This window comes from Pituophis catenifer, unplaced genomic scaffold (assembly GCF_029215685.1).
Source record: "Pituophis catenifer annectens isolate HBS135680 unplaced genomic scaffold, rPitCat1.0.hap2 SCAF_2, whole genome shotgun sequence".
In the NCBI taxonomy this organism is placed as follows: domain Eukaryota; kingdom Metazoa; phylum Chordata; class Lepidosauria; order Squamata; family Colubridae; genus Pituophis; species Pituophis catenifer.
This window is the reverse complement of record NW_027256882.1, coordinates 17,707,039-17,778,207: the sequence shown is the minus strand read 5'-3', so window position 1 is coordinate 17,778,207 and position 71,169 is coordinate 17,707,039. Positions and strand designations below refer to the sequence as shown.

General features: G+C 40.0%; 5 protein-coding genes across 5 annotated transcripts in view; all 5 read left to right on the top strand.

Moving 5' to 3' along the window:
- LOC139309934 (vomeronasal type-2 receptor 26-like) overlaps positions 1-2,190 on the top strand; it is an 11,162-nt gene extending 8,972 nt beyond the window's left edge. Inside the window, exon 6 of the mRNA XM_070934115.1 lies at positions 1,280-2,190. Coding sequence (XP_070790216.1) covers positions 1,280-2,190 — 911 coding nt within the window. The remainder of the gene's footprint in view (positions 1-1,279) is intronic.
- A 3,121-nt stretch (positions 2,191-5,311) lies between these two features.
- LOC139309292 (vomeronasal type-2 receptor 26-like) lies at positions 5,312-15,175 on the top strand. The gene is made up of 6 exons (XM_070933348.1): positions 5,312-5,520; positions 6,226-6,493; positions 6,915-7,709; positions 10,560-10,772; positions 13,983-14,109; positions 14,265-15,175. Exons 1-6 carry the CDS (start codon positions 5,312-5,314, stop codon positions 15,173-15,175), a joined length of 2,523 nt encoding a protein of 840 aa, XP_070789449.1.
- Positions 15,176-24,254: 9,079 nt separating this feature from the next.
- On the top strand, positions 24,255-36,602 carry LOC139309291 (vomeronasal type-2 receptor 26-like). The gene is made up of 5 exons (XM_070933347.1): positions 24,255-24,506; positions 30,010-30,804; positions 32,913-33,125; positions 35,410-35,536; positions 35,692-36,602. Exons 1-5 carry the CDS (start codon positions 24,471-24,473, stop codon positions 36,600-36,602), a joined length of 2,082 nt encoding a protein of 693 aa, XP_070789448.1. The 5' UTR covers positions 24,255-24,470.
- Positions 36,603-39,909: 3,307 nt separating this feature from the next.
- LOC139309932 (vomeronasal type-2 receptor 26-like) lies at positions 39,910-52,323 on the top strand. The gene is made up of 7 exons (XM_070934114.1): positions 39,910-40,073; positions 42,534-42,698; positions 43,199-43,487; positions 44,346-45,140; positions 48,336-48,548; positions 51,131-51,257; positions 51,413-52,323. The coding sequence occupies exons 1-7, from the start codon at positions 39,910-39,912 to the stop codon at positions 52,321-52,323; spliced, it is 2,664 nt and encodes an 887-aa protein (XP_070790215.1).
- Positions 52,324-60,528: 8,205 nt separating this feature from the next.
- On the top strand, positions 60,529-67,639 carry LOC139309290 (vomeronasal type-2 receptor 26-like). Its single transcript, XM_070933346.1, has 5 exons — positions 60,529-60,696; positions 61,556-62,350; positions 64,837-65,049; positions 66,447-66,573; positions 66,729-67,639. Exons 1-5 carry the CDS (start codon positions 60,661-60,663, stop codon positions 67,637-67,639), a joined length of 2,082 nt encoding a protein of 693 aa, XP_070789447.1. The 5' UTR covers positions 60,529-60,660.
- The last annotated feature ends 3,530 nt before the right edge of the window (positions 67,640-71,169 follow it).

Below are 71,169 nucleotides of genomic sequence, written 5' to 3'. Positions count from 1 at the left end.
AATATCTTGAATGATGAGATAGGAAGTAGTACAGGGGTGGTATTCACTTTTCGTTCACTACCGGTTCGCAAATGTGAGCGTGTGTGCGCAGGGCATCAAAAACATGGATAAATGGGATGTGATTACATCCGGGTGGGTGGGCGGAGCCACCCGCAGCCACCACTACCGGTTCACTCAAGCCAGATAGAACCGGTTGAATACAACCACTGAAGTGGTAGAAAGGCATGGTGTTCTGCCCCAGCTATGGACCCCAAAGAACGCAGCACACACAAGTCTGTATAAACCTTAGTTTACTAAATTAAATCAATTTTTATTTCAAACAAAGGCTGTTAATTAACTTTCTTAACGGCCTACAAGAATCCAAAGAATAAATAATCGTAATCTTACTATGGTTGGCAGAAAGCCCAGAAGCAATTTGCAGAGAACTAAGATCAAGACGTGAAGGAGAGTGAACAAAGTTGTTCCCTGCAAATTGCCTCAGTTGTCGTCCTTCCTTAAATAGGCTAAGGGAGTGGCCAATTAGTCCCAAGCCTTACTCTCGAGGAGACCTCCTCCTGAGGAGCCACTCCTGCCTTTTGGCAGCTCTGCGCGCCTGTGCATCGAGAAGAGGCTCCTCCTCTTATTCCTCTTCACTTATGGGAGCTTCTGGAGGTTCTGAAGGCCCTGGCTGAATCCCCGCTGCTGGCACCACATCTTCTCAAACCTCCTCATTGTCCGACTCGAGTGCCAGCTGCACAGGCTGCTGGCAGAGCACCACACCATCCTCCTCATTGTCGGAATCAGCTACTAGTTGCACAGGCGCTGACGGGCCACAACACATGGTGACTTGGACAAGATTACTCTTGCCAGAAGAAATCTCTCTTTTCTTTGTCAGTTTGGAAGTGTCCCTCATATTTGCTTTCTGAGAAACATCTGAATTTTGCTTATTTGTATCCTATGAGTATCATTAAGTGTTGTACCTTATGATTCTTGATGAATGTATCTTGTCTTTTTATGCACACTGAGAGCATATCCACCAAAGATAAATTCCTTGTATGTCCAATCACACTTGGCCAATAAAAAATTCTATTCTATTCTATATATCGAGGGCTTTTCCTGGGACAAAAGATACCCAAAGATTGCTTTAAGTTGCTCAGCCAGATAAATGTTTTACATATGTATGCAGGCTGCTATTTACCATTTACTATGGCTTACCTATCTCTCCTTATAAGCTGCCATCCAAAGGTATTTCATGAAATGTGAGAGACTATAAAATAAATATTATTTTCTGTTTTTTCAGATACTGAAAAATGCACTAGGTGCCCAGATGATCAATATCCAAGCGAGAGCAGAGTCCAATGTATCCCCAAAAGAATAACATTCCTGTCCTATGAAGAACATCTGGGCATCATCCTGGTCTCCTTTGCCCTACTCCTGTTCTTAATCACAGGATTCATTTTAATCATATTCATTAAATACCTAGAAACTCCCATTGTCAAAGCCAACAACCGGGACCTCTCCTACATCCTCCTGGTCTCCCTCATGCTCTGCTTTTTGTCCTCCTTTTTTTTCATTGGCCGACCAAGGAAAGCTACCTGCCTTCTCCGACAAACAGTGTTTAGCATTGTGTTCTCAATAGCCGTGTCTTCTGTGTTGGCCAAAACAATCACAGTGGTGCTGGCATTTCTGGCATTAAAACCAGGGAATAAAGTCAGAAAATGGTTGGGGAAGAGCTTGGCCAACTCCATCATCCTTTGTGGTTGTTCTGGTCAAATTTTCATCTCTGCCATGTGGTTAATAATTTCTCCTCCATTCCCTGACTCTGACCTGCACGCCCAGCCTGGAGAGATCACCCTTCAATGCAATGAAGGCTCTGTCACCATGTTTTATGTTGTTTTTGGCTACATGGGCTTTCTGGCTGCCATTTGCTTCACAGTGGCTTTCCTGGCCAGGAACCTTCCTGGGGCCTTCAATGAAGCCAAGCTAATCACCTTCAGCATGCTGGTCTTCTGCAGTGTCTGGATCTCCTTCCTGCCCACCTACCTGAGCACCAAAGGAAAGTCCATGGTGGTTGTACAGATTTTCTCCATCTTGACCTCCAGTACCGGTTTGCTGGGCTGCATCTTCTTCCCCAAGTGCTACATTATTATCCTAAGACCAGACCTAAACAGAAAAGAACATCTCAAGGTTAAAGTAGGGAAGTTAAAGTGAACTTGTTTCTTAAGTTGATAACAATTAATTTTTTATTGCAGTTATTATTGCGCTTCTATGTTTCCTTTGCATCTGCTTGACAATTAACAGGGAATAATAAATACTGAAAGGAAGGTTGGAAGTTATTTATTTCTTGACCTGTGTTTTTCTTTCTATCTTTCCCACTTTTGTTTCTTGCACTTTTTTTCTTTCTTTTAATCTGAAAAACATTCTTAATAAAATGTGTAAATAAGCATCAGAGTGTAAGAATTGGACGAATCAGCTTAATTGCAAGAAAGTGGATTCTGGCTAAATAATAGGAAAGACAGATCAAAAGGAAGAGCAGCTTCATAGTAAACATCTTTTCAGGGAAAACAAAACTCTAACTGGTGGTTATAGGTAAATTAGGGAACTCCCACCTTACCAATTGCATTGTCCTAAGGAGACATATCCAAAATCATGGAGAAGAACGTTACCATATTCGTGAAATACTGAATACACACACACACACACACACACACACACATCTCTCTCTCTCTCCCCACTCTCTCCATCCCTCCTTCCCTCTCATCTCTCTTATATCACTCCCAGGAAAAGACCCCCCCTGCCCATGAATTGGCACAGTAAGATTTGGGGGGATCATTACTGCATTAATGAACTAATTGCCTCACAGACTTCACTAGATCTTGATGTCCTTTACCCAATCACACACTTCTTGTTGCCCAGACTGAATCATTTAACTTGCTTTGGTTCCCAATCCCTTGTATCACTGGTGGGCTGCTACTGGTTCATCCCGGATCGGGCGAACTGGTAGCGGCAGCAGCAGGAGGCTCCAGCAGCAGCAAGAGACCCACCCTGGACATTTCTGCACATGCACAGAAGTGTCGCACACATGCGAGCGCAGGCGTGTCCACAAGTGAAACAGGAGTGACGGGATTTGAAACCCACTGCTGCCTTGTATGCATCCATTTACATAAAATCAAAAGGAGGGAATCCTCTTTTCTTTAGGCCAATCCTTTCTCCCTGTTCTGTCAATAAGAAAAAAAAGAAGAAGAAGAAGAAGCTGCAACAGAAAGATGTCTGGTCTTTGATTCAAATATATCTTTAAGAATTCCTCCCACACTCAGCCACAACTTCTATACACACTAACCCACTTCCCCTTATACGCAACATCAAAGAGAAAAGTCAAGAACACATTTATTATAAACTGGGAGTCCATTTCGACCACTTAAAGAAATGACTGGGTTTTTTAAATTTAATTTAAAGAAATTAAAGTGTCAAACACCATTTATTATCATTTTATTAACTGACATTTCTGGGAATCACAAACACAAAACTCTATTATTTTATTTTAATATCAAATGGTCTTTGAATTCAAATCTGGTCTTAGCAGAATAACATAACATTTGGGGACAAAAATTAATAGCAACAGGCTGGCAATGGAAGCCAACATGGAGAAGACCTAAACAGCAACCATATACTTCCCCTTTGGTGTTCAGGTAGGTGGGTAGGAAAGATACCCAGACACTACAGAAGACCATCATGCTGAAGGTGATCAACTTAGCTTTGTTGAACTCCTAGGTAGGTTTGTGGCTAGGAAAGCAGATGACCGCCAGGAAGTCCAGGTAGCCAAGAGCAAGGTAGTATCAGGAGCCTGGATAGCTCAACAGACTAAAAGCCTGTTATTAACATTCAGCTGTCTGCAATTATTGCAAGTTCAAATCTCCCCAGGCTCAAGGTTGACTCAGCCTTCCATCCTTTCTAAGGTAGGTAAATTGAGGACCCAGTTTGTGGGGGCAATAAGCTGACTTTGTATAAAATATACAAAAGTATGAAGGCTATTGCTTAATGCATTGTAAGCTGCCCTGAGTCTCTGGAGAAGGGCGGCATATAAATCTAATTTAAAAAAAAACATGACAAAAGGGCCTTTAATACATTGCATTATGAACTCAATAGAGCCTGAGTACATCCAGCAGGTTCTGACAGGTTCTGGAGAACCAGTAGCAGAAATTTTGAGTAGTTCAGAGAACCGGCAAATACCACCTCTGGCTGGCCCCAGAGTGGAGTGGGAATGGAGATTTTACAATATCCTTCCCTCCCACGCCCACCAAGCCATGCCCACCAAGCCACGCCCACAGAACTGGTAGTAAAAGAAATTGAATTTCACCACTGGAACCTTTACCTTTAGTATTTATTTATTCAGAGTAGAGTCAGGGTGACTGGATGGAGCTGAGCATTTGCTGGTCAGATGCCCTTCCTGATACTTATATGGAGTTCACAGCAGATATATTTTCTTTTTGCTCTGGGAGAGAACCATCTGCTGCAATTGAACTCTCAAATTTCTGAGTGAGAGGCGAGCATCTTCATCACTAGTCCATCACACAACTCAGATTGAAATTTCACTTTAGGCACAAGGAATCCTAAAAATCAGTCCAATTTAGAATTTCTTACAGAAAATCACAAAGGACTCTACTCTTAACTTTAGACACATTTCAAGGGTACTGATTGCTTTCTTGGTATTACAAGACAGGCAAGATTAGAGTTAACCACAATTAACCAATTCTGACATCAAACTCCATAACTCTGAGTTACCTTCCCCAGCAATCTTTGGAGACAAGAGGCCACGCTGAAAGACAAAGATATTGAATTATCTACTTCAGCTTCACTTTCTGAACATGTTCTGACAAGAAGGACCACAATCACTACAGAACAGTGTCCCCAAGGGGTATAGCTGTGATTTCTCTATAGCATGTTTTTCTCCTGTTACTCCTCTGCAAATGGAGCTCTTGAAGAGTTCAGGATTCCCAGAAGGGAAGTTGTGTCTTGCTGTAATTTTCACCAACTTGGTCTTTGATATCTCTTCTGCTACTATTCCAGTGGTTGCTTTGATGCAAACATCTGACTGAAGCAATAAGGAAGGGATCTTGTGTCAGAAAAGCATAAATGCCTCAGGTAATGCTCTCTTTGGAACATGTTTTGGGGCAGGTAGGAGCTGTGCTCTTGAATGTTCTTTCTCTCCTTTCCAGATGAAGTTTGGTTTGTTTCTGTCTGATTCAGGAAAGCCACCGGCAGTTTCATCTTGTGAGAGTCCTTTGAATTCTTATTTAGAAATAGCAAAGGGATTGAGTCATCTCTATGTATAATGGACCTCCTCCTTCTGGTTCTGATGCTGCTTGTATCCATGCCAGTCTCTGGGAACCTTGGAATCAAGTGCCCACTGAGTTTGGAACATCAGGATGGAAAAAAACCATGGAGCTATTACAGACCAGGAGACCATCTCATTAGTATAGTCATCACTGCAACGGAAATATCACATACAATATTGCTTTTCAACAAGGCTCCTTATAATCAGTCTGACCCGTAAGTCATACAGTGTGATGATTGTGTGAATTCTCTCCATTTGGAGCTCTAACACTCTTTGTCATTTCTTCTTATTTCATTTGCTCCTATATTGCAAGACTTGTTCATTTTCGTGAAACATTTTGGTTTCCATGACTTCTTTCCTTTGTCTTATTTTGTGGAAATACTCAAATCCAAAAATGGGGCAGAAAGAAAACATGAAAGAAATCCACATTATTTTCCTCTCCCTTCCAATCCTGAATTGTTTCCTTTTGTTTCCATAGTTTTCTAATCCACTCTTTAATATTCATTTCCTGATCCTTATAGGAATAGATGATTTATTTTTCGAATGGCTTTTCTGGGTCACGTATCAAAAATCCTCTTCCATTTATGATGGTTTTGTTTGAATGATTGAATTATTTTGCAATGGTTCCTGGGTTGAGGAAAATTGATACTGCTACATATTATGGTGGATTTGTGAATTTAACCCTTGTGGGGAACAATCTTCATCTTCTCTTACCAACAGTCATTAAAATTAAATTTTGATGGGTGACAATAGTTTGCTGCTGGTTTTGGATCAATACTGGCTTAAGATTCAATACATTCGTGGAAAAAGATAATGTATTAAATAGAAAGCAAGATTTTGTTATTGCTGTTGAAGATGCTGATATTAATATTAACTTTTTTTAAAACCAGTTTACCTTCTGATAAGTCAAGAATAGTATACTTTATTTTCAATATTCAAGTTGTCAACAAAACTCCCCAGCTCTTGCACAATTTGACGCTTGGCTACAACATCCATGACAACTATTTGAACACACTTGGCACTTCAGATGCCTTGCTGGACATTCTCTCTGCTGGAGAAGCCAATGTTCCCAACTACAGCTGTGGAAGGAAGGACAACCTGTTGACTCTGGTTGATGGAGCCGAAAGGGACATCTCTATCCAGATGTCAACATTAGTCGGCCTCTACAAAGTCTCACAGGTTTGTGTGTTTATTTCTCTATCTGTTAAATTGTGTAGAGTGGTAGTGGATGAGTGATAGATCCAACTATATCTTGTCTATGGAATTGTAGGTATCATAGCCAAAGATTAGGATCCACAGTGGGGAGGGAGCAAGGATCAAAGCAGACAAATCCTCTCATAACACCATCCGCATTGCTTTGGGGGCTTCTACTACAGACATGTGAATTGAGCAGAAACTTTGTGTTCAATTAAAAGGAACTTCTGGGCAACTGGAAGTTAAGAAGTGATGGAAAGCTCATTTTTTCTGTATGATTTTAGACAAAGTAATGAAAATGTCAATTTTTCAGATTCATGAAACGAATCCAAATGGATTCTCTTATCTACTGTTGATAAAACATATACCGTATTTCTTTTACTGTATTGCCTTATCACTTTTTCAGATTAGTCTTCAAACTGCTGCAGAGGCTCTGAGTGAAAAAAGTCAGTTTCCTTTTTTCCACCGGATGTTGCCCAAAGAAGGTTTTCAGTACCCAGGAATTGTCCAACTTCTCCTCCATTTCAGATGGACCCTGATTGGTCTCTTTGCTTCAGACACAGAGAAAGGAGAGAATTTCATGAGAACTTTTACTCCTTTGCTTGTCAGGAATGAAATTTGTGTTGTTATATCACAACAATTCTCAACAACTATACCCACAAAATCCTTCAGGGAAGCCATGTCCAAGTGGAGACAGGTCAACGTCTTTGTTCATTTTGCAGAATATGATCCCATTTGGGACAGAATCCTTCCTTTCCATTTAACCCTTGAAGGTTTTTCAGGATCCATTGAAGAGAAAGTCTGGCTCATGACAGGTTTGGGAACATATGAAATGAAAAAGCACAGACTTCTCAAATACATCCATAGTATTTGGAACTTTTCCTTTTTATCAAAGGAAAGGCCAAAATATGATGCTTTTGAACCCTATTGTATTCTAAATCCCCAGTTTGAAGATGAGTCTTTTGAATGTTCTCTTTCAAAGCATGTTTTTTCTGTCAAAGGCCGGAGACGATGCACTCAGAAATCGCCTCTGGGAACCCAAAAGAAAGAGAGCAATATCCAGATCCCAAATGATGGACATTATTACAGTTTTGTTAAGACTCTGGTCCATGCCTTGAATGCTGCATATTCCTCCAATTCCAGGAGGAAAAGGAAAGAAGGGGAAGAGAGCTTGGGCACTCCAAGGCTACAGCCATGGCAGGTACAGGGTCCTGAGAAGGCTCCATAAAACTTAGTTACTTTTGAAAATTCAAAGGAGAAGCAGGAGAATCTTCTCAACCTATTTGTGCTACAAAAGGCCAACAGATTTGGCCAATCTCATCACTTGGGAGGATGATTTTCCAAACAGCCTATACTAAAAGAGAAAAATTTTGATATTAAACCATGGCTAATTTTAAAAATGATGTATGCATTTTAAAATAAATGTCGGTATGTATAGATATGGATGGAGGTGATTAGCATCATAGAATTTTACATTTAGCAATCTGAAGGAGACCCTGAGACCACCTAGCCCAACCCCTCCTATCTGCAGGAAACCCAGTTAAAGCTTTTCTGATTGATGGATCCTCTATCTTTGCATAAAGGCAAATCAGTGAAAGGGAGACTGAACTTCTCTGTTTTATTGGTTCAGTTCTAAAATGGTTCCACCTTCTAGAATGTTTTCCTCTCATTCAGCCAGAATCTTCTTTTTTGTGACTGAATTCATGTTATCATATCTGACACCCTGGAATAACAGTGAGAAAATATTAAGCTTCTGTTTAACATCTTTCATTTATTGGACATTTAACAACTTCCAACTATTGGAAAAATGTTGTATCCTCCCTCTTCCAACTGAATATTTTAGTTGGAAAACTGCTCCCAGACTTTGCTGCCATATTTGCTGCCATAAAGCAATATAGCTCCTCTCCTTGTAGTCTTTCCTGAAGGCTAAGAACAGGCCTTTTGATCTCTTTCTTTGACATCTTCACTTTTCCCTAAACTTGATTCAGGGTTTGTGCAATGCTTCTTCTCCAAGCATGGTGCCACCAGAGGAACTGTATGTGAGTTGGTATCTCCCAAAACCAGAATATTCATGTCCTGATATTTTTATGGATGCATTTATCTTCTTTGCACGAGCATCTTACTGTGGACTCACACTTGATTTGCCAACAACTACTATTTCAAGATTATTTTCACAAATATACTTACCAAATTTGGTATCCCTTGTCCCATTTCCAGTGTATTATTAAAGTGCTATATTTTATCAATTCCATGTTGCTAAAGCTCAGATGTTTTTCTACTGCATTTTCCTGATGCACCTCTCCCTATGAGGAAATCATTAATATTTTTCTGTAATCTTGGCATTGTTTGAATGAGATGAAATTAGCTTTTCTAAGAGTTTATATAAATCTTCCATCAAACAGATTTATCAACTCTACTGTACTACCCTGTTTTCCCCAAAATAAGACATCCCCTGATAATAAGGCCAATCTGGCTTTTGAGCGCATGGCAATAAGACCAAGTGCTTATTTCAGGGTTCAAAAAAATATAAGACAGGGTCTTATTTTCAGGGAAACACAGTAATGGCAATATAGAAAAATTGATGACCAAGAACTAAGGAGTTATTATTAATCCTAATACCCCATTTTTATGAGAAAAGTTTAAAATATTAAACATTATTTCAGTACAATTTTAACAAAGCTTTTATCCACTTAATTGTCATACCATCCAGCCCTCACATAAATAGGTTCCTAATCATCAAATCGTGAAATAGTTTTTTTAAATAATTTTCTGAAATCAAGTTATATCACCAGCATTCGTACAATCAATTAAGAAATATAATGATACGTGGGAAAAAGAGATGGTGCATAGAGAATGATTAGATAGGAGGGCCTAACCTGCAGTTGCATAATGGGCAGAGAAAGAAAATCAGAAAGATTTATTTATTTATTTATTTATTTATTTATTTATTTATTTATTTATTTATTAAACTTCTATACCGCCCTATACTTACAGACTTGCATGATTCTCTCAGTGAGGCCTTCGAAAAAGTAGAATTAGCTCATTTGCGTTTTGTTTCCCATCTGGTCTAATAGGGAGAAGTTTAGACTGGCAATTTCATCTTGAAAATCCATGCTTTTTGGTAATCCCCCTTTTGTTTTCAAAGAATTTATGAATACTCTCTTTTTTCTATTGTTCAATTCATTTGACATCTGCTCTACAATGTTCCCTATAAATTTATTTTTATTTTTTATTTTATTTTGAATTTGTATACCGCCCTTCTCCCTGAGGACTCAGGGCGGTGAACAGCCAAGTAAAAACATCAAGTACAAATATTAAAATACAGTTAAAATATATATATATAAATTTGGCCCCATTAATTAAAAACAATAAACAAAACACTTAAAAACACTTAAAAAATTAGGCCAGCCCGGCTTGCTGGAAAAGGAAGGTTTTAAGGGCACGGCGGAAGGCACTGAGGTCTTGGATTCTCCTTATCTCTGGAGGCAATTGATTCCAGAGGGTAGGTGCCCCCACAGAGAAGGCCCTCCCCCTGGGGGTCACCAGCCTGCACTGTTTGGCTGATGGCACCCCGAGGAGGCCCTCTCTGTGGGAGCGCACGGGTCAATGGGAGGTCGTCGGTGGCAGCAGGCGGTCTCGAAGATAGCTAGGCCCTATGCCATGGAGCGCTTTAAAGGTGATAACCAACACCTTGAAGCGCACCCAGAAGACCACTGGGAGCCAGTGCAGCTCGCGCAGGAGCGGTGTTACATGGGAGCGCCATGCTGCTCCCGTCACTACCCGCGCTGCTGCGTTCTGGACCAATTGTACCAAATACATTTTGTTAATATCAATTCTGTCAATATATATAATTGAGAAATTTTGCTGAACCTTTTTCCTTCACTTATGAAGATAGTGGTGACACTTTTCTCCTTATTAAGCATACTTTGAAGTTAGAGAACAATAGTTACAAGTTGTACAACTGTAGAAGAAAGAATCAAATGTGAAAAGATCACGTGGGATAAGAAACAGAGGTTTCTGCTTTTAAAATTTTTGGATGTTTCCATTCTAGTTTCATCCCTTTCTGGAGAAGAATGAGTTTTGCAATCTTTCCGAATTTATACTCTACATGGACCAAAATGGAGAGATAGCAGCAGATCTGGGCATCTCAAGCTTGTTGGTTCTCCCCAAAGAGGATCCCACCGAAAGGCTACTAGGGGCATTTAAAAGGCAGAGACTTATTTTCTTCAAAAATGCTATTTCAAAGCTAAAGGTGTTAAACAAAGTGGGTGAAATTTTGCCATCTTATCTCTGTTTTTCAAAGCCTTAGAACCCAATTCAAGTGGGCTAAGTCCACAATTATCATGATGAATGACTTCACTGAGAATTGAATATGGGGAATAGATGCTTTTATTTACTGCTCAGGAGGATTCAGTTCTATTCACAAAATTGTTCTTCAGATGCTATAATATGGAACACAGTTTTAAGCTGATTCAGACACATTCAATAATGTATTCTTCTTTAGGATGCAGACCATGGTCCTCTTGTGTCCCCTCTATAATTTAGTATCTCCATCAAACTAGTCAGACACTAACAAGGGCTGGGAAATGTGTTGCTCATAGCCTCAGATTCGTTTATTCCTTATCCTCAAATAGCGATTCTGTTGACCGGTGCCTGAATTTAGTTTTGGACTGAATTAGATGAAACTGATTCATGACTGGATGATTTTTTTTGTACCACTAGGAAATAAATTTAATCTTGATGATGATGATTTATTTTGTCAAGCATGTATTTTATGACAGTTAAAAGTGTAAACATAATTATAAATACATGAAAAGGATATGAATAAAAGAAAATTAAGTTGTCTAAACCCAAAATTTTGAGTCTGGTGGCATAAGGTATTTTCTTGTGAGCAGAAGAGTGGAGGACACTTCTCATGAAATATCTCTGGACTCATTTGATTGTATTAATGTCCCATATGCAGTGCAGGTTCCAGATAGATGAGCTGTATTCAAGAATTGGTCTGGCAATAGTTTTGTATGCCCTAGTTTGCAGTTCAATATTACCGGAGAAGAAGCTATGCAAGATTAGGTTAACAACTCTTAATGCTTTTTTAGCAATGCTGTTACAGTGAGCTCTGGCACTTAGATCAATTGAGATGAGTACTCCAAGGTCTTTGACAGAGTGTGGGTCATCTGTTAAGTCGTATCCATCCAGCTTGTATTTTGTGTTCTGATTTTTTTTTTTTTGCCAATGTGTAAAACAGAGCATTTGTTGGTTGAGATTTGGAGTTGCCAATTGTTTGACCATTCTGAAACATAGTCAAGGTCTTTTTGTAGAGTAGCAGAATTGTCAGTGGTGTTGAATAGTTTTACATCATCCTCAAAGAGAATGCAGTTGCTTATAATATGATCACAAAGGTCATTTATATAAAGTATAAAGAGTGTGAGTCCTAAAACGCTGCCTTGGGGAACACCGCTATTAACAGGTGCAGGGTTAGATAAGGTGTTCCCTATTTTGACTACTTGCTGCCTGTTTGATAGGAATGCAGCTATCCACTTATGCAGGAATCTGGAAATGCCATAAGATTTAAGTTTTAGAAGTACAGTAGTTTGTTGTGTACCACTGAATTGAAGGTTTTACAGAAGTCTATCTAAATTGCATCTATTGATTTACCCTGCTTGAGTTTTGAAGTCCATATGTTTTTGCAGTGCAATAGTTGCAGTGCAATAGATTGCAGGACATTTTTTTTTTCTAAAGCCACATTGCTTGTTAGAGAGTAGGTTGTTTGTCTCTAAGTAGAGGGTTATGGATTGGGTTATGATTGATTCCATGACTTTGTAGGTGACACAATATAATGAGATTGGTCTGTAATTATCAACTAGGCTGAGGTCACCCTTTTTGAAGATAGGGATGATCATAGCTAGTGACCATAAGTTAGGTAAGCAGCTGCTTATGAAAGATATTTTGTAGATTATGCTAAGTGGTTCTGCTATGGTGGTTGAGCGCTTCTTTAGGAAGTAGGCACATAATCCATCAGGGCCAATCGATAGAGATGGTATTAGGTTGTGTAGTGCCTTTTCAATGGCATCTTCTGTGAAATCGACATGTAGTAGATCGTTGTGAGTAGTTGTGGTACAATTGGGAATTGAGGGGCATGAACCATTGCTGTTTACAAAGACTGAACTGAAGAATGTGCTGAAGAGGTTGGCCTTAACAATTTCATTATTACAGTCTTTCCCATTTGGCCCTTTTAATGGTGGGATTGGTCTTGTGTCTCTAAGTTTGTTGTTTACAAAATTGTAGAAGACCTGGGTGGATTTAGTTCGTATTAGGTTTTCCTCTTGTTTGCTGTGATAACTGATGCATTCTGCCTTTATCTGTTGGCATACAGTTTTGTAGCAACTTTTGAAGTTAGCTACGTAGCCAGTTTTGTTTTTGCACCAAAGAGGGTTTTTTTTTATCTGAAGCTTCCTTATTGTTTCCTGGTTTTGGGGGCTATTAGTGGTATATATATATTGATGATTCTTTTGACTTCTTGCAAAAAAATGTTATAAGGGTCTTCAGCAGTGATGCAGTCAGTGAATAGAGTTTGCCAATCAAGAGATGAAAGGTCATCAGTTATGAGATCATAATTGGCTTTTCTAAAGTTATACTTTGGGATTCTGTCATTATGATTGTCTATGTGAGGACGTAAGCTGAGATAAAAGTCTATCATGCTATGGTCACTGTTGGAAAAGGGTTCTTATATTTGTAGTGCATAAATTGAACTTAAACTGTTGCAGAAGATGAGATCAAGGCAGTTGTTGAGTCTAATGTTATTAGTTACTAGTTGATCTAGTCCCAGATTAGTTACAGCGTTGTACAGGGTTGCCTGTATGGGTTCAGATGTACATTTGTTTAGGGTCCAATTAATAAGAAGTAGATTTAGGTGACCAAGAAAGATAAGAGGGTGTGGGCAGGAGGCTGCCCATGTTAGTAGTGATGTTAGTTTGTTTGTATGTACAAGGTTGTAATCAGAAGCTCTGTAACAAAGTATGAAGCGAATTGTGGTGTTTAGGGAAAGGTCGCATTTGATGGTCTCAGGAAGAGCTAACTCCTGTGTAACTTGAACATTTTTTAGATTTAGGGATTTTTTATAGAAGATAGCAACATCACCCCCTCTACGGGTTTCACAGTCAGACCTGTACATGTGATAGTCGCTTAATGTGGTAATAGAGCCTGATAGTGATGAATTCAGCCATGTCTCACATACAAATATAATGTTGAATATAGTGGTTTTCATTTAATCCTTAATTTTTTTTTTCAATTCCATCCTTCCAGATTTCATTAAATAGAAAAATACTCTCTGGCAATGTGATTTAGTTAGAGATTTCATACTTACCTAAGTAAATCCTAGAGACTTCTTGGTCAATTGTCAATACATGTCCATTTTGAATGAATAGGAGTCCTAACACATTTTCCTTGTCATTCCTTGTTTTATTTTTCTTCTTAGTCTCTTCCTCAATCAATTTGTGTGGAAAGTTGTCATCCAGGATTTGTCAAACGGGCTCAAGAAGGAGAGCCGGTTTGCTGCTACAACTGCATTCCTTGTCCGGAGGGGACCATCTCCACTCAAGAAGGTGGGTAACAGCAGAGGAATTGATTTTGGATTTACCCAAAGCATTTTGATCAATATGCTTTTAAAAGCATGCTATCAATTATTGTCCTAAGAAAGTATTGCTTGAAAGGTAAAAGGGTATTATATGAGAGAAATATTCCTTTTTGTTTTTCTCAGATATGGAAAAATGCACCCAGTGTCCAGATGATAAATATGCAAATGAAGACCGAATCCAATGTATCCCCAAAGTTCTAACCTTTCTTTCTTATCAAGAATATCTGGGCATAATCTTGGTCTCTTTTGCTCTATTTTTGTTCCTAACCACAGACCTTGTTTTATTCATATTCATTAAATACCGAGAAACTCCCATTGTCAAAGCCAATAACCAGGATCTTTCCTACATTCTCCTGGTTTCCCTCCTGCTTTGCTTCTTGTCCTCTTTTCTCTTCATTGGACAACCAAGGAAAGCCACCTGTCTTCTCCGACAAACAGTGTTCAGCATCATCTTCTCAGTTGCTGTTTCTTCTCTCTTGGCCAAAACCATCATGGTGGTATTGGCTTTCCTGGCCACAAAACCAGGCAACCGAGTGAAGAAATGGTTGGGAAAGGGCTTGGCCAACTCCATCATCCTTTCTTGTTCTGTTGTCCAAATTATCATCTCCTCCACCTGGCTAGGAGTTTCTCCCTCCTTCCCTTACTCTGACTTCCACTCTCAGCCTGGAGAGATCATCCTGCAATGCAACGAAGGGGCCGTTGTCATGTTCTACATCACTCTTGGCTACATGGGCTTCCTGGCTGCCACCTGCTTCACGGTGGCTTTTCTAGCCAGGAATCTCCCTGGGGCTTTCAACGAAGCCAAGCTGATCACCTTCAGCATGCTGGTCTTCTGCAGTGTCTGGTTGACTTTTGTACCCACCTATCTGAGCACCAAAGGGAAATACATGGTGGCTGTTCAGGTCTTCTCCATCTTGGCTTCCAGTGCTGGTCTCCTGGGCTGCATCTTCATCCCCAAGTGCTACATCATCATTCTGAGGCCAAACTTGAATACAAGGGAGCAGCTTACAACTAAACAAAATGTTGAAATGTAAAACAGAGGAATTTTGACTGTCAATACTTTCCAACAGGCCAAGCCTAGAAAATGTCCCAAGCTGTTTTGCATACATGAGTTGGCCAATGATTTTGCTTGAAAAAAAAAATTAAAGGGTGGTCAGACAATGTATTCTCCACACTTGCCCAGTTGAATTGCAGGACAGCCCCCATTCTCTTTTGAACAGTTGAGGTATCCTATCTGTCCTCCTCCCTTGGATTACATGAGCCCTGAAATGTCCCATCAAAACATTTTAAAAATGGCATTGGTGCAATGGGATTGTTGTCAATATGCCAGGAAAAATAGCACAGGAATGTCCTTTTAAATGTCATTATTTTAGTTGTATTTAGTTATTTACAATTTTATCTAGCTGAGCGATATAATTTTATTGATTGATTGATTGATTGATTGATTGATTGATTGATTGATTGATTTAGCCACCCATCTTACCATAGGGTAACTCTGGATGGCTTACAGTTACACACACATTTAAAAGATAAAAGTTTAAATTAGACATTAAAACCAACATGGGGAGGGCAGGGGCAGAGTGGGAGGGAGATGGGATCTGTTATTACTCAATCAAGCCCCATTAATTAAAGTATACAAAGTTAAGGTTTCCCCTAGGTTCCTGTATGGAGCAGAGGTTTGGGACCTATATTCAACCACAGCCCCAGAACAAACACAGTCCCAGCATTTGAGATGTATTTTTGGTGTAGATCCAAGAACATCTGCTGCAGCAGTTAGAACTGAAATGGGAATTCATACAATTCATGCATTATCCAAAATTAGAGCAAATAACTACTGGTGCAAAGTCAATGAAATGGAGACTGATAGACTCCCCAAGATATGTCTCCTAGAGCAAATAAAATTACAATCACAAATCTCCTGGATCACCAAACCAGCAAATTTTGTAAGAAGCTGTGGCCTTCCTGTCTTCAGGAGACCAATTTAAAAAAAGATCTGCCCAAAGAATTAAGGATATAGAAGCACAAAATGATATAGCTATCCTTAGTAAGGTGGGTAACTTGAAATGGCTGAACAAATACAAAGGTACTTTTCAAGTAGGCAGCTATTTGAAGTTACAACTGCCAAAACATCTTAGGAAGATATTTACGCGAGCGAGATTCAAACAACTTGACACAATGGTCAGATATGAGAGATTCCATTCTATACCCTAAAATGAGCATCTCTGCATCTGCGGAGCGGCACAGGTAGAAGATCTGGCTCACATCCTATTTGACTGTTGCTTGTATAAGGGGGTGAGAGACAGGAACCTTGGTCCATATAGCAAACAAATGACCCATTGGGATCCCCATATCAAAACAAGTTACTTTATGTGCAGCCAGAACCTGAAAATAACATTTAACACAGCAGAATACTTAAACAAAACGGTTCAGTTGAGATCAGCATATGTGGGACTGATTGGGGTAGATTGCAAGGGTGACACCGAAATATAATTTTATGTCATTTTATTCTATTTCATATATCTTTGTGTCAAATTATATTGTATCTAATCCTATAACTATTGTATTTTACCCTTTTATTTTAAACTGTTTGTATAAGATTTTAATGGTGATATATGTTTGCACCTGGTGCTTTGATATGGCCTATAGGCTAATCAATAAAGCTAACTAACTAACTCAATCAACCACCTCCATTGTTCTGTTCCCACACTAGGGCTCCAAGCCAACTGGTAGAGCCATGTCTTTAGGCCCTTACAAAAAGGTAGGAAGGTTCGGGCCAACCTCACATCAAAGGTGGGTTTCAGCCAGTTTTGTCCGGTTCAGGTGAACCGGTAGCAGCAACTGCTGGAGGCTCCGCCCACCCACCCGGACATAACTTCAGCACATGTGCAGAGGAGCGCTCAACATTTGCAAACCGGTAGGGAAGGTAAGTGAATTCCACCTCTGCCAAATTCCTAAGTAAAGCTGTGGAAGGGAGAAGGACCTTTTCATTATCCTCGAAGGGACTGAGACTGACATTTTCTCTTAGATTACAACCACATTGGCTACCTACAAGATCAAAATCAACAAATACGTGCATATTGTTCTGCAACCTCTTTCTTGTGGTGTAGCGGTAAATAAAAAGAGGTGCAATGACTGGGCAGAAGGAGCAGATATGCACTCCCAGTGGCCAAGTTTCTGTCAGCAAGAGGCAAAATCACCTGCTTCTTCATAACAACTGCCATCTTTATCATGATTTTACTTTACTTTTGTTCTGAATAAAAGTAATCACAGAAATACACATTGTTTGTGCCATTTCTTCATTCTTTTTCACATCAACTCTACCTTGAACGAACAAAATCTGGTGTCATTCAAGCCCTTTACACTCCTATTCTAAAAATTTTAGATAAAGCACTTTTTTTTCTTATTGTAAACATCAAATTTTGGTGGATCAAATAGCTAAATTTGAAAATAAATCTTATGAGTTCAGGATGACATATCTTAGCAAACTGCCATTTTAAGAAGATAAAAGTAAGTCTCCTGGATAAGGAGAGAGTCCACCTTCATCTCCCAGTGACCACCCAGAAACTTTTGAAGTGTCCATGAGAAGAATTTGTAGATAAATGAATTATCCCAACCTCTGACTGGGAGTTTATGCCAAATCCATCCCTCACATCACATCTGTGTGATCCTAAATCATCTAATTTTGTAAGAATTATTTTATAGAAAACTTATGAGGTTGTATTTTAGTTCCTGTCTCCTTTATCTATAATATTTTAGTTGAACAGTTGGATTATCCTCCTTCTTGAGTCCAATATTGCAAAGAACCCCAACTGCAGATAAACTATAACACAACTACAACAATGGGATGTTTAGAGAGCCTCCCCCAAATATGTTTCTCTTTTTTTTACATTTTTTACTTTATTCAAATGATTAAAATACAAAATCCAAAAGAAAAAGAACTGACTCCAAAATAAAACACAACATTCTTCCTTTCTTTTACACTTTTAAAAGTGTTTCTGAATGAAAGCAGTCAATTCCCCTTTTTCCACCACATGGTCCCCAAAGAAGGGATCCAGTACCAAGCGATTTTATTCATTTTATTTTATATTATTAAATTTCTATACTGCCCTTCTCCCGAAGGACTCAGGGCGGTGTACAGCCAGAAATAAAACCATGACAATAGAAAAATTAAAAACAAGTTAAAACAATTAAATCAATTGGCCGAAAATTCTAATAAAACAACCCATTAAAATAGTAAAAATATTATTATTATTTAGGCCAACCCTGCTTGTTGGAATAGTAATGTTTTTAGGCCACGGCGAAAGGTACGCAGGTCGGTAATCCTACGAATCTCCGGGGGCAACTCATTCCAGAGGGTAGGGGTCCCCACAGAGAATGCTCTCACCCTGGGAGTCATCAGCACTGTTTAACTGACGGCACCCGGAGGAGCCCCTCTCTGTGGGAGTGTACCAGTCGATGGGAGGCTATCGGTGGCAGAAGGCAGTCTCGTAGATACCCAGGGCCCATGCCATGGAGCGCTTTAAAGGTGGCAACCAACACCTTGAATTGCACCTGGAAGACCACCAGGAGCCAGTGCAGCTCGCGCAGGAGCGGTATTACATGGAAGCGCTGAGTTGCTCCCATAATTACCCGTGCGGCCGCATTCTGGACCAGTTGGAGCCTCCGGGTGCTCTTCAAGGGGAGCCCCATGTAGAGAGCATTACAATAGTCCAGACGGGAAGTGATGAGGGCATGAGTGACTGTGCGTAATGAATCCCAATCCAGAAAGGGACACAACTGGTAAATCAGGCGAACCTGATAAAAAGCCTCCCTGGCCACAGCTGTCAGATGGTCTTCCAGGGACAGCTGCGAGTCCAGGAGGACACCCAAGTTGCGACCCCTCTCTGAGGGGGTCAAGATCTCACCCCCAATAGTCAGTGATGGAGTCAACTGACTATGACGGGACACCGGAAACCACAGCCACTCGGTCTTGGAAGGGTTAAGTCTGAGCTTGTTCCTCCCCATCCAGATCCGTACAGCTTCCAGGCACCAGGACATCACTTCAAGGGCATCATTGGGGTGGCCCGGGGTGGAAATGTACAGCTGAGTGTCATCAGCGTACTGATGGAAATCCACCCCGAAGCCAAGGATGATCTCGCCCAGTGGCTTCACATAAATGTTGAACAGGAGGGGCAAGAGGACTGACCCCTGTGGCACCCCACAGACTAGGTGCCTTGGGGTCGACCTCTGCCCCCCTGCCAACACAGACTGTGTACGGCCAGAGAGGAAGGAGGCAAACCACCGCATAACAGTGCCTCCCACTCCTAACCCCTCCAGCCGGCGCAGCATGATACCATGGTCAATGGTATCAAAAGCCCCTGAGAGATCTAACAGGACCAGGACAGAGGAACAGCCCCTGTCCCGAGCCCTCCAGAGATCATCGACCAATGCGACCAATGCTGTTTCCGTGCTATACCCAGGCCTGAAACCCGACTGGAATGGATCCAGATAATCCGCTTCATCCAGATGCTGAGGAAGCTGTCATGCCACCACACTCTCAACAACCTTCGCCACAAAATGATTGTCCAACTGCTCCTCCAACAGGCTGGCAATGGAAGCCAACATGGAGAAGACCTAAACAGCAACCATATACTTCCCCTTGGTGTTCACGTAGGTGGGTAGGAAGGATATCCAGACACTACAGAAGAACATCATGCTGAAGATGATAACTTAGCTTTTTTGAACTCCCAGGTAGATTTGTGGCTAGGAAAGCAGATGACCGCCAGGAAGACCAGGCAGCCAAGAGCAAGGTAGAACATGGCAAAAGAGCCTTTATTACATTGCATTATGAACTCAATAGAGCCTGAGTACATGTCCGACTCAAAGAACAAGGGAGAGGTGCCCAAGCAGATGCCATTGCATTCTGGACCATATTCAGGAGCAACCTCATGTAGAAGACCCTGAATTGTGCACCACCTGCATCCAGAGGAGGGCCTCCTCATCAATTTATAATTCTAGAACAGATGGGAAATGAAATTTCATTTTTTAAAAAACCTTCTTTTTATGAACCTGTAGTATTTATTTAGTATATATGAGATATATATACATACATACATACATACATACATACATACATACATACATACATACATATATAAATTTGGTATAAAAATGGTTTGTCGTGAATGCGACTGCTTGAGGCCTCCTAGATTGGAGCTGAAAGGCAAAAGGGATGCAGTATCCTCCCTCCCACATGCTGGGGTAGATGAAGTGTCTCGATAGGAAAACACTACACACACACACACACACACACACACACACACACACACACACACACACACACACATATATATATATATATATATATATATATATATATATATATATATATATATATATATTTGAACTGAACACCTCAACAAGAGAATAATTATGGAAGCCATTGAAATAGAAAAACACCCCCATAACATGAATAAACGTGACGATACCTCCCGCCTACCAGACATCTGGAAACTAGCCCTTGTCAACAAATGAGTCCCAGCACCCACAGCCAGAAAAATCTACCTCACACACACCGAGACCTCCAACCAAATCACATTCCAGCCAGCCACAAAGATGAAGCTCTGCCACCTGGTGGAGAAAACCGACCATACACCCAAAGCCAAGCCAATAGACACAGACCGGGACTCCCAACCAATGAGAACGAAGAGGTGGGGCCATCCCAGCAAAGCAGATTACCAGCACCAGATTTGAAATAGTAACGGCAGTTGCTGCAGAAGACCCCTTGCATAAGCCTGATGATGGCAGATGAGATTCTGTCGAAACATTGCCAAAGTGCTCTCAATCTTATACGGGAGAAGACCCGAATACACCAAGGCTTGTATGTATGTATGTATGTATGTATGTATGTATGTATGTATGTATGTATGTATTTTTCTCTCAGCCAGGTTTTTCCTACATAAATCAAGATCTTTATACAGCCATAGTTCAATGAAATCTCATTCACCAGTTTCTAGGCTTTATCAGACATCAAACTAGCATTTTGCAGTCTGTTGTGAGACTTAAAGGAGACTAAGATAGATCTATTTCTGACTAGTTTGTCTTCTTCAGTTAGCCACACCTTCATCTCATGTCTCCTCCCTGTAAAGGTCAAATATTTATTTTATTCTCTTTTCGTAGGTCTTTATGTGTATTTTTCTCTCAACCAGGTTTTTCCTACGTAAATCAAGATCTTTTACAGCCATAGTTCAGTGAAATCTCGTTCACTAGTTTCTAGGCTTTATCAGACATCAAACCAGCATTTTGCTGTCTGTTGTGAGACTTAAGACGAAAAGAGAATAAAATAAATATTTGACCTTTACAGGGAGGAGACATGAGATGAGGGTGTGGCTAACTGAAGAAGACAAACTAGTCAGAAATAGATCTATCTTAGTCTCTCTTAAGTCTACCCAAGTCTCCCTTAAGTCTACCCAAGTCTCCCTTGGCCAAGACACCTCCAATTTTACGTGGGAGAAAACCCGAATAACCAAAGACCTACATAGATATAGATATATAGATATAGATAGATAGATATAGATATAGATATAGATATAGATATAGATATAGATATAGATACACACACACACACACACACACACACACACACACACACATACATACACATATATAGTATATATGGGAGACACGGTGGCTCAGTGGCTAAGATGCTGAGCTTGTCGATAGAAAAGTCAGTAATTCAGCGGTTTGAATCCCTAGTGCCGCCTAACAGAGTGAACTCTAGTTACTTGTCCCAACTTCTGCCAACCTAGCAGTTTGAAAGCACATAAAAAATGCAAGTAGAAAAATAGGGACCACCTTTGGTGGAAGGTAACTGCATTCCCTGTGCCTTTTTGTGTTTAGTCATGCTGGCCACATGACCACGGAGGCATCTTCGGACAGACTCTTTGGCTTTGAAACAGAAATTAGCACCACCCTCTAGAATCAGGAACCACTCTCACATATATGCGAGGGGCACATTTCAGGGGTGAAATCCAGCAGGTTCTGACAGGTTCTGGAGAACCAGTAGCAGAAATTTTGAGTAATTCAGAGAACCGGCAAATACCACCTCTGGCTGGGCCCAGAGTGGGGTGGGAATGGAGATTTTACAATATCCTTCCATGCCACACCCACCAAGCCATGCCAACCAAGCCACACCCCAAAACTGGTAGTAAAAAAAAATTAAATTTCACCACTGGAACCTTTACCTTTAGTATTTATTTATTCAGAGTAGAGTCAGGGTGACTGGATGGAGCTGAGCATTTACTGGTAAGATGCCCTTCCTTCCTGATGCTTACATAGAGTTCACAGCAGATATATTTTCTTGGTGCTCTAGGAGAGAACCATCTGCTGCTACCTAATATTGAACTCTCAACTTTCCAAGAGGCGAGTGTCTTCACCACTAGGCCACCACACAACTCAGATTGAAATTTCACTTTAGGCACAAGGAATCCTAAAAATCAGTCCAATTTAGAATTTCTTACAGAAAATTACAAAGGACTCTACTCTTAATTTTAGACACATTTCAAGGCGACTGATTGCTTCCTTGGTATTAAAAAACAGGCAAGATTAGAGTTAAGTGTCATCAACCAAGTGTGGCATCAAACTCCATAACTCTGAGTTACCTCCCCAGCAGTCTTTGGAGACAAGAGGCCATGTTGAAAGACAAAGATATTGAATTATTTACTTCAGCTTCACTTTCTGAACATGTTCTGACATGAAGGACAACAATCACTACAGAATAGTGCCCCCAAGGGGTATAGCTGTGATTTCTCTATAGCATGTTTTTTTCCAGTTACTCCTCTGCAAATGGAGCCCTTGAAGAGTTCAGGATTCCCAGAAGGGAAGTTGTGTCTTGCTGTAATTTTCACCAACTTGGTCTTTGATATCTCTTCTGCTACTATTCCAGTGGTTGCTTTGATGCAAACATCTGACTGAAGCAATAAGGAAGGGATCTTGTATCAGAAAAGCATAAATGCCTCAGGTAGTGTTCTCTTTGGAACACGTTTTGGGACAGGTAGGAGCTGTGCTCTTCAATGTTCTTTTTCTCCTTTCCAGATGAAGCTTGGTTTGTCTCTGCCTGATTCAGGAAAGCCACCGGCAATTTCATCTTGTGAGAGTCCTTTGGATTCTTGTAATTCTTCCTGTTCTCATTTAGAAACAGGAAAAGGATTGATTTATCTCTATATATTATGGACCTCCTCCTTCTGCTTTTGATGATACTTGAATCCATGCCAATCTCTGGGAACCTTAGAATCAAGTGCCCGCTGAGTTTGGAACATCAGGATGGAAAAAAACCATGGAGCTATTACAGATCAGGAGACCATCTCATTAGTATAGTCATCACTGCAACGGAAATATCACATACAATATTGCTTTTCAACAAGGCTCCTTATAATCAGTCTGACTCGTAAGTCATACAGTGTGATGAATGTGTCAATTCTCTCCATTTGGAGCTCTAACACTCTTTGTCATTTCTTCTTATTTCATTTGCTCCTATATTGCAAGACCTGTTCATTTTTGTGAAACATTTTGGTTTCCATGACTTCTTTCCTTTGTCTTATTTTGTGGAAATACTCAAATCCAAAAATGGGGCAGAAAGAAAACATGAAAGAAATCCACATTATTTTCCTCTCCCTTCCAATCCTGAATTGTTTCCTTTTGTTTCCATAGTTTTCTAATCCACTCTTTAATATTCATTTCCTGATCCTTATAGGAATAGATGATTTATTTTTCGAATGGCTTTTCTGGGTCACGTATCAAAAATCCTCTTCCATTTATGATGGTTTTGTTTGAATGATTGAATTATTTTGCAATGGTTCCTGGGCTGAGGAAAATTGATACTGCTACACATTATGGTAGATTTGTGAAACTTAACCCTGGTGGGGAACAATCTCTATCTTCTCTTACCAACAGTCATTAAAATTAAATGTTGGTTTTAGATCAATATTGGCTTAAGATTCAATACATTCGTGGAAAAAGATAATGTATTAAATAGAAAGCAAGATTTTGTTATTGCTGTTGAAGATGCTGATATTAATATTAACTTTTTTTAAAACCAGTTTACCTTCTGATAAGTCAAGAATAGTATACTTTATTTTCAATATTCAAGTTGTCAACAAAACTCCCCAGCTCTTGCACAATTTGACGCTTGGCTACAACATCCATGACAACTATTTGAACACACTTGGCACTTCAGATGCCTTGCTGGACATTCTCTCTGCTGGAGAAGCCAATGTTCCCAACTACAGCTGTGGAAGGAAGGACAACCTGTTGACTCTGGTTGATGGAGCTGAAAGGGACATCTCTATCCAGATGTCAACATTAGTCGGCCTCTACAAAGTCTCACAGGTTTGTGTGTTTATTTCTCTATCTGATAAATTGAGTAGAGTGGTAGTGGATGAGTGATAGATCCAACTATATCTTGTCTATAGAATTGTAGGTATCATAGCCAAGGATCCACAGTGGGGAGGGAGCAAGGATCAAAGCAGACAAATCCTCTCATAACACCATCCTCATTGCTTAGGGGGCTTCTACTACAGATTTGTGAATTGAGCAGAAACTTTGTGTTCAATTAAAAGGAACTTCTGGGCAACTGGAAGTTAAGCAGTAATAATAATAACTTTTTTGTCATTGTACGTGTATACACAGTATACCCATACAATGAAATTCTCTTAACACCCGAAGACCAGGTCCAACACACATAACTATCCCCAAACACACTCCCACCCACCACAATTCCCCACCCCTAAACTACCCAAACATCCATACAAAAGACCAAGTAATATTGTCCAACAGCTCACTGATGGTGGCCCTTTAGTTCATTGTTGAGTGCAATTATATATCTGGGATAAAAATTATTCAGAAAATGTGTGGTCCAAGTTTTAATTGTTTTGTATCTTCTGCCAGAAGGCAACAGTCCCAAAAGATTGTAAGCAGGATGGGAAGAGTCCCTGAGAAAGTTATGCAACTTTCTCAAACAGTGAGATTTGAAGATGTCGTCCAGGGCTGGTAGCTGGAGTTCAATGATATTCTGGGCAGTTTTAATGATTCTCTGTAGAGCTTTTTTGTCCACTGCAGAGCTGCTTCCATACCATGCAAGAATGCTGTATGTCAGGACACTCTCAATGGTGCTGCGATAGTAGGACAGAAATAGATGCTGAGATAGATTTATCTTCTGGAGCATTCTCAGGAAGTACAGCCTCTTCTGTGCCTTCTTCACAAGCATGTTAGCATTCATAATCCATGAGAGGTCCTTTGAGATATAAATGTCCAGAAATTTAAAACTACCAACCTTCTACACCTCTTCACCATTTATGTACAATGGTAAATGTACATCTCTCTTCCTCCTGAAGTCAATTATAAGTTATTTATATTTCTTTACACCACAATGTCAGGCCTTGTACTTCCTTCCTGTAGGCAGACTCATTGTTCTTATTAATGAGCCCCACCACTGTTGTGTCATCTGCAAATTTAATAATTGTGTTGGTGTTATACAATGGGGTGCAGTCATGTGTGTACAAGGAATAAGGGAAAGGGCTTAGCACACAACCCTGGGGGGCTCCTGTGCTTAGTATCAGAGTAGAGGAATGGTGAGATCCCATCCTTACTGACTGTGGCCTATCTGTCAGAAAATCCTTTATCCACAAACAAATCCTCTGATTTATACCCAAATTGGACATTTTAAGAAACAATCTGGGAAGGCACCAGGCCTGGACAGATTACCAGCAGAATATTACAAGACATTTCAGGAATCGCTGAATCTCCCATTGTTAGAAGTCATGAATGAAGTCATGTTAAAGATGAAATTACCCAAGTCATGATCAGAAGCATTTATTACACTTGTTCCAAAGGAGGATACCGACCCACAACAAATTAAGAATTATAGGCCTATTTCCCTGCTAAATTCAGACTATAAAATCTTTGCTTCAATATTGGCAGAAAGACTTAAAAGATATTTAAATAATTCCATACACTCCGATCAAAATGGGTTTCAGCCAAAAAGACAGATTAAAGACAATATGAGAATAATCTTGGATACATTGGAATATTATGAGGCACATCCTGAAAAGCAAATGGCTTTAATATTTTTAGATGCTCAGAAAGACTTTGATAATGTGAACTGGCGATTTATGTTATTACAGCTGGAGCAGATGGGCTTTGGTAGAAAATTTATTCAAGCCATAGAAGCCATATACTACAAACAAACAGCAAAAGTAATGATAAATGGAGAATTGACAGAATCTATTGAAATAAAAAAAGGTACGAGACAAGGATGTCCACTGTCACCTTTATTATTTGCATTAACATTAGAAGTGCTAAACAGAAATATTAGAGAAGATAAAAAGGGAATGAAGATTCAAAAGGAAGAATACAAATTGCAAGCATTTGCTGATGACCTGGTTTTTATTCTTGAAGATCCATTAGAATCAACAACTAAATTGATAGACAAAATAGGAGAATATGGAAAAGTAGCTGGTTTGAAAATAAATAAAGACAAAACGAAGGTCTTGACAAAAAATATGTTAATAAAACAAAAAGAAGAATTGGCGGAAATATCAAAGATGCAGGTCACAAATAAGGTTAAATACTTGGGGATATATCTGACAGCAAGATGCAGTGCACTTAAAGAGAATAACTATAATAAACTTAAGCAACAGATAGTGACAGATTTGGCAAAGTGGGAAAATTTACAAGTGTCATTGATAGGGAGAATATCAACTATTAAGATGAATATATTGCCTAGAATCCTATACCTGTTTCAGACAATTCCAATCAGACTGGGGAAAGATTATTTTGAAGATTTGAATAAAATAGTGCTGAAATATATTTGGCAGGGTAAAAAAGCGAGGATAAAACTAAAGTTGTTGCAAGATGCCAGAATACGAGGAGGTTTTGGCTTGCCTAATTGGGAACTATACTATCAAGCGACAAGTTTGATGTGGATTAAGGAATGGATAACGCTAAGAAATGCCAGATTATTGACTTTAGAAGGGCATGATTTGTTACTGAGTTGGCATGCCTTTTTATGGTACAAGGAAACAAAAACACAGGGGTATTTTAGAAGACATTTCATACAAGAGGCTTTGCTATTAAACTGGGAGAAGGTAAAAAAACAACATTTAAAAATTCTGGTCTGGTTATCATCTATTGAAGCATTCTCACATTCAATAACATTTAGAAAGGAACAAATTGTTAGATATAGTGAATTATTGAATGAAAAGGGTGAACTTAAATCTTTGCAAGAAATAGAAGTACAAGGTATAAAAATGAATTGGTTTTCTTATTTGCAAATACAATCTAGACATGATAAAGATTATAAGACAGAAGGTTTTTTATAACAATTTGACTAGTTTAGATAAAATCTTAACAGGTACTGACGAAAATATAATTAAAAAGTTGTATGGATATTTATTAGAGGTTAAATTGGAGGATGAACAAGTTAAAGAAACAATGATTGCTTGGGGGAAAAATTTTGGACATGGAATCGATTTAGAGAAATGGCAAAAATTGTGGTTGCAAAATTATAAAATGACAATGTCAACTGCATATAAAGAAAATTTGTATAAGATGTTTTACAGGTGGCACTTACCCTCGACGAGAATTGTTAGAATGTTCAAGAATAAATCGGGAAAATTTATTTTATTTTTATTTATTTTATTTTATTTTATTAAATTTCTATACCGCCCTACTCCCGAAGGACTCAGGGCGGTGAACAGCCACAGGATAAAACACATAAATACAAAAATTTAAAATAGAATAAAAACGAATTAAATAATTTGGCTGAACAAATTTAAAATACCCCATAATTTAAAAACAAATTAAAATTTACATTTAAAAAGGGGAGAAGGGGAGAATGTTGGAAATGTCATCAGATACTGGGTTCATACTACCATATGTGGTGGACGTGTGCAGAAACTAAAAGATACTGAACTAAAATCCACACATGGGTGGAAAAAATGACACAAAAACACATAGACTTTAAACCAGAGATTTTTTATTGGGGATTGTACCTGAAATATACAATAGAGAATTGAGATATTTGATTGTGAATGTATTAACAGCGGCTAAAATTGTGTTTGCTAAAAATTGGAAAAATGAGAAAATGCCAACGCAAGACAAAATTATTAAGAAAATAATGGAATGTGCAGAAATGAGTAAATTGACATTTGAAATTAGAGAACAAGAAGATAAACAATATTATAAGATACGTGACCTATTTTACCAATGGTTAGATAAAAAGACGGAAATGAAATATGGTAGAGATTTTTCTAATGCAAGAAATGTAGAATTATATAAAATACAATATAAAGATGTTTTGTTATTGGAATGATTTAGGAGAATGAATGGCATAATACTAATTAACTCAAATCTTAGATCATTTTGTATGAAATGAGGGAAGAAACAGCCATAGTTAAACATATGATTAATGAGGATAATAATACATGGATATATATGAATAGAGTGAAAATGCACAAAAGACTTGTAACCAACCGACACACTGTTTGTGTTTGTATTTGTATTTGTATTTGTATTGAAGATGATTTTTTATTTGTTGTTTTATATATTTGTTTAAAAATATTTTTTTTTTTGTCAAAAAAGAAAAAAGAAGCAACCTGTTGGGTAAAATGGTGTTAAAGGCAGAGCTATAATCCACAAATAACAGCCTCGCATATGTCCCCTGTTGTTCCAAATTATTCAATACAGTAGGGACAACAAGAGGCATAGCATCGTCAGTTGTTCTATATGCAAATTGCTATGGGTCCAAAGTAGATGGAAGACTAGCCTTAATACAGTTCAACACCAGCCTCTCAAAACATTTCATGACAACAGATGTTAAAGCTACTGGTCTATAATCATTAACGGATACCACTACTGTCTGCTTAGGGACTGGCACCATAATGGATGTCTTCAGGCAGATAGGGATAGAGCACTGCAACAGGCATAGATTGAAAATATCAGTGAACACTCCAGCTAGCTCTGCAGTGCAGTCCCTGACAACTCATCCCATGATTCCATCAGGCCCAGCTGCCTTCCGGTTATTAACATTCTGGAAAGCACATCTCACATCAGAGATCTGAAGCAGAAGTGGTTGATAACGATGGTAGGTGTTAATGGTGTACTATCAGTGGTAAATGCTGGAATGATGGTCGTTCCTGTTTCCACCTCAAAACTGTTGAAGAATTGATTTAGCTGCTCAGCCAAAGAGTCACTACTGCTAGACATACTATTTTTATTGCTTTGTCCCGTGAATTGTTGCAAGCCTTGCAGTGATGGAAAGCTCATGTTTTCCATATGATCTTAGACAAAGTAATGAGAATTTCAATTATTCAGATTCATGAAAAGAATCCAAATGGATTATCTTATCTACTGTTGATAAAACATGCACTGCATGTCTTTTACTGTATTGTACGCTCTCATAGAGAGGGGCTCCTCCAGGTGCCATTAGCCAAACAATGTCGACTGGCGGCACCCAGGGGGAGGGCCTTCTCTGTGGGGGCACCTACTATCTGGAACGAGCTCCCCCCGGAGATACGGAGGATCCTGGATCTGCGCACTTTCCACCGTGCTCTTAAGACCCTCCTATTCCAGCAGGCCGGCCTGGCCTAATTTTCTCCCCTTTCTTTTAAATTTTTTAAACTGAAATTTTAATTTGTTTTTAAATTATTGGGAATTTTAATTGTCTCGGGTAAAATTATTTAATTTGGTTTTAATTATGTTTTTTAACTTTTGTATTTATGTGTTTTATTCTGTGCCTGTTCACCGCCCTGAATCCTTCGGGAGTAGGGCGGTATACAAATCTAATAAATGAATGAAATGAATGAATGAATGAATTGTCTTATCACTTTTTCAGATTAGTCTTGAAATTTCTTCAGAGGCTCTGAGTGAAAAAAGTCAGTTTCCTTTTTTCCACCGGACGTTCCCCAAACAAGGTTTTCAGTATCCAGGAATTGTCCAACTTCTCCTCTATTTCAGATGGACCCTGATTGGTCTCTTTGCTTCAGACACAGAGAAAGGAGACAATTTCATGAGAATTTTTACTCCTTTGCCTGTCAGGAATGAAATTTGTGTTGTTATATCACAACAATTCTCAACAACTACACCCACAAAATCCTTCAGGGAAGCCATGTCTAAGTGGAGACAGGTCAACGTCTTTGTTCATTTTGCAGAATATGATCCCATTTGGGACAGAATCCTTCCTTTCCATTTAACCCTTGAAGGTTTTCCAGGATCCATTGAAGAGAAAGTCTGGCTCATGACAGGTTTGGGAACATATGAAATGAAAAAGCACAGACTTCTCAAATATATCCATAGTATTTGGAACTTTTCCTTTTTGTCAAAGGAAAGGCCAAAAGATGATGCTTTTGAACCCTATTTCTTTCTAAACCCCAGTTTTGAAGATGAGTCTTTTGAATGTTCTCTTTCAAAGCATGACTTTTCTGTCAAAGGTCGGAGACGATGCACTGAGAAATTGCCACTGGGGGCCCAAAAGAATGAGAGCAATTTCCATATCACAAATGATGAACATTATTACAGTTTTGTTAAGACTCTGGTCCATGCCTTGAATGCTGCATATTCCTCCAATTCAAGGAGGAAAAGGAAAGAAGGGGAAGAGAGCTTGGGCACTCCAAGGCTACAGCCATGGCAGGTACAGAGTCCTGAGAAGGCTCCTTAAAACCTAGTTACTTTTGAGAATTCAAAGGAGAAGCAGGAGAACTGTCTCAATCTACTTGTGCTACGAAAGGCCAACACTAATCACTTGGGAGGATAATTTATCAAATAGCCTATACTAAAAAAGATAAATTTTGATGTTAACCACTACTAATTTTAAAAAGGATGTATGCATTTTAAAATAAATGCCAGCATGTATAGATATCAATGAAAGTGGTTAGCATCTTTCAGTTATTGGAAGAGTCTTGTATCCTCCCTTTTCCAACTGAATATTTTATAAATTGGAAAAGCTGCTCCCAGTCTTGTTATTATCTGCTGCCATTGAACAACATAGCTCCTCTACTTGTAGACTTTCTGTCCAAAGACATCTCCGTCAGTGGTGGGTTCCTCCTGGTTCCGCCCGGTTCCGCCGAGCCGGTAGCAGTGAAGATATGACGTCACTGAACTGGTTCTGCCGCCCGTCCCCTGCCACCCCACCCCACCCCTGAGTTATTCTTACCTTTTATTTGGCCCCAGCCCCAATTTATTTCTGCCTCCTGAGTTCCAGCTGATGGGCTATAAGAAAAAACTGTTTAAACTCTTGCCACGGGGCTTCAAAGGGCCGTCCTACAGCTTGATCAGTGGTAAAAGGCAGTTTGGTGGTAGGTCGGTGCCTCCAAAAACAAATGAGTAGACCGGTGCCTGCAAAAATACACGAGTAGACCAGTGCCTGCAAAAATAAATGGGTAGACCACTGCCTGAAAAAACAAATGGGTAGACCAGTACAGCTCTGCAAGCAGTTAAAAGCCTGGTAGACCAGTACCTCTGCTAAATCCTAAAGAATTGTCACATGACCATCAAGCCAAGTCCACAAAATAAGCCACACCCACAGAACTGGTAGTAAAAAATTTAGAACCCACCCCTGCTCCCCACATTTAAAGAGCCTCTCTCCTGTGTGCCAAAACACCTCCTACATTATGGGCACTTTTCATTTTTCTGCACATGCAGAAAAGGCTTCTCTTCTTTGTGAAGCATCTCATGTTTTCTAAGATAATACTTGCAATGAAAAAAATTCTCACTCTCCGGACATTTATTTATTTATGTTTAAAGTTTTTTTTTAATTTTTGAGACAAACATTTAACACATCATTCATTTCTTCCATGTGACATTTCGGTGTTATCTCCAAAAAACTGCTTCTCTTCTCTTATCTCCTCTATCTTCATACTCATCAAGTCCATTACAAAAATTTTCACTAATATAGTATTCTAGTTACAACATTTTTTTCAAACTCTTTTAAAACTTATTTATATCTCTTTTCTAACCAATAGTAAAATTGAATCCATATCTTAAAATATTCTGAGTCTTCTCTTTCTTTTATCATCATAGATAATCTATTCATTTCTGCACAATCTAACCATTTTTTTATTACTTCTCTCTCCCTTCCTCTCTCTGGAATATACCAGAGATGGTATATTCTCTGCTTTCCAATTTTGTGCATAAACAATCCTTGCCACTGTTATTACATGTACAATCAAGTATATATTATCTTTACTAATTTTCTCTGTTAAGATACCCAATAGGAATAGCTCTAGTTTTAAATCCATACGTTGTTGTATCATTTCCTCCAACCATAACTTAATTTTATTCCAATAGTTCTTTGCTTCAGGGCATGTCCACCACATATGGTAATATGAGCCTGGTAACTGGTGGCATTTCCAACATTTAGCTGATTTATCTTTAAACATTTTTGCCAGTTTCTCAGGGGGCATATGCCATCTGTAAAACATTTTATATTGGTTTTCCTTGTATGCCGTGGACATTGTTATTTTGTAATTTCTTTCCCATAATTGTTGCCATTTATGTAAGCCAATTACATATTGTTAATATAAATACTGTCAATATATGATGGAGAAATTTTGCTGAACCCTTTTCCTTCACTTATGAAGATAGTGGTGACACTTTTCTCCTTATTAAGCATGAGTTGAAGTTAGAGAACAATAGTTGCAAGTTGTACAACTGTAGAAGAAAGAATCACATGTGAAAAAATCACGTGGGATAAGAAACAGAGGTTTCTGCTTTTAAAATTCTTGGGTGTTTCCATTTTAGTTTCATCCCTTTTTGGAGAAGAATGAGTTTTGCAATCTTTCTCAATTTATACTCTACATGGACCAAAATGGAGAGATAGCAGCAGATCTGCGCATCGTGAGCTTGTTGGTTCTCCCCAAAGAGGATCCCACCGAAAGGGTTATGGCGGTATTTAAAAGGCAGAGACTTATTTTCTTCAAAGATGCTATGTCAAAGCTAAAGGTGTTAAATAAAGTGGGTGAAATTTTGCCATCTTATCTCTGTTTTTCAAAACCTTAGAACCCAATTCAAGTGGGCTAAGCCCACAATTACCATGATGAATAACTTCACTGAAAATTGAATGTGAGGAATAGAAACCTTATAGTTACTGCTTGGGAGGGTTCAGTACTATTCACAAAATTATTCTTCAGATGCTATATTATGGAACACAATTTTAAGCTGATTCAGACACATTCAATATTGGATTCTTCTTTAGGATGCGGACCAAGGTCCTCTTGTGTCCCCTCTATATTTAGTATCTCCATCAAACCAGTGAGACACCCACAAGGGCTGGGAAATGTGTTGCTCATAGCCTCAGATTTGCTTATTCCTTACCTTCAAATAGCAATTCTGTTGACCGGTGCCTGAATTCAGTTTTGGACTGAATCAGATGAAACAGAATCATGACTGCATGATTCTCTGGTCCCATTAGGAAATAAGTGTAATATTGTCCTGGTTGGAAAAGTGTGCTCTTAAAGGGCAGACTCATAATCTACAATGTTTTTAAGCATCCCAGACTTTGCCAGAGTTATCCACGCCTCTCTTTCACCCCACTGGGATGAAGTAACAGACCTTTAATTCTTTTTCCATGGCAGTTGGTGTCTCCTAACTGCAGTTCTTCAGCAGAAAAGACCTTTTCTTAGATATCTAGCTGGGTTTTATAACTATTTGTTTCTGACACAGGGTTCATACCTATGTCCCATGTGCTGCAGAAAAAGATCGTTGACTTATCTTTCTAGGGGGACATGTTCTCACGATCTCACCTCCCTCTCCCCTCAATACAGATATAGAAACTAGACAGTCAATGTAGAAGAGAATATTTGTAGCTCAGGGTTGAACTGTGCTGTCCTTGTTGTTTTGTGGTTTTCTTACAAATATTTCATTACCAAACAAGGCAACTGTCAGGGTTCTGATCTATTTCATGAGCCTCAAGCCAAGCTTCAAAAGAAATCCAGATATTTATTAGGAGCTTCGTGTTGGCACAAACCAAGTGAAGCCAACTCTGACCTCACTTAATTCGTGCCTTGGCTCTGACCCTGTTTCCCCCTCCCCCCAAGGTGTGTCATCAGTCACATTCCCCAATGAAGCAATTTCACGGATTGTAGAAGTCACTCTCTCCAGACACTATGGGTCCCCCTGGAGATGACCTTGACATTGCCAGCTGGAAGGTGCTTTGTTTTGACTGAAATGCTAGTTCTTTGATGCAGCTGCCAGGCTCGGTTCCCCATCCCCCTGCCTAGGGCAACTCAAGAGCAGGTCAGGAATGCTTTGTGAGTTGACATTTGGCCTCCCTCACTTCTTGAAGGCAAGCTGTGCAAAGCAAAAACAGTTTGAGTACAGGTATAGATTTTACGGGTGTGACCCCTCGGCTTGGCTTACTCAATGAACCCCCTTGCTAGGTTTTTGTCTATGTATTTGCACATTTTTTGCATTTCCCGGCATGTCATGGCATAAAATTTGGGTTTAGGTAGTTTTGCCCCAGGAATGATTTTGATGGCACACTCCATCTCACGGTGGGGAGGGAGTAGGACATCACACTCAGCCTCGCTGAACACTTCCGCAAGGTCCTGATATTCTTTGGGGATCTGTTTGACCTCTGGGGTTTTGTCGAAGGTGGCTGCCAATTGTTCTGATGCAGTAAGTTCCCCAGTAAGTCCTAAGTGCAATAAGTTCTTTAGCCTAGCAGCCACAAGATTTTATGAAATAAATAAATAAATAAAATTAAAAAAGAATGTTCCCTTCTAAGTTGACAACACTAATTTGTAAGCAGTTTTTTTTCTCCTTGAAAATTCATTTTTGACTATGTTCAAAGGAGAACACTTTTGCAATGTTACATGCATTCCAGAACAAAACTTTTCCAAAACTACTGGTCAGCGGTTTCTTTCTTCCTCAAAGTGAAACATATTTTAATAAATCAAATAGAATAAAATTTTAATGTATATTATTTAGAATAAATTTTATTCCAAAATTTATTAGGAATATAACACCAAAATTTAAAATCATGGATATATGAAGAATGAGGCCATGAGCAGGAACCCACTGGTTTTAATTTAATGCTTAAATTTTTTTTCAATTCCATCCTTCCAGATTTCATTAAATAGAAAAATACTCTCTGGCAATGTGATATAGTTAGAGATTTCATACTTACCTAAGTAAATCCTAGAGACTACTTGGTGAATTGTCAGTACATGTCCATTTTGAATGAATAGGAGTCCTAACACATTTTCCTTGTCATTCCTTGTTTTATTTTTCTTCTTAGTCTCTTCCTCAATCAATTTGTGTGGAAAGTTGTCATCCTGGATTTGTCAAGCGGGCTCGAGAAGGAGAGCCAGTTTGCTGCTACGACTGCATTCCTTGTCCGGAGGGGACCATCTCCACTCAAGAAGGTGGGTAACAACAGAGGAAATGATTCTGGATTTATCCAAAGCATTTTGATCAATATACTTTTAAAAGCATGCTATCAATTATTGTCCTAAGAAAGTATTGCTTGAAAGGTAAAAGGGTATTATATGAAAGAAATATTCCTTTTTGTTTTTCTCAGATATGGAAAAATGCACCCAGTGTCCAGATGATAAATATCCAAATGAAGACCGAATCCAATGTATCCCCAAAGTTCTAACCTTTCTTTCTTATCAAGAATATCTGGGCATAATCTTGGTCTCTTTTGCTCTACTTTTGTTCCTAACCACAGACCTTGTCTTATTCATATTCATTAAATACCGAGAAACTCCCATTGTCAAAGCCAACAACCGGGATCTTTCCTACATTCTCCTGGTTTCCCTCCTGCTTTGCTTTTTGTCCTCTTTTCTCTTCATTGGACAACCAAGAAAAGCCACCTGTCTTCTCCGACAAACAGTGTCCAGCATCATCTTCTCAGTTGCTGTTTCTTCTCTCTTGGCCAAAACCATCATGGTGGTATTGGCTTTCCTGGCCACAAAACCAGGCAACCAAGTGAAGAGATGGTTGGGAAAGGGCTTGGCCAACTCCATCATCCTTTCTTGTTCTGTTGTCCAAATGATCATCTGCTCCACCTGGCTAGGAGTTTCTCCCCCCTTCCCTGACTCTGACTTCCACTCTCAGCCTGGAGAGATCATTCTGCAATGCAACGAAGGGGCCGTTGTCATGTTCTACATCACTCTCGGCTACATGGGCTTCCTGGCTGCCATCTGCTTCACGGTGGCTTTTCTAGCCAGGAATCTCCCTGGGGCTTTCAATGAAGCCAAGCTGATCACCTTCAGCATGCTAGTCTTCTGCAGTGTCTGGTTGACTTTTGTACCAACCTACCTAAGCACCAAAGGAAAATATATGGTGGCTGTTCAGATCTTTTCCATCTTGGCCTCCAGTGCTGGTCTCCTGGGCTGCATCTTCATCCCCAAGTGCTACATCATCATTCTGAGGCCAGACTTGAATACAAGGGAGCAGCTTACAACTAAAAGAAATGTTGAAATGTGAAACAGAGGAATTTTGACTCTCAATACTTTCCAACAGGCCAAGCCTAGAAAAGTCCCAAGTTGTTTTGCATACATGAGTTGGCCAATGATTTTGCTTGAAAAAAATTAAAGGGTGTTTAGACAATGTATCCTTCATGCTTACCCAGTTGAATTGCAAAACAGCCCCCATTCTCTTTTGAACAGTTGAGGTATCCTATCTGTCCTCTGCCCTTAGATTACATGAGCCCTGAAATGCCCCATCAAAACATTTCAAAAATAGCATTGGTGCAATGGGATTGTTGTCGATATGCCAGGAAAAAATAGCACAGGAATATCCTTTCAAAATGTCATTATTTCACTTATACCATGGCTTATTTACAATTTTATCTAGCTGAGCGATATAATTTTATTGATTGATTGATTGATTGATTGAGCCACCCATCTTACCACCCATCTTAATATTGTTTGATACAAGTATTTACTAACAGACAAGGGGGAATTGAGAGGGGAACAGGAACTAGAAAAACAGGGGATTGAGACAGACTGGTATATGCAGATACAAACAAGATATGAGAAAGATGCTAAATTATATGGTTTTTATATGGAAAAGACTGAGTTGGATAGGATACTCATGGGAACAGATGATAATTTAATAAAAAAAATTATAATTTTTTTGCTTAGTATTGAATTAGAGGAGGAACAAGTAAAAGAAACAATGATAGCTTGGGGAAGAAACTTTGGATATTCAATTGATTTGGGAAAATGGCAACAACTATGGGAAAGGAATTATAAATTAATGATATCCACTGCATATAAGGAAAATCAATATAAAATGTTTTATAGATGGCATATGCCACCTGAGAAATTAGCAAAAATGTTTAAAGAAAAATCAGCTAAATGTTGGAAGTGTCATCAATTACCAGGATCATATTATCATATGTGGTGGACATGTCCAGAAGCTAAAAACTATTGGATTAAATTTAAGCCTTGGTTGGAGGAAATGATACATCAATGTATCAAATTTAAACCAGAGCTGTTCCTATTGGGTATCCTACCTGAAAAAATTAGCAAGGAAAATGTTTATTTGATAATACATGTAATAACAGCTGCAAGGATTGTCTATGCACAAAATTGGAAAGCAGAGAATATACCACCGGAGGGAGAAGTAATAAAATTTTTTTAGATTGTGCAGAAATGAATAGATTATCTATGATGATAAAAGAAAGAGAAGACTCAGAATATTTTAAGATATGGAATCAATTTTACTATTGATTAGAAAAGAGATATAAATAAGTGTTAAAAGAGTTTGAAAAAAATGTTGTAACTAGAATACTATATTAGTGAAAATTTTTGTAATGGACTTGGTGAGTATGAAGATAGAGGAGATAAGAGAAGAGAAGCAGTTTTTTGGAGATAACACCGAAATGTCACATGGAATTAATGAATGATGTGTTAAATGTTTGTTTGTCTCAAAAATTAAAAAAAAAAACTTTAAAAATCAATAAATAAATGTCCGGAGAGTGAGAAATTTTTTCATTGCAAGTATTATCTTAGAAAACATGAGATGCTTCACAAAGAAGAGAAGCCTTTTCTGCATCTGCAGAAAAATGAAAAGTGCCCATAATGTAGGAGGAGAAAATACCTTTGGAAGAAGAAGTAATAAAAAAAGATTGTGCAGAAATGAGTAGATTAACTTTGATGATTAAGGATAGAAAAGACTCAGAATATTTTAAAATACGGAATGATTTTTATTATTGGTTGGAAAAGAGATATAAATGATTACTTATATAAGTATGTATAAATATGTGAGGAATAGAATATTATGTTAGTGATGAATTGATATTAAGGACTGGATAAGGATCAAGATAGAAGAAATGACAACTATACAGAAAGAACTTCAGAAGATAACACCAAGATGTCACAGGGAAGAGAAAACTGATATATTAAATGTTTGTTTACATATATCAATTTGGTGTAAAATGATTTGTTGTGAATGTGACTTCTTGAGGGCTCCTGGATTGGAGCTGAAAGGCAAAAAGGAAGCAGAATTTATATTTCACTGGTAAAGAAATAAAGGGAGGCTAGTATAGATCTATTTCAATCTATTTAGCTCTCATCAGCTAGCCATACCCTTACTTGGATTTGAACTTGGCTGCCTGCATGTAGTAGTATATATGTAATATATACCATATTTTTTGGAGTATAAGACGCACCAGAGTATAAGATGCACCTTAATTTTGGGGGAGGTAAACAAGAAAAGAAAAAAAGAATTCTGCCTCTGCCTACCAGCATCAGGCTCAGCGACGTCCTCACTTCCATTTGGATTTTGATAACATGTAGCACAGATCTTTTTATCAGTTTAAAACAAATCCTATCTATTTAACTGGACTGGGTAGGGTGGGAGATGATTTTCATGGGGGCAGTTATTTATTTATTTATTAGTCCAATTTATATGCCGCCCTTCTCCGTAGACTCAGGGTGGTTTACAATGCATTATAGCAAGAGCCTACATACTTTTTTTTGTATATACCTGTTTATTAGGGCTTTCACCCCCACCCCAGCGGTGTTGTTCTATACAAAGTTGGCTTATTGCTCCCACAATCTGGGTCCTCAATTTATCTACCTCGAAAGGATGGAAGGCTGAGTCAACCTTGAGCCTGGTGAGATTCAGACTTACACTAATTGCAGGCAGCTGGCAGCTAAGTGCTAGCACTTAACAGCACTTTAGTCCGCTGCACCACCGAGGCTCTTTTCTCAGGAGTTAGAAGTCTGCTGCTATAGGGGGTGGGGATCTCCAGTCCTCGCACATTATGAAGGCAGCCATCAGAACTGCTGGAGCTGCTTCCAGGCAGATCCTGGGAGAACTCGGACTCTCGGTGGCTAAAGGGGAGGAAGAAAACTCTGGGCACGCTGAGAACACACAAACTCTTGTTGCTGGAAAAAGGGGAGAAGGGCTGCTTCTCCTGCAGCCTCCCCCATCCCCTGTCCTTGCACCTTGTTCCTGCACTCCTCTCTCCTCAACCACCTTTTCCTCCCAAATGGTCTTCATGCCTAGAGGGACTCCAGTCGCAATCGAGGTTGATTTTCCCCCCTTTGCTCTCTTAAACTGAACTGCACTGAGCAGCTGGGGGGTTGGGGGGGGCGGTGTGAAGGAGAAATGTCTCAGCTCCCACAGCCACTTGGCATTTTGACCACCCAAAATGGATCAGCAGTGGCTGCTGCTTTCTCCCAGGATCATTTATCAATGAGTCAGAAAAGCAGTGCAGTTCATTTTAAGAAAGAAAGGGGAGGGGGAAAACCAACTTCGACCTTCTTCCAGCAACAGGAGAATGTGCTTTCTCAACGTGCCCAGAGTTTTCTTCTTCCCCTTTAGTCACCAAGAAGGAGGAAGCGCAGCTCTGCAAATTGCATTGGAGAATCGGGGAGGAAAACGCCGGAAAATGCGATGCATGGAGGCAATGGTTTTGCAAAGTGGGTGCTTCTGCGTGGAAAGGTGTGAGGCAAGGTGCTCGCCACCCAGGCTGACCCTTCTCCAGCCTACCCAGGCTGAGGGCGGTCAGCTTCTGCTCCTGGCCCAGGAGATGGATCTGGCCAGGAGGGAAGAGAAAGTGAGACTGCAGAAAAGGAAAAGGAGGGTGGGCGGCTTTGCGAATCGCTTTGGGGAATTGGGGAGGAAAAACATCATTGCCTCCATGCATCGCATTTTCCGGCGTTCTTTTTCCCCAATTTCCCGAAGCAATTCACAAAGCTGCCCACCCGGACATAATGCAGAAGAGCCTTGATAGTACAGTGGTCTAAGCACCCTGTTATTAACACAGCTGCCTGCAATTACTGCTGGTTCGAATCTCTCCAAGGTTCAAGGTTGACTCAGCCTTCCATCCTTTCTAAGGTAGGTGAAATGAGGACCCAGTTTGTGGGGGCAATAAGCTGACTTTGTATAAATATACAAAAGTATGAAGGCTATTGCTTAACGCATTGTAAGCCTCCCTGAGTCTCTGGAGAATGGCGGCATATAAATCAAATTAAAAAAATAAATTAAAAAATTTAAAAAAATGTGCGACTTCTGTGCATGTGCAGTGGAGTGCTCGCATTCGCGAACTGATACAGAAGGTAAGTGAATCCCACCTCTGCCAAGTTCTTAAGTAAAGCTGTGGAAGGGAGAAGGACCTTTTCATTATCCTCAAAGGGACTGTGACTGAAATCCTCTCTCAGATTGCAACCACATTGGCTACCTATAATGTTCTGCAACCTCTTTCTCACAGTGTAGTGGTAAATAAGAAGAGGTGCAATGACTGGGCATAATGAGCAGATACACACTCCCTGTGGCCAAGTTTCTGTCAGCAAGAAGCAAAACCACCTGGATATGGGAGGATATGGGAGACACGGTGGCTCAATGGCTAAGATGCTGAGCTTGTTGATAGAAAAGTCAGTAGTTCAGCGGTTTGAATCCCTAGTGCCGCCTAACAGAGTGAACTCTAGTTACTTGTCCCAGCTTCTGCCAACCTAGCAGTTTGAAAGCACATAAAAAATGCAAGTAGACAAATAGGGACCACCTTTGATGGGAAGGTAACTGCATTCCCTGTGCCTTTTTGTGTTTAGTCATGCTGGCCACATGACCACGGAGGCATCTTCAGACAGGCTCTTTGGCTTTGAAACAGAGATTAGCACCATCCTCTAACATATGTGCGAGGGGCACATTTCAGGGGTGAAATCCAGCAGGTTCTGACAGGTTTCGGAGAACCAGTAGCAGAAATTTTGAGTAATTCAGAGAACTGGCAAATACCACCTCTGGCTGGCCCCAGAGTGGGGTGGGAATGGAGATTTTACAATATCCTTCCCTTCCACGCCCACCAAGCCATGTTCACCAAGCCACACCCAAAACCCTAGTAGTAAAAAAAATCTGAATTTCACCACTGGAACCTTTACCTTTAGTATTTATTTATTCAGAGTAGAGTCAGGGTGACTGGATGGAGCTGAGCATTTACTGGTCAGATGCCCTTCCTTCCTGATGCTTACATAGAGTTCACAGCAGATATATTTTCTTTGTGCTCTAGGAGAGAACCATCTGCTGCTACCTAATATTGAATTCTCAACTATCCAACTCGCCAAGAGGCGAGTGTCTTCACCACTAGGCCACCACACAACTCAGATTGAAATTTCACTTTAGGCACAAGGAATCCTAAAAATCAGTCCAATTTAGAATTTCTTACAGAAAATTACAAAGGACTCTACTCTTAATTTTAGACACATTTCAAGGCGACTGATTGCTTTCTTGGTATTACAAGACAGGCAAGATTAGAGTTAAGTGTCATCAACCAAGTGTGGCGTCAAACTCCATAACTCTGAGTTACCTCCCCAGCAGTCTTTGGAGACAAGAGGCCATGTTGAAAGACAAAGATATTGAATTATCTACTTCAGCTTCACTTTCTGGACATGTCCTGACAAGAAGGACCACAACCACTACAGAACAATGCTCCCAAGGGGTATAGCTGTGATTTTTCTATAGCATGTTTTTTTCCAATTACTCCTCTGCAAATGGAGCCTTTGAAGAAGTTCAGGATTCCCAGAAGGGAAGTTGTGTCTTACTGTAATTTTCACCAATTGGTCTTTGAGATCTCTTCTGCTACTATTCCAGTGATTGCTTTGATGTAAAAATGTGACTGAAGGAATAAGGGAGGGATCTTGTGTCAGAGAAGGATAAATGCTTCAGGTAATGCTCTCTTTGGAACACGTTTTGGAACAAGAAGGAGATGTACTCTTGAATGTATTTTCTCTCCTTGCCAGATGAAGCTTGGTTTGTCTCTGTCTGATTCAGGAAAGCTACTGGCATTTTCATCTTGTGAGAGTCCTTTGGATTCTTATTCAGAAACAGCAAAGGGGTTGATTCATCTCTATGTATTATGAACCTCCTCCTTCTGCTTCTGATGCTGCTAGTGTCTCTGCCAATCTCTAGGAACCTTGGAATCAAGTGCCCACTGAGTTTGGAACACCAGGATGGAGAAAAACCATGGAGCTACTACAGACCAGGAGACCATCTCATTAGTATAGTCATCACTGCAACAGAAATACCACATACAGTATTGCTTTTCAACAAGGCTCCTTATAATCAGTCTGACTTGTAAGTCATACAGTGTGATGAACATTCAAATTCTCTTCATTTGGAGCCCTTCCAATCCTGAATTGTTTTCTTTTGTTTCCACAGTTTTCTAACCCACTTATTGATATTCTTTTCCTAATCCTTATAGGAATAGACAATTTATTTTTAGAATGGCTTTTCTAGGTCACTTATCAAAAATCCTCTTCCATTTATGATGATTTTGCTTGAACGATTGAATTATTTTGCAATGGTTCCTGGGCTGAGGAAAATTGGTATTGCTACATATTATGGTGGATTTGTGAAACTTAACATGGTGGGGAAATATCTTCATCTTCTCTTACCAACAGTCAAAATTTAAAATTAAATTTTGATGGGTGAGAATAGTTTGCTGATGGTTTTGAGTCAATACTGGCTTAAGATTCAATAGGTTTGTGGAGAAAAGTAATGTATTAAATAGAAAGAAAGATTTTGTTATTGCTGTTGAAGATGCTGATATCAACATGATATTTTTTTTACACTAGTTTACCTTATGATAAATCAAGATTATTATACTTTATTTTCAATATTCAAGTTGTCAACAAAACTCCCCAGCTCTTGCACAATCTCACACTTGGCTACAACATCCATGACAACTATTTGAACACACTTGGCACTTCAGATGCCTTGCTGGACATTCTCTCTGCTGGAGAAGCCAATGTTCCCAACTACAGCTGTGGAAGGAAGGACAACCTATTGACTCTGGTTGATGGAGATGAAAGGGACATCTCTATCCAGATGTCAACATTAGTCGGCCTCTACAAAGTCTCACAGGTTTGTGTGTTTATTTCTCTATCTGATAAATTGAGTAGAGTGGTAGTGGATGGGTGATAGATCCAACTATATCTTGTCTATAGAATTGTAGGTATCATAGCCAAAAATTAGGAGTGGGGAGGGAGCAAGGATCAAAACAACAAATCCTCTCATAACACCATCCTCATTGCTTAGGGGGCTTCTACTACAGACTTGTGAAGTGAGCTGAACTTTGTGTTCAATGAAGTTTGGTCGCCATGATGTAAAAAAGACGTTGAGAAAGAGTGCAGAGAAGAGCAACAAAGATGATCAGGGGACTGAAGGCTAAAGACTGAAGGACTAGGGGAGACATGATAGCAGTGTTCCAGTATCTTGGGGGTTGCTACAAAGAAGAGGAAGTCAAACTATTCTCCAAAGCACCTGTGGGTAGGACAAGAAGCAATGGGTGGAAATTAAGCAAGGAGAGAAGCAACTTAGAACTAAGGAGAAATTTCCTGACAATGAGAACAATTAATAAGTGGAACAACTTGCCTACAGTAGTTATGAATGCTCCAACACTGGAAATTTTTAAGAAGATGTTGGATAACCATTTGTCTGAAGTGGTGTATGGTTTCCTGCCTGGGCAGGGGATTGGACTAGAAGACCTCCAAGATCCCTTCCAATTCTATTATTCTATTTCTATTTCAATAAAAAGGAACTTCTGGGTAACTGGAAATTAAGGAGTGATGGAAAGCTCATGTTTTCCGTATGATCTTAGACAAAGTAATGAAAATGTCAATTTTTCAGATTCATGAAAAGAATCGAAACGGATTCTCTTATCTACTATTGATAAAACATATACTGTATGTTTTTTACTGTATTGTCTTATCATTTTTTCAGATTAGTCTTGAAACTGCTTCAGAGGCTCTGAGTGAAAAAAGTCAGTTTCCTTTTTTCCACCGGACGTTCCCCAAAGAAGGTTTTCAGTATCCAGGAATTGTCCAACTTCTCCTCTATTTCAGATGGACCCTGATTGGTCTCTTTGCTTCAGACACAGAGAAAGGAGACAATTTCATGAGAATTTTTACTCCTTTGCTTGTCAGGAATGAAATTTGTGTTGTTATATCACAACAATTCTCAACAACTACACCCACAAAATCCTTCAGGGAAGCCATGTCTAAGTGGAGACAGGTCAACGTCTTTGTTCATTTTGCAGAATATGATCCCATTTGGGACAGAATCCTTCCTTTCCATTTAACCCTTGAAGGTTTTCCAGGATCCATTGAAGGGAAAGTCTGGCTCATGACAGGTTTGGGAACATATGAAATGAAAAAGCACAGACTTCTCAAATACATCCATAGTATTTGGACATTTTCTTTTTTACCAAATAAAAGGCCAAAAGATGAGGCCTTTGAACCCTATTTCTTTCTAAGCCCCAATTTTGAAGATGAGTCTTTTGAATGTTCTCTTTCAAAGCATGTTTTTTCTGTCAAAGGCCGGAGACGATGCACTGAGAAATTGCCACTGGGGGCCCAAAAGGATGAGAGCAATTTCCATATCACAAATGATGAACATTATTACAGTTTTGTTAAGACTCTGGTCCATGCCTTGAATGCTGCGTATTCCTCCAATTCCAGGAGGAAAAGGAAAGAAGGGGAAGAGATCTTGGGCAATTCAAGGCTACAGCCATGGCAGGTACAGAGTCCTGAGAAGGCTCCTTAAAACCTAGTTACTTTTGAGAATTCAAAGGAGAAGCAGAAGAATCTTCTCAACCTATTTGTGCTACAAAAGGCCAACAGATTTGGCCAATCTAATCACATGGGAGGATAATTTTCCAAACAGCCTATACTAAAAAAGATTTTCATATTAACCACTGCTAATTTTAAAAAGGATGCATGCATTTTAAAATAAATGCCAGTATGTATAGATATGGATGGAGGTGGTTAGCATTATAGAATTTTACATTTATCAATCTGAAGGAGACCCTGAGACCACTTAGCCCAACCCCTCCTGTCTGCAGGAAACCCAGTTAAAGCTTTTCTGATTGATGGATCCTCTATCTTTGCATAAAGGCAAATCAGAGAAATGGAGACTGAAGTTTTCTGCTTTATTGGTTCAGTTCTAAAATGGTTCCACCCAGTGGTGAAATTCAATTTTTTTTTTACTACCGGTTCTGAGGGCATGGCTTGGTGGGAGTGGGAGGGGAAGGATACTACAAAATCTCCATTTCCATCCCATTCCAGGAGAAGAATATTGCAAAATATTCATTCCCTACCCACTCTGGGACCAGTCAGAGGTGGTATTTGCTGGTTCTCCGAACTACTCAAAATTTCCGTTTCTGGTTCTCCAAAACCTGTCAGAACCTGCTGGATTTCATCCCTGGTTCTGCCTTTTAGAACATTTTCCTCTCATTCAGCCAAAATCTTTCTTGTGACTGAATTCATGTTACCATGTCTGACACCCTGGAATAACAGTGAGAAAATATTAAGCTTCTGTTTAACATCTTTCAGTTAGTGGAAGAGTTTTGTAACCTCCCTTTTCCAACTGAATATTTTATAAGTTGGAAAGCTGCTCCCAGTCTTGTTATTATCTGTTGCCATAGAGCAACCTAGCTCTACTCCTTGTAGTCTTTCCTGAAGGCTAAGAGCAGTCCTTTTGATTTCTTCCTTGGCTTCTTCACTTTTCCCTAAACCTGATTCAGGGTTTGTGCAATGCTTCTTCTCCAAGCATGGTGCCTCCAGAAGAACTGTATGTGAGATGGTATCTCCCAAAACCAGAATATTCATGTCCTGATATTTTTATAGATGCATTTATCTTCTTTGTATCAGCATCTTACTGCTGACTGAAATTTGATTTGCCAACAACTACTATTTCAAGATTACTCTATTTTTCGGAGTATTATAAGACGCACCTTAGTTTTTGAAGAGGAAAATAAGAAAAAAGCTGATTGGTGGGTGGATAAGCCTCCCAGAATACCCCCAATCACCTGTTCCCAGAGGTGATTTTTTTTTTTTAATTTGATTTATATGCCGCCCTTCTCCGAAGACTCAGGGCGGCTCACAATGTGCTCAGCAATAGCCTTCATCCTTTTGTATATTTTATACAAAGTCAGCTTATTGCCCCCACAAACTGGGTCCTCATTTCACCTACCTTAGAAAGGATGGAAGGCTGAGTCAACCTTGAGCCTTGGCGAGATTCGAACCCTGCAGTAATTTCAGGCAGCTGGTCTTAATAAGCTTAATAACAGGGTGCCTTAAACCCCTGTACTACCAAGGCTCTAAATTTTAGCAACAGGTTCATTGGTTGTGAGCCCTGTGCCTTGCTTTTTTTTCAGCCTCTGAAACTTCTAAGACTCTGTTTCAGAAAAAACTTTTTTTCCTGCCTCCGAAAGCCTCCGAAACAGAGCTTCAGAAAAAAAAGCATCTGAGCTGAAGCTCTGTTGCGGAGACTCTTTTTTTTAAGCTTCTTCCAGAGGCTTTTTCTTTCTGAAGCTCTGTTTGGAGGCTTTTTTCCTGAAGCTTCATTTCTGAGGCTTGAGAGGCTGGGTAGGGCTACATTCGGAGTATAAGACACATCAGATTTTCACCCTCTTTTTTTGGGGGGGAAAAAGGTGCATTTTATACTCTGAAAACTACGGTACTTTCACAAATATACTTACCAAATTTGGTATCCCTTGTCCCTCTTCCAGTGTATGATTAAAGTTCTATAATTTATCAAGTCCATGTTGCTAAAGCTCAGATATTTTTCTACTGCATTTTCCTGATGCACCTCTCCCTATGAGGAAATCATAAATATTTTTCTGTAAACTTGGCATTGTTTGAATGAGGTGAAATTAGTTTTTCTAAAGATCTGTATAAATCTTCCATCAGATTTATCAGCTCTACTGTACTGATGGCAATATAGAAAAATTGATGACCAAGAACTAAGGAGTTGTTATTAATCCTAATTCCCCATTTTTATGAGAAAGGTTAAAAATATTAAACATTGTTTCAGTACAATTTTAACAAAGTTTTTTATCCACTTAATTGTCATATCATCCAGCCCTCACATAACTAGGTTCCTAATCATCACATCATGAAATATTTTTTTTAATACATTGCTGAAATCAGGTTATTATCACCAGCATTCATAAAATCTATTAAGAAATATAATGATATGTGGGAAAAAGAGATGGTGCATAGGGAATGATTAGATAGGAGGGAATAAGCCTACAGATGCATAATGGGCAGAGAAAGAAAATCAGAAAGATATTGAAAAAAAAATTGCTACGAGATTTATATTTACAGATTTGCGTGTTTCTCTCAGTGTAGCCTTCAAAAAAAGTAGAATTAACTCATTTGCTCTTGTTTCCCATCTGGTCTATTAGGGAGAAGTTTTGACCGGCAATTTTCATCTTGAAAATCCATGCTTTTGGGTCATCACCAAATGAGATTATGAATCATCTCTTTTTTGTATTGTTCAATTTATTTGATACCTATGTTACAATGTTCCCTATACATGATCAGTTGTGCCAATTGTATTTTGTTAATATAAATTCTGTCAATATATGATTGGGAAATTTTGCTGAACCTTTTTCCTTCACTTATGAAGATAGTGGTGACACTTTTCTTCTTATTAAGCATACTTTGAAGTTAGAGAACAATAGTTGCAAGTCATACAACTGCAGAAGAATGAATCAAATGTGAAAAGATCACGTGAGATAAGAAACCGAGGTTTCTGCCTTTAAAATTCTTGGATGTTTCCATTCTAGTTTCATCCCTTTCTGGTTTTTTTTTTCAATTTTTATTTTTATTTTTATTTTTCATAAACACATTTACATGTACAATCATTTATCCATCATTTTTCATTCATCTTATCTTTTAACTTTCATTTTTCATTTTTATTTTTTAGTTTCATCCCTTTCTGGAGAAGAATGAGTTTTGCAATCTTTCCCAATTTAGACTCTACATGGACCAAAATGGAGAGATAGCAGCAGATCTGGGCATCGTGGCCTTGTTGGTTCTCCCCAAAAAGGATCCCATCGAAAGGCTACTGGGGGCATTTAAAACTCAGAGCTTTATTTTCTTGAAAGATGCTAAGTCAGAGCTAAAGTTGCTCAACAAAGTGGGTGAAATTTTGGCATCTTATCTCTGTTTTTCAAAACCTTAATGCCCTAATTAAATCATGAGCCTCAAGACAAGCTTCAAAAGAAATCCAGATATTTATTAGGAGCTTCATGTCGGCACGAACCAAGTGAAGCCAACTCTGACCTCACTTAATTTGCACCTTGGCTCTGACCCTGTTTCCCCCTTCCCCCAAGGTGTGTCATCAGTCACAAGGGTCGGTCCTCTCGCCCCTTCTGTTCAACATTTATGTGAAGCCACTGGGTGAGATCATCCGTGGTTTTGGGGTGAAGTGTCATCTGTACGCTGATGATACTCAGCTGTACATTTCCACTCCAGACCACCCCAACGATGCCCTTGATGTGATGTCTCGCTGCCTGGAGGCCGTGCGGGTCTGGATGGGGAGGAACAGGCTCAGACTCAACCCGTCCAAGACTGAGTGGCTGTGGCTGCCGGCGTCCCGATATAGTCAGCAGGTGCCATCGCTGACTATTGGGGGTGAATCTTTGCCCCCCACAGAGAGGGCTCGCAATCTGGGTGTCCTCCTGGATGCACGGCTGTCTTTAGAAGAGCATATGACGGCCGTGGCCAGGGGGGCCTTTTATCAGGTTCGCCTGATCCGCCAGTTGCAGCCCTTTCTGGACCGGGGTGCCTTGCGCACAGTCACTCATGCCCTTGTCACCTCCCGGCTGGACTATTGTAATGCTCTCTACATGGGGCTCCCCTTGAAGAGCACTCGGAGGCTCCAACTGGTCCAGAATGCGGCCGCACGGGTGGTTATGGGCGCAACTCGTTGTGCCCGCGTGACACCCCTCCTGCGCGAGCTGCACTGGCTCCCAGTGGTCTTCCGGGTGCGATTCAAGGTGTTGGTTACCACCTTTAAAGCGCTCCATGGCATAGGACCCGGGTACCTTCGAGACCGTCTTCTGCCACCAATAGCCTCCCACCGACCAGTCCGCTCCCACAGAGAGGGTCTCCTCAGGGTGCCATCAGCCAAGTTATGTCGGCTGGCGACACCCAGGGGGAGGGCCTTCTCTGTGGGAGCCCCAGCCCTGTGGAATGAACTGCCCCCGGAAATACGCAAGATCTCCGACCTCCGGGTGTTTCATTGCGCATTGAAGACCCTGTTGTTCCGCCAGGCCGGGCTATCAACTTAATAATTTTAAATTGGGGTATTTAAAATTTTTGGGGTTTTAAATCGGCCAAATCTATTTAATTATTTTAATTTTTAATTATTGTTGTGTCTTGTGTTTTTAAATTGGCTGTACACCGCCCTGAGTCCTTCGGGAGAAGGGCGGTATAGAAATAAAATTATTATTATTATTATTATTATTATTATTATTATTATTATTATTATTATTATTATTATTATTATTATTATTATTATTATTATTCCCCAATGAAGCAATTTCGTGCATTGTAGAAGTCACTCCATCCAGCCACTGTAGGTCCCCCTGGAGATGACCTTGACATTGCCAGCTGGAGTGTGCTTTGTTTTGACTGAAATGCAAGTTCCTTGATGCAGCTGCAAGGCTCAGTTCCCCATCCCCCTACCTATGGCAACTCGAGAGCAGGTCAGGAATGCTTCGCAAGTTGACATTTGGCCTCCCTCACTTCTTGAAGGCAAGCTGTGCAAAGCAAAAACAGTTTGAGTACAGGTATAGATTTTACGGGTGTGACCCCTCGGCTTGGCTTACTCAATGAACCCCCTTGCTAGGTTTTTGTCTATGTATTTGCACATTTTTTGCATTTCCCGGCATGTCATGGCATAAAATTTGGGTTTAGGTAGTTTTGCCCCAGGAATGATTTTGATGGCACACTCCATCTCACGGTGGGGAGGGAGTAGGACATCACACTCAGCCTTGCTGAACACTTCCGCAAGGTCCTGATATTCTTTGGGGATCTGTTTGACCTCTGGGGTTTTGTCGAAGGTGGCTGCCAATTGTTCTGGTGCAGTAAGTTCCCCAGTAAGTCCTAAGTGCAATAAATTCATTAGCCTAGCAGCCACAAGATTTTATGAAATAAATAAATAAATAAAATTAAAAAAGAATGCTCCCTTCTAAGTTGATAGCACTAATTGGTAAGCAGGTTTTTTTTTTTTTTTTTTTGAAAATTCATTTTTGACTATGTTCAAAGGAGAACACTTTTGCAATGTTACATGGATTCCAGAACAAAACTTTTCCAAACCTACTTGTCAGCGGTTTCTTTCTTCATCACAGTTATGCATATTTTAATAAATTGAATAGAATAAAATTTTAATGAATATTATTTAGAATAAAGTTTATTCCAAAATTTATTAGGAATATAACACCAAAATTTAAAATCATGGATATATGAAGAACGGAGGCCATGAGAAGGAACCCACTGGTTTTCATTTAATGCTTAAATTTTTTTCAATTCCATCCTTCCAGATTTCATTAAATAGAAAAATACTCTCTGGCAATGTGATATAGTTACAGATTTCATACTTACCTAAGTAAATCCTAGAGACTACTTGGTGAATTGTCAGTACATGTCCATTTTGAATGAATAGGAGTCCTAACACATTTTCCTTGTCATTCCTTGTTTTATTTTTCTTCTTAGTCTCTTCCTCAATCAATTTGTGTGGAAAGTTGTCGTCCTGGATTTGTCAAGCGGGCTCGAGAAGGAGAGCCAGTTTGCTGCTACGACTGCATTCCTTGTCCAGAGGGGACCATCTCCACTCAAGAAGGTGGGTAACAACAGAGGAAATGATTCTGGATTTATCCAAAGCATTTTGATCAATATGCTTTTAAAAGCATGCTATCAATTATTGTCCGAAGAAAGTATTGCTTGAAAGGTAAAAGGGTATTATGTGAGAGAAATATTCCTTTTTGTTTTTCTCAGATATGGAAAAATGCACCCAGTGTCCAGATGATAAATATCCAAATGAAGACCGAATCCAATGTATCCCCAAAGTTCTAACCTTTCTTTCTTATCAAGAATATCTGGGCATAATCTTAGTCTCTTTTGCTCTATTTTTGTTCCTAACCACAGACCTTGTTTTATTCATATTCATTAAATACCGAGAAACTCCCATTGTCAAAGCCAACAACCGGGACCTCTCCTACATCCTCCTGGTCTCCCTCTTGCTTTGCTTCTTGTCCTCTTTTCTCTTCATTGGACAACCAAGGAAAGCCACCTGTCTTCTCCGACAAACACTGTTCAGCATCATCTTCTCAGTTGCTGTTTCTTCTCTCTTGGCCAAAACCATCATGGTGGTATTGGCTTTCCTGGCCACAAAACCAGGCAACCGAGTGAAGAAATGCCTGGGAAAGAGCTTGGCCAACTCCATCATCCTTTCTTGTTCTGCTGTCCAAATTATCATCTGCTCCACCTGGCTAGGAGTTTCTCCCCCCTTCCCTGACTCTGACTTCCACTCTCAGCCTGGAGAGATCATTCTGCAATGCAACGAAGGGGCCGTTGTCATGTTCTACATCACTCTCGGCTACATGGGCTTCCTGGCTGCCACCTGCTTCACGGTGGCTTTTCTAGCCAGGAATCTCCCTGGGGCTTTCAACGAAGCCAAGCTGATCACCTTCAGCATGCTAGTCTTCTGCAGTGTCTGGTTGACTTTTGTACCAACCTACCTAAGCACCAAAGGAAAATATATGGTGGCTGTTCAGATCTTTTCCATCTTGGCCTCCAGTGCTGGTCTCCTGGGCTGCATCTTCATCCCCAAGTGCTACATCATCATTCTGAGGCCAGACTTGAATACAAGGGAGCAGCTTACAACTAAAAGAAATGTTGAAATGTGAAACAGAGGAATTTTGACTCTCAATACTTTCCAACAGGCCAAGCCTAGAAAATGTCCCAAGCTGTTTTGCATACATGAGTTGGCCAATGATTTTGCTTGAAAAAAATTAAAGGGTGGTTAGACAATGTATCCTTCATGCTTACCCAGTTGAATTGCAAAACAGCCCCCATTCTCTTTTGAACAGTTGAGGTATCCTATCTGTCCTCTGCCCTTAGATTACATGAGCCCTGAAATGCCCCATCAAAACATTTCAAAAATGGCATTGGTGCAATGGGATTGTTGTCGATATGCCAGGAAAAAATAGCACAGGAATATCCTTTCAAAATGTCATTATTTCAGTTATACCATGGCTTATTTACAATTTTATCTAGCTGAGCGATATAATGCTAAATTATATGGTTTTTATATGGAAAAGACTGAGTTGGATAGGATACTCATGGGAACAGATGATAATTTAATAAAAAAAATATAATTTTTTGCTTAGTATTGAATTAGAGGAGGAACAAGTAAAAGAAACAATGATAGCCCTTGAAGTGATGTCCCGGTGCCTGGAGGCCGTACGGATCTGGATGGGGAGGAACAGGCTCAGGCTCAACCCATCCAAGACCGAGTGGCTGTGGTTTCCGACGTCCCGATATAGTCAGTTGACACCATCACTGACTATTGGGGGCGAATCATTGGCCCCCACGGAGAGGGCTCGCAACTTGGGCGTCCTCCTGGATTCACGGCTGTCCTTAGAAGAGCACTTGAGGGCCGTGAACGGGAGGATTTTTCATCAGGTTCACCTGATTCACCAGTTGCATCCCTCTCTGGATCGGGACTCGTTACGCATGGTCACTCATGCCCTTGTCACCTCCCGCCTGGACTATTGCAACGCTCTCTACATGGGGCTCCCCTTGAGGAGCACCCGGAGGCTCCAACTGGCGCAGAGTGCGGCCGCGCGGGTGGTAATGGGAGCGACATGGCGTTCCCATGTAACACCCCTCCTGCGCGAGCTGCACTGGCTCCCGGTGGTCTTCCGGGTGCGCTTCAAGGTTTTGGTTACCACCTTTAAAGCGCTCCATGGCTTAGGACCTGGGTACTTGCGGGACCGCCTACTACCACCAATAGCCTCCCACCGGCCGGTACGCTCCCATAGAGAGGGGCTCCTCCGGGTGCCGTCAGCCAAACAATGCTGACTGGCGGCCCCCAGGGGGAGAGCCTTCTCTGTGGGGGCACCTACTATCTGGAACGAGCTCCCCCCAGAGATACGGAGGATCCCGGATCTGCGCACCTTCCGCCATGCTTTAAAGACCTTACTATTTCACCAGGCCGGCCTGGCCTAATTTTCCCCCTCTTTTATAAAAGATTTTAAATTTTTAAATATCTTTTAGTATTTTATACATTCAATTTTAAATTGGTTTTAAAAGTTTGGGGTTTTAAATTTGTCGGGGCCAAAATTATTTAATTTGATTTTATTCTACTTTTAAATTTTGTATGTATGTGTTTTTATCGTTTGGCCGTGCACCGCCCTGAGTCCTTCGGGAGTAGGGCAGTACAGAAATAAAATAAAATAAAATAAAATAAAATAGCTTGGGGAAGAACCTTTGGATATTCAATTGATTTGGAAAAATGGCAACAACTATGCGAAAGGAATTATAAATTAATGATACCCACTGCATATAAGGAAAATCAATATAAAATGTTTTATAGATGGCATATGCCACCTGAGAAATTAGCAAAAATGTTTAAAGAAAAATCAGCTAAATGTTGGAAGTGTCATCAATTACCAGTGTCATCATATTATCATATGTGGTGGACAAGTCTGGAAGCTAAAAACTATTGGATTAAACTATTGGGTATCCTACCTGAAAAAATTAGCAAGGAAAATGTTTATTTGATAATACATGTAATAACAGCTGCAAGGATTGTCTATGCACAAAATTGGAAAGCAGAGAATATACCATCGGAGGGAGAAGTAATAAAAATTTTTTAGATTGTGCAGAAATGAATAGATTATCTATGATGATAAAAGAAAGAGAAGACTCAGAATATTTTAAGATATGGAATCAATTTTACTATTGGTTAGAAAAGAGATATAAATAAGTTTGAAAAGAGTTTGAAAAAAAATGTTGTAACTAGAATACTATATTAGTGAAAATTTTTGTAATGGACTTGGTGAGTATGAAGATAGAGGAGATAAGAGAAGAGAAGCAGTTTTTTGGAGATAACACTGAAATGTCACATGGAAGAAATGAATGATGTGTTAAATGTTTGTTTGTCTCAAAAATTAAAAAAAACTTTAAAAATCAATAAATAAATGTCCGGAGAGTGAGAAATTTTTTCATTGCAAGTATTATCTTAGAAAACATGAGATGCTTCACAAAGAAGAGAAGCCTTTTCTGCATGTGCAGAAAAATGAAAAGTGCCCATAATATAGGAGGAGAAAATACCTTTGGAAGAAGAAGTAATAAAAAAAGATTGTGCAGAAATGAGTGGATTAACTTTGATGATTAAGGATAGAAAAGACTCAGAATATTTTAAAATACGGAATGATTTTTATTATTGGTTGGAAAAGAGATATAAATGATTACTTCTATAAGTATGTATAAATATGTGAGGAATAGAATATTATGTTAGTGATGAATTGATATTAAGGACTGGATAAGGATCAAGATAGAAGAAATGACAACTATACAGAAAGAACTTTAGAAGATAACACCGAGATGTCACAGGGAAGAGAAAACTGATATATTAAATGTTTGTTTACATATATCAATTTGGTGTAAAATGATTTGTTGTGAATGTGACTTCTTGAGGGCTCCTGGATTTGAGCTGAAAGGCAAAAGGGAAGCAGAATTTATATTTCGCTGGTAAAGAAATAAAGGGAGACTAGTATAGATCTATTTCAATCTATTTAGCTCTCATCAGCTAGCCATACCCTTACTTGGATTTGAACTTGGCTGCCTGCATGCAGTAGTATATATGTAATATATACCATATTTTTCGGAGTATAAGACACACCAGAGTATAAGATACTCTGGACTACTGTAACGCTCTCTACATGGGGCTCCCCTTGAGGAGCACTCGGAGGCTCCAACTGGCGCAGAGTGCAGCTGCGCGGGTGGTGATGGGAGCGACGTGGCGCTCCCATGTAACGCCCCTCCTGCGCGAGCTGCACTGGCTCCCGGTGGTCTTCCGAGTGCGCTTCAAGGTTTTGGTTATCACCTTTAGAGCGCTCCATGGCTTAGGACCTGGTTATCTACGGGACCGCCTGCTACCACCAATAGCCTCCCACCGACCAGTACGCTCCCATAGAGAGGGGCTCCTCCGGGTGCCGTCGGCCAAACAATGTCGACTGGCGGCCCCCAGGGGGAGAGCCTTCTCTGTGGGGGCACCTACTATCTGGAACGAGCTCCCCCCCGAGATACGGAGGATTCCGGATCTGCGTACCTTCCGTCGCACGCTTAAGACGTTCCTATTCCAGCAAGCCGGCCTGACCTAAACTTCTCCGCTTTTAAATGGGAATTTTAAATTTGGTTTTAAATTATTGGGGTTTTAAATATGGTTCAGCCAAATTTATTTAATTTGTTTTATCTCTATTTTAAATTTTGTATTTCCATGTTTTATTTTTATGGCTGTTCACCGCCCTGAGTCCTTCGGGAGTAGGGCGGTATATAAATTTAATAAAATAAATAAATAAATAAATAAATAAGATGCACCTTAATTTTGGGGGAGGAAAACAAGAAAAGAAAAAAAGAATTCTGCCTCTGCCTACCAGCATCAGGCTCAGCGACATCCTCACTTCCATTTGGATTTTGATAACATGTAGCACAGATTTTTTTATCAGTTTAAAACAAATCCTATCTATTTAACTGGACTGGGTAGGGTGGGAGATGATTTTCATGGGGGCAGTTATTTATTTATTTATTAGTCCAATTTATATGCCGCCCTTCTCCGTAGACTCAGGGTGGTTTACAATGCATTATAGCAATAGCCTGCATACTTTTTTTGTATATACCTGTTTATTAGGGCTTTCACCCCCACCCCAGCGGTGTTGTTCTATACAAAGTTGGCTTATTGCCCCCACAATCTGGGTCCTCAATTTATCTACCTCGAAAGGATGGAAGGCTGAGTCAACCTTGAGCCTGGTGAGATTCAGACTTGCACTAATTGCAGGCAGCTGGCAGCTAAGTGCTAGCACTTAACAGCACTTAAGTCCGCTGCACCACCGAGGCTCTTTTCTCAGGAGTTAGAAGTCTGCTGCTATAGGGGGTGGGGATCTCCAGTCCTCGCACGTTATGAAGGCAGCCATCAGAACTGCTGGAGCTGCTTCCAGGCAGATCCTGGGAGAACTCGGACTCTCGGTGGCTAAAGGGGAGGAAGAAAACTCTGGGCATGCTGAGAACACACAAACTCTTGTTGCTGGAAAAAGGGGAGAAGGGCTGCTTCTCCTGCAGCCTCCCCCATCCCCTGTCCTTGCACCTTGTTCCTGCACTCCTCTCTCCTCAGCCACCTTCTCCTCCCAAATGGTCTTCATGCCTAGAGGGACTCCAGTCGCAATCAAGGTTGATTTTCCCCCCTTTGCTCTCTTAAACTGAACTGCACTGAGCAGCTGGGGGGTTGGGGGGGGCGGTGTGAAGGAGAAATGTCTCAGCTCCCACAGCCACTTGGCATTTTGACCACCCAAAATGGATCAGCAGTGGCTGCTGCTTTCTCCCAGGATCATTTATCAACGAGTCAGAAAAGCAGTGCAGTTCATTTTAAGAAAGAAAGGGGAGGGGGAAAACCAACTTCGACCTTCTTCCAGCAACAGGAGAATGTGCTTTCTCAACGTGCCCAGAGTTTTCTTCTTCCCCTTTAGTCACCAAGAAGGAGGAAGCGCAGCTCTGCAAATTGCATTGGAGAATCGGGGAGGAAAACGCCGGAAAATGCGATGCATGGAGGCAATGGTTTTGCAAAGTGGGTGCTTCTGCGTGGAGAGGTGTGAGGCAAGGTGCTCGCCACCCAGGCTGACCCTTCTCCAGCCTACCCAGGCTAAGGGCGGTCAGCTTCTGCTCCTGGCCCAGGAGATGGATCTGGCCAGGAGGGAAGAGAAAGTGAGACTGCAGAAAAGGAAAAGGAGGGTGGGCGGCTTTGCGAATCGCTTTGGGGAATTGGGGAGGAAAAACATCATTGCTTCCATGCATCGTATTTTCCGGCGTTTTTTTCCCCCAATTTCCCGAAGCAATTCACAAAGCTGCCCACCCGGACATAATGCAGAAGAGCCTTGATAGTACAGTGGTCTAAGCACCCTGTTATTAACACAGCTGCCTGCAATTACTGCTGGTTCGAATCTCTCCAAGGCTCAAGGTTGACTCAGCCTTCCATCCTTTCTAAGGTAGGTGAAATGAGGACCCAGTTTGTGGGGGCAATAAGCTGACTTTGTATAAATATACAAAAGTATGAAGGTTATTGCTTAACGCATTGTAAGCCTCCCTGAGTCTCCGGAGAAGGGCGGCATATAAATCAAATTAAAAAAATAAATAAAAAAATTTAAAAAAATGTGCGACTTCTGTGCATGTGCAGTGGAGTGCTCGCATTTGTGAACTGATACAGAAGGTAAGTGAATCCCACCTCTGCCAAGTTCTTAAGTAAAGCTGTGGAAGGGAGAAGGACCTTTTCATTATCCTCAAAGGGACTGTGACTGAAATCCTCTCTCAGATTGCAACCACATTGGCTACCTATAATGTTCTGCAATCTCTTTCTCATGGTGTAGTGGTAAATAAGAAGAGGTGCAATGACTGGGCATAATGAGCAGATACACACTCCCTGTGGCCAAGTTTCTGTCAGCAAGAGGCAAAACCACCTGGATATGGGAGGATATGGGAGACACAGTGGCTCAGTGGCTAAGATGCTGAGCTTGTCGATAGAAAAGTCAGTAGTTCAGCGGTTTGAATCCCTAGTGCCGCCTAACAGAGTGAACTCTAGTTACTTGTCCCAGCTTCTGCCAACCTAGCAGTTTGAAAGCACATAAAAAATGCAAGTAGAAAAATAGGGACCACCTTTGGTGGAAGGTAACTGCATTCCCTGTGCCTTTTTGTGTTTAGTCATGCCGGCCACATGACCACGGAGGCATCTTCGGACAGGCTCTTTGGCTTTGAAACAGAGATTAGCACCATCCTCTAACATATATGCGAGGGGCACATTTCAGGGGTGAAATCCAGCAGGTTCTGACAGGTTTCGGAGAACCAGTAGCAGAAATTTTGAGTAATTCAGAGAACTGGCAAATACCACCTCTGGCTGGCCCCAGAGTGGGGTGGGAATGGAGATTTTACAATATCCTTCCCTTCCACGCCCACCAAGCCATGTTCACCAAGCCACACCCAAAAACCTAGTAGTAAAAAAATCTGAATTTCACCACCGGAACCTTTACCTTTAGTATTTATTTATTCAGAGTAGAGTCAGGGTGACTGGATGGAGCTGAGCATTTACTGGTCAGATGCCCTTCGTTCCTGATGCTTACATAGAGTTCACAGCAGATATATTTTCTTTGTGCTCTAGGAGAGAACCATCTGCTGCTACCTAATATTGAATTCTCAACTTTCCAACTTGCCAAGAGGCGAGTGTCTTCACCACTAGGCCACCACACAACTCAGATTGAAATTTCACTTTAGGCACAAGGAATCCTAAAAATCAGTCCAATTTAGAATTTCTTACAGAAAATTACAAAGGACTCTACTCTTAATTTTAGACACATTTCAAGGTGACTGATTGCTTTCTTGGTATTACAAGACAGGCAAGATTAGAGTTAAGTGTCATCAACCAAGTGTGGCGTCAAACTCCATAACTCTGAGTTACCTCCCCAGCAGTCTTTGGAGACAAGAGGCCATGTTGAAAGACAAAGATATTGAATTATCTACTTCAGCTTCACTTTCTGGACATGTCCTGACAAGAAGGACCACAACCACTACAGAACAATGCTCCCAAGGGGTATAGCTGTGATTTTTCTATAGCATGTTTTTTTCCAGTTACTCCTCTGCAAATGGAGCCTTTGAAGAAGTTCAGGATTCCCAGAAGGGAAGTTGTGTCTTACTGTAATTTTCACCAATTGGTCTTTGAGATCTCTTCTGCTACTATTCCAGTGGTTGCTTTGATGTAAAAATGTGACTGAAGGAATAAGGGAGGGATCTTGTGTCAGAGAAGGATAAATGCTTCAGGTAATGCTCTCTTTGGAAAACGTTTGGAACAAGTAGGAGCTGTACTCTTGAATGTATTTTCTCTCCTTGCCAGATGAAGCTTGGTTTGTCTCTGTCTGATTCAGGAAAGCTACTGGCATTTTCATCTTGTGAGACTCCTTTGGATTCTTATTCAGAAACAGCAAAGGGGTTGATTCATCTCTATGTATTATGAACCTCCTCCTTCTGCTTCTGATGCTGCTAGTGTCTCTGCCAATCTCTAGGAACCTTGGAATCAAGTGCCCACTGAGTTTGGAACACCAGGATGGAGAAAAACCATCAAGCTATTACAGACCAGGAGACCATCTCATTAGTATAGTCATCACTGCAACAGAAATACCACATACAGTATTGCTTTTCAACAAGGCTCCTTATAATCAGTCTGACTTGTAAGTCATACAGTGTGATGAACGTTCAAATTTTCTTCATTTGGAGCCCTTCCAATCCTGAACTGTTTCCTTTTGTTTCCACAGTTTTCTAACCCACTTATTGATATTCTTTTCCTAATCCTTATAGGAATAGACAATTTATTTTTAGAATGGCTTTTCTAGGTCACTTATCAAAAATCCTCTTCCATTTATGATGATTTTGCTTGAACGATTGAATTATTTTGCAATGGTTCCTGGGCTGAGGAAAATTGGTATTGCTACATATTATGGTGGATTTGTGAAACTTAACATGGTGGGGAAATATCTTCATCTTCTCTTACAAACAGTCAAATTTTAAAATTAAATTTTGATGGGTGAGAATAGTTTGCTGCTGGTTTTGAGTCAATACTGGCTTAAGATTCAATAGGTTTGTGGAGAAAAGTAATGTATTAAATAGAAAGAAAGATTTTGTTATTGCTGTTGAAGATGCTGATATCAACATGATATTTTTTTTACACTAGTTTACCTTATGATAAGTCAAGATTATTATACTTTATTTTCAATATTCAAGTTGTCAACAAAACTCCCCAGCTCTTGCACAATCTCACACTTGGCTACAACATCCATGACAACTATTTGAACACACTTGGCACTTCAGATGCCTTGCTGGACATTCTCTCTGCTGGAGAAGCCAATGTTCCCAACTACAGCTGTGGAAGGAAGGACAACCTATTGACTCTGGTTGATGGAGATGAAAGGGACATCTCTATCCAGATGTCAACATTAGTCGGCCTCTACAAAGTCTCACAGGTTTGTGTGTTTATTTCTCTATCTGATAAATTGAGTAGAGTGGTAGTGGATGGGTGATAGATCCAACTATATCTTGTCTATGGAATTGTAGGTATCATAGCCAAAAATTAGGAGTGGGGAGGGAGCAAGGATCAAAACAACAAATCCTCTCATAACACCATCCTCATTGCTTAGGGGGCTTCTACTACAGACTTGTGAAGTGAGCTGAACTTTGTGTTCAATGAGATTTGGTCGCCACGATGTAAAAAAGACGTTGAGAAAGAGTGCAGAGAAGAGCAACAAAGATGATCAGGGGACTGAAGGCTAAAGACTGAAGGACTAGGGGAGACATGATAGCAGTGTTCCAGTGTTCCAGGGGGTTGCTACAAAGAAGAGGGAGTCAAACTATTCTCCAAAGCACCTGTGGGTAGGACAAGAAGCAATGGGTGGAAATTAAGCAAGGAGAGAAGCAACTTAGAACTAAGGAGAAATTTCCTGACAATGAGAACAATTAATAAGTGGAACAACTTGCATACAGTAGTTGTGAATGCTCCAACACTGGAAATTTTTAAGAAGATGTTGGATAACCATTTGTCTGAAGTGGTGTAGGGTTTCCTGCCTGGGCAGGGGATTGGACTAGAAGACCTCCAAGATCCCTTCCAATTCTGTTATTCTATTTCTATTTCAATAAAAAGGAACTTCTGGGTAACTGGAAATTAAGGAGTGATGGAAAGCTCATGTTTTCCGTATGATCTTAGACAAAGTAATGAAAATGTCAATTTTTCAGATTCATGAAAAGAATCGAAATGGATTCTCTTATCTACTGTTGATAAAACATATACTGTATGTTTTTTACTGTATTGTCTTATCATTTTTTCAGATTAGTCTTGAAACTGCTTCAGAGGCTCTGAGTGAAAAAAGTCAGTTTCCTTTTTTCCACCGGACGTTCCCCAAAGAAGGTTTTCAGTACCCAGCAATTGTCCAACTTCTCCTCCATTTCAGATGGACCCTGATTGGTCTCTTTGCTTCAGACACAGAGAAAGGAGACAATTTCATGAGAACTTTTACTCCTTTGCTTGTCAGGAATGAAATTTGTGTTGTTATATCACAACAATTCTCAACAACTACACCCACAAAATCCTTCAGGGAAGCCATGTCCAAGTGGAGACAGGTCAACGTCTTTGTTCATTTTGCAGAATATGATCCCATTTGGGACAGAATCCTTCCTTTCCATTTAACCCTTGAAGGTTTTCCAGGATCCATTGAAGGGAAAGTCTGGCTCATGACAGGTTTGGGAACATATGAAATGAAAAAGCACAGACTTCTCAAATACATCCATAGTATTTGGACATTTTCTTTTTTGCCAAATAAAAGGCCAAAAGATGAGGCCTTTGAACCCTATTTCTTTCTAAGCCCCAGTTTTGAAGATGAGTCTTTTGAATGTTCTTTTTCAAAACATGTCTTTTCTGTCAAAGGCCGGAGACGATGCACTGAGAAATTGCCCCTGGGGGCCCAAAAGAATGAGAGCAATTTCCATATCACAAATGATGAACATTATTACAGTTTTGTTAAGACTCTGGTCCATGCCTTGAATGCTGCGTATTCCTCCAATTCCAGGAGGAAAAGGAAAGAAGGGGAAAAGATCTTGGGCAATCCAAGGCTACAGCCATGGCAGGTACAGAATCCTGAGAAGGCTCCTTAAAACCTAGTTACTTTTGAGAATTCAAAGGAGAAGCAGAAGAATCTTCTCAACCTATTTGTGCTACAAAAGGCCAACAGATTTGGCCAATCTAATCACATGGGAGGATAATTTTCCAAACAGCCTATACTAAAAAAGATTTTCATATTAACCACTGCTAATTTTAAAAAGGATGCATGCATTTTAAAATAAATGCCAGTATGTATAGATATGGATGGAGGTGGTTAGCATTATAGAATTTTACATTTATCAATCTGAAGGAGACCCTGAGACCACTTAGCCCAACCCCTCCTGTCTGCAGGAAACCCAGTTAAAGCTTTTCTGATTGATGGATCCTCTATCTTTGCATAAAGGCAAATCAGAGAAATGGAGACTGAAGTTTTCTGCTTTATTGGTTCAGTTCTAAAATGGTTCCACCCAGTGGTGAAATTCAATTTTTTTTTACTACCGGTTCTGTGGGCATGGCTTGGTGGGAGTGGGAGGGGAAGGATACTACAAAATCTCCATTTCCATCCCATTCCAGGAGAAGAATATTGCAAAATATTCATTCCCTCCCCACTCTGGGACCAGTCAGAGGTGGTATTTGCTGGTTCTCCGAACTACTCAAAATTTCCGCTTCTGGTTCTTCAAAACCTGTCAGAACCTGCTGGATTTCATCCCTGGTTCTGCCTTTTAGAACATTTTCCTCTCATTCAGCCAAAATCTTTCTTGTGACTGAATTCATGTTACCATGTCTGACACCCTGGAATAACAGTAAGAAAATATTAAGCTTCTGTTTAACATCTTTCAGTTAGTGGAAGAGTTTTGTATCCTCCCTTTTCCAACTGAATATTTTATAAATTGGAAAGCTGCTCCCAGTCTTGTTATTATCTGTTGCCATAGAGCAGCCTAGCTCTACTCCTTGTAGTCTTTCCTGAAGGCTAAGAGCAGTCCTTTTGATTTCTTCCTTGGCTTCTTTACTTTTCCCTAAACCTGATTCAGGGTTTGTGCAATGCTTCTTCTCCAAGCATGGTGCCTCCAGAAGAACTGTATGTGAGATGGTATCTCCCAAAACCAGAATATTCATGTCCTGATATTTTTATGGATGCATTTATCTTCTTTGTATCAGCATCTTACTGCTGACTGAAATTTGATTTGCCAACAACTACTATTTCAAGATTACTGTATTTTTCGGAGTATTATAAGACGCACCTTAGTTTTTGAGGAGGAAAATAAGAAAAAAGCTGATTGGCGGGTGGATAAGCCTCCCAGAATACCCCCAATCACCTGTTCCCAGAGGTGAATTTTAGCAACAGGTTCATTGGTTGTGAGCCCTGTGCCTTGCTTTTTTTTCAGCCTCTGAAACTTCTAAGACTCTGTTTCAGAAAAAACTTTTTTTCCTGCCTCCGAAAGCCTCCGAAACAGAGCTTCAGAAAAAAAAGCATCTGAGCTGAAGCTCTGTTGCGGAGACTCTTTTTCTTAAGCTTCTTTCAGAGGCTTTTTCTTTCTGAAGCTCTGTTTGGAGGCTTTTTTCCTGAAGCTTCATTTCTGAGGCTTGAGAGGCTGGGTAGGGCTACATTCGGAGTATAAGACACATCAGATTTTCACCCTCTTTTTTTGGGGGGAAAAAGGTGCATTTTATACTCCGAAAAATACGGTACTTTCACAAATATACTTACCAAATTTGGTATCCCTTGTCCCTCTTCCAGTGTATGATTAAAGTTCTATAATTTATCAAGTCCATGTTGCTAAAGCTCAGATATTTTTCTACTGCATTTTCCTGATGCACCTCTCCCTATGAGGAAATCATAAATATTTTTCTGTAAACTTGGCATTGTTTGAATGAGATGAAATTATTGCTACGAGATTTATATTTACAGACTTGCGTGTTTCTCTCAGTGTAGCCTTCAAAAAAAGTAGAATTAGCTCATTTGCTCTTGTTTCCCATCTGGTCTATTAGGGAGAAGTTTTGACTGGCAATTTTCATCTTGAAAATCCATGCTTTTGGGTCATCACCAAATGAGATTATGAATAATCTCTTTTTTGTATTGTTCAATTTATTTGATACCTATGTTACAATGTTCCCTATACATGACCAGTTGTGCCAATTGTATTTTGTTAATATAAATTCTGTCAATATATGATTGGGAAATTTTGCTGAACCTTTTTCCTTCACTTATGAAGATAGTGGTGACACTTTTCTCCTTATTAAGCATACTTTGAAGTTAGAGAACAATAGTTGCAAGTCGTACAACTGCAGAAGAACGAATCAAATGTGAAAAGATCACATGAGATAAGAAACCGAGGTTTCTGCCTTTAAAATTCTTGGATGTTTCCATTCTAGTTTCATCCCTTTCTGGGTTTTTTTCCAATTTTTTTTTTAATTTTTATTTCTCATAAACACATTTACATGTACAATCATTTATCCATCATTTTTCATTCATCTTATCTTTTAACTTTCATTTTTCATTTTTATTTTTTAGTTTCATCCCTTTCTGGAGAAGAATGAGTTTTGCAATCTTTCCCAATTTAGACTCTACATGGACCAAAATGGAGAGATAGCAGCAGATCTGGGCATCGTGGCCTTGTTGGTTCTCCCCAAAAAGGATCCCATCGAAAGGCTACTGGGGGCATTTAAAACTCAGAGCTTTATTTTCTTGAAAGATGCTAAGTCAGAGCTAAAGTTGCTCAACAAAGTGGGTGAAATTTTGGCATCTTATCTCTGTTTTTCAAAACCTTAATGCCCTAATTAAATCATGAGCCTCAAGACAAGCTTCAAAAGAAATCCAGATATTTATTAGGAGCTTCATGTCGGCACGAACCAAGTGAAGCCAACTCTGACCTCACTTAATTTGCACCTTGGCTCTGACCCTGTTTCCCCCTTCCCCCAAGGTGTGTCATCAGTCACATTCCCCAATGAAGCAATTTTGTGCATTGTAGAAGTCACTCCATCCAGCCATTGTAGGTCCCCCTGGAGATGACCTTGACATTGCCAGCTGGAATGTGCTTTGTTTTGACTGAAATGCAAGTTCCTTGATGCAGCTGCAAGGCTCAGTTCTCCATCCCCCTGCCTATGGCAACTCGAGAGCAGGTCAGGAATGCTTCGCAAGTTGACTTTTGGCCTCCCTCACTTCTTGAAGGCAAGCTGTGCAAAGCAAAAACAGTTTGAGTACAGGTATAGATTTTACGGGTGTGACCCCTCGGCTTGGCTTACACAATGAACCCCCTTGCTAGGTTTTTGTCTATGTATTTGCACATTTTTTGCATTTCCCGGCATGTCATGGCGTAAAATTTGGGTTTAGGTAGTTTTGCCCCAGGAATGATTTTGATGGCACACTCCATCTCACGGTGGGGAGGGAGTAGGACATCACACTCAGCCTCGCTGAACACTTCCGCAAGGTCCTGATATTCTTTGGGGATCTGTTTGACCTCTGGGGTTTTGTCGAAGGTGGCTGCCAATTGTTCTGGTGCAGTAAGTTCCCCAGTAAGTCCTAAGTGCAATACCTTCATTAGCCTAGCAGCCACAAGATTTTATGAAATAAATAAATAAATAAAATTAAAAAAGAATGCTCCCTTCTAAGTTGATAGCACTAATTGGTAAGCAGGTTTTTTTTTTTTGAAAATTCATTTTTGACTATGTTCAAAGGAGAACACTTTTGCAATGTTACATGGATTCCAGAACAAAACTTTTCCAAAACTACTGGTCAGCGGTTTCTTTCTTCATCACAGTTATACATATTTTAATAAATTGAATAGAATAAAATTTTAATGAATATTATTTAGAATAAATTTTATTCCAAAATTTATTAGGAATATAACACCAAAATTTAAAATCATTGATATATGAAGAACGGAGGCCATGAGAAGGAACCCACTGGTTTTCATTTAATGCTTAAATTTTTTTCAATTCCATCCTTCCAGATTTCATCAAATAGAAAAATACTCTCTGGCAATGTGATATAGTTAGAAATTTCATACTTACCTAAGTAAATCCTAGAGACTACTTGGTGAATTGTCAGTACATGTCCATTTTGAATGAATAGGAGTCCTAACACATTTTCCTTGTCATTCCTTGTTTTATTTTTCTTCTTAGTCTCTTCCTCAATCAATTTGTGTGGAAAGTTGTCATCCTGGATTTGTCAAGCGGGCTCGAGAAGGAGAGCCAGTTTGCTGCTATGACTGCATTCCTTGTCCAGAGGGGACCATCTCCACTCAAGAAGGTGGGTAACAACAAAGGAAATGATTCTGGATTTATCCAAAGCATTATGATCAATATGCTTTTAAAAGCATGCTATCAATTATTGTCCAAAGAAAGTATTGCTTGAAAGGTAAAAGGGTATTATGTGAGAGAAATATTCCTTTTTGTTTTTCTCAGATATGGAAAAATGCACCCAGTGTCCAGATGATAAATATCCAAATGAAGACCGAATCCAATGTATCCCCAAAGTTCTAACCTTTCTTTCTTATCAAGAATATCTGGGCATAATCTTAGTCTCTTTTGCTCTATTTTTGTTCCTAACCACAGACCTTGTTTTATTCATATTCATTAAATACCGAGAAACTCCCATTGTCAAAGCCAACAACCGGGATCTCTCCTACATCCTCCTGGTCTCCCTCTTGCTTTGCTTCTTGTCCTCTTTTCTCTTCATTGGACAACCAAGGAAAGCCACCTGTCTTCTCCGACAAACACTGTTCAGCATCATCTTCTCAGTTGCTGTTTCTTCTCTCTTGGCCAAAACCATCATGGTGGTATTGGCTTTCCTGGCCACAAAACCAGGCAACCGAGTGAAGAAATGCCTGGGAAAGAGCTTGGCCAACTCCATCATCCTTTCTTGTTCTGCTGTCCAAATTATCATCTGCTCCACCTGGCTAGGAGTTTCTCCCCCCTTCCCTGACTCTGACTTCCACTCTCAGCCTGGAGAGATCATTCTGCAATGCAACGAAGGGGTCGTTGTCATGTTCTACATCACTCTCGGCTACATGGGCTTCCTGGCTGCCACCTGCTTCACGGTGGCTTTTCTAGCCAGGAATCTCCCTGGGGCTTTCAACGAAGCCAAGCTGATCACCTTCAGCATGCTGGTCTTCTGCAGTGTCTGGTTGACTTTTGTACCCACCTACCTAAGCACCAAAGGAAAATATATGGTGGCTGTTCAGATCTTCTCCATCTTGGCCTCCAGTGCTGGTCTCCTGGGCTGCATCTTCATCCCCAAGTGCTACATCATCATTCTGAGGCCAGACTTGAATACAAGGGAGCAGCTTACAACTAAAAGAAATGTTGAAATGTGAAACAGAGGAATTTTGACTCTCAATACTTTCCAACAGGCCAAGCCTAGAAAATGTCCCAAGCTGTTTTGCATACATGAGTTGGCCAATGATTTTGCTTGAAAAAAATTAAAGGGTGGTTAGACAATGTATCCTTCATGCTTACCCAGTTGAATTGCAAAACAGCCCCCATTCTCTTTTGAACAGTTGAGGTATCCTATCTGTCCTCTGCCCTTAGATTACATGAGCCCTGAAATGCCCCATCAAAACATTTCAAAAATGGCATTGGTGCAATGGGATTGTTGTCGATATGCCAGGAAAAAATAGCACAGGAATATCCTTTCAAAATGTCATTATTTCAGTTATACCATGGCTTATTTACAATTTTATCTAGCTGAGCGATATAATGCTAAATTATATGGTTTTTATATGGAAAAGACTGAGTTGGATAGGATACTCATGGGAACAGATGATAATTTAATAAAAAAAATATAATTTTTTGCTTAGTATTGAATTAGAGGAGGAACAAGTAAAAGAAACAATGATAGCCCTTGAAGTGATGTCCCGGTGCCTGGAGGCCGTACGGATCTGGATGGGGAGGAACAGGCTCAGGCTCAACCCATCCAAGACCGAGTGGCTGTGGTTTCCGACGTCCCGATATAGTCAGTTGACACCATCACTGACTATTGGGGGCGAATCATTGGCCCCCACGGAGAGGGCTCGCAACTTGGGCGTCCTCCTGGATTCACGGCTGTCCTTAGAAGAGCACTTGAGGGCCGTGAACGGGAGGATTTTTCATCAGGTTCACCTGATTCACCAGTTGCATCCCTCTCTGGATCGGGACTCGTTACGCACGGTCACTCATGCCCTTGTCACCTCCCGCCTGGACTATTGCAACGCTCTCTACATGGGGCTCCCCTTGAGGAGCACCCGGAGGCTCCAACTGGCGCAGAGTGCGGCCGCGCGGGTGGTAATGGGAGCGACATGGCGTTCCCATGTAACACCCCTCCTGCGCGAGCTGCACTGGCTCCCGGTGGTCTTCCGGGTGCGCTTCAAGGTTTTGGTTACCACCTTTAAAGCGCTCCATGGCTTAGGACCTGGGTACTTGCGGGACCGCCTACTACCACCAATAGCCTCCCACCGGCCGGTACGCTCCTCCGGGTGCCGTCAGCCAAACAATGCTGACTGGCGGCCCCCAGGGGGAGAGCCTTCTCTGTGGGGGCACCTACTATCTGGAACGAGCTCCCCCCAGAGATACGGAGGATCCCGGATCTGCGCACCTTCCGCCATGCTTTAAAGACCTTACTATTTCACCAGGCCGGCCTGGCCTAATTTTCCCCCTCTTTTATAAAAGATTTTAAATTTTTAAATATCTTTTAGTATTTTATACATTCAATTTTAAATTGGTTTTAAAAGTTTGGGGTTTTAAATTTGTCGGGGCCAAAATTATTTAATTTGATTTTATTCTACTTTTAAATTTTGTATGTATGTGTTTTTATCGTTTGGCCGTGCACCGCCCTGAGTCCTTCGGGAGTAGGGCAGTACAGAAATAAAATAAAATAAAATAAAATAAAATAGCTTGGGGAAGAACCTTTGGATATTCAATTGATTTGGAAAAATGGCAACAACTATGCGAAAGGAATTATAAATTAATGATACCCACTGCATATAAGGAAAATCAATATAAAATGTTTTATAGATGGCATATGCCACCTGAGAAATTAGCAAAAATGTTTAAAGAAAAATCAGCTAAATGTTGGAAGTGTCATCAATTACCAGTGTCATCATATTATCATATGTGGTGGACAAGTCTGGAAGCTAAAAACTATTGGATTAAACTATTGGGTATCCTACCTGAAAAAATTAGCAAGGAAAATGTTTATTTGATAATACATGTAATAACAGCTGCAAGGATTGTCTATGCACAAAATTGGAAAGCAGAGAATATACCATCGGAGGGAGAAGTAATAAAAAATTTTTAGATTGTGCAGAAATGAATAGATTATCTATGATGATAAAAGAAAGAGAAGACTCAGAATATTTTAAGATATGGAATCAATTTTACTATTGGTTAGAAAAGAGATATAAATAAGTTTTAAAAGAGTTTGAAAAAAAATGTTGTAACTAGAATACTATATTAGTGAAAATTTTTGTAATGGACTTGGTGAGTATGAAGATAGAGGAGATAAGAGAAGAGAAGCAGTTTTTTGGAGATAACACTGAAATGTCACATGGAAGAAATGAATGATGTGTTAAATGTTTGTTTGTCTCAAAAATTTTAAAAAAAACACTTTAAAAATCAATAAATAAATGTCCGGAGAGTGAGAAATTTTTTCATTGCAAGTATTATCTTAGAAAACATGAGATGCTTCACAAAGAAGAGAAGCCTTTTCTGCATGTGCAGAAAAATGAAAAGTGCCCATAATATAGGAGGAGAAAATACCTTTGGAAGAAGAAGTAATAAAAAAAGATTGTGCAGAAATGAGTGGATTAACTTTGATGATTAAGGATAGAAAAGACTCAGAATATTTTAAAATACGGAATGATTTTTATTATTGGTTGGAAAAGAGATATAAATGATTACTTCTATAAGTATGTATAAATATGTGAGGAATAGAATATTATGTTAGGGATGAATTGATATTAAGGACTGGATAAGGATCAAGATAGAAGAAATGACAACTATACAGAAAGAACTTTAGAAGATAACACCGAGATGTCACAGGGAAGAGAAAACTGATATATTAAATGTTTGTTTACATATATCAATTTGGTGTAAAATGATTTGTTGTGAATGTGACTTCTTGAGGGCTCCTGGATTTGAGCTGAAAGGCAAAAGGGAAGCAGAATTTATATTTCGCTGGTAAAGAAATAAAGGGAGACTAGTATAGATCTATTTCAATCTATTTAGCTCTCATCAGCTAGCCATACCCTTACTTGGATTTGAACTTGGCTGCCTGCATGCAGTAGTATATATGTAATATATACCATATTTTTCGGAGTATAAGACACACCAGAGTATAAGATGCACCTTAATTTTGGGGGAGGAAAACAAGAAAAGAAAAAAAGAATTCTGCCTCTGCCTACCAGCATCAGGCTCAGCGACATCCTCACTTCCATTTGGATTTTGATAACATGTAGCACAGATTTTTTTATCAGTTTAAAACAAATCCTATCTATTTAACTGGACTGGGTAGGGTGGGAGATGATTTTCATGGGGGCAGTTATTTATTTATTTATTAGTCCAATTTATATGCCGCCCTTCTCCGTAGACTCAGGGTGGTTTACAATGCATTATAGCAATAGCCTGCATACTTTTTTTGTATATACCTGTTTATTAGGGCTTTCACCCCCACCCCAGCGGTGTTGTTCTATACAAAGTTGGCTTATTGCCCCCACAATCTGGGTCCTCAATTTATCTATCTCGAAAGGATGGAAGGCTGAGTCAACCTTGAGCCTGGTGAGATTCAGACTTGCACTAATTGCAGGCAGCTGGCAGCTAAGTGCTAGCACTTAACAGCACTTTAGTCCGCTGCACCACCGAGGCTCTTTTC

What these genes read in the sequence shown, in the direction of transcription:
- LOC139309932 (XM_070934114.1), top strand. Translation starts at nt 39,910, where the DNA reads ATGTGCTTTCTCAACGTGCCCAGAGTTTTCTTCTTCCCCTTTAGTCAC. An exon ending in AGCTAAAGTTGCTCAACAAA is followed by an intron (nt 48,549 to 51,130) that starts GTGGGTGAAATT and finishes TTTTCTTCTTAG; the next exon opens with TCTCTTCCTCAATCAATTTG. An exon ending in GACCATCTCCACTCAAGAAG is followed by an intron (nt 51,258 to 51,412) that starts GTGGGTAACAAC and finishes TGTTTTTCTCAG; the next exon opens with ATATGGAAAAATGCACCCAG.
- LOC139309290 (XM_070933346.1), top strand. Translation starts at nt 60,661, where the DNA reads ATGTCAACATTAGTCGGCCTCTACAAAGTCTCACAG. An exon ending in CAAGGCTACAGCCATGGCAG is followed by an intron (nt 62,351 to 64,836) that starts GTACAGAATCCT and finishes TTTATTTTTTAG; the next exon opens with TTTCATCCCTTTCTGGAGAA. An exon ending in AGCTAAAGTTGCTCAACAAA is followed by an intron (nt 65,050 to 66,446) that starts GTGGGTGAAATT and finishes TTTTCTTCTTAG; the next exon opens with TCTCTTCCTCAATCAATTTG.
- LOC139309291 (XM_070933347.1), top strand. Translation starts at nt 24,471, where the DNA reads ATGTCAACATTAGTCGGCCTCTACAAAGTCTCACAG. An exon ending in GCCTCTACAAAGTCTCACAG is followed by an intron (nt 24,507 to 30,009) that starts GTTTGTGTGTTT and finishes TCACTTTTTCAG; the next exon opens with ATTAGTCTTGAAATTTCTTC. An exon ending in CAAGGCTACAGCCATGGCAG is followed by an intron (nt 30,805 to 32,912) that starts GTACAGAGTCCT and finishes TTTCCATTTTAG; the next exon opens with TTTCATCCCTTTTTGGAGAA.
- LOC139309292 (XM_070933348.1), top strand. Translation starts at nt 5,312, where the DNA reads ATGGACCTCCTCCTTCTGGTTCTGATGCTGCTTGTATCCATGCCAGTC. An exon ending in GCCTCTACAAAGTCTCACAG is followed by an intron (nt 6,494 to 6,914) that starts GTTTGTGTGTTT and finishes TCACTTTTTCAG; the next exon opens with ATTAGTCTTCAAACTGCTGC. An exon ending in CAAGGCTACAGCCATGGCAG is followed by an intron (nt 7,710 to 10,559) that starts GTACAGGGTCCT and finishes TTTCCATTCTAG; the next exon opens with TTTCATCCCTTTCTGGAGAA.